This window comes from Desmodus rotundus, chromosome 4 (assembly GCF_022682495.2).
Source record: "Desmodus rotundus isolate HL8 chromosome 4, HLdesRot8A.1, whole genome shotgun sequence".
Classification (NCBI taxonomy): Eukaryota; Metazoa; Chordata; class Mammalia; order Chiroptera; family Phyllostomidae; genus Desmodus; species Desmodus rotundus.
In genome coordinates, this window is record NC_071390.1 from 90956508 (window position 1) to 91028596 (window position 72089).

The 72089-nt window shown below is 36.2% G+C and overlaps 1 non-coding gene across 1 annotated transcript; it reads right to left on the reverse strand.

Annotated features, from left to right (window-relative positions):
• Window positions 1-26687: 26687 nt before the first annotated feature.
• Window positions 26688-26794, reverse strand: LOC112317899 (U6 spliceosomal RNA). The gene has a single exon (XR_002976149.2). It is a non-coding gene; the product is annotated as a U6 spliceosomal RNA (small nuclear RNA).
• Between the last annotated feature and the right edge of the window lie 45295 nt (window positions 26795-72089).

The window sequence follows — 72089 nt, forward strand, 5'->3', positions numbered from 1 at the left end:
TTCTATACCTAGCACTAGACTGGACTAGTATAGACTGGACCTATAACAACTCAATTCTTAGCGGCCTCGATGGGTAAGGTAAAAAGTGTGACCCATGAAGAGGTCTGGGCCCCAAAAGAACTGTGTATGTATATATCTGAGGGATATGTATGAGAATGGATTTCAAGGCTGTGAGGTAATGTGGAAGAACATAATGCTGGATCAGCCAAATGTATTGCTACAGGTCCACTAAGCAGAGATTCTGGACTCAGTATTTGAGTGAAGTTACTACGAAAAGCTCTAACAGTTGTTTTTCTCGACTGTCTGGAGCATGGGCCCTAATGTGGCCTGCACCAATGGAATGAACGTTTCAGAACTCCCTTGGTGTACTATAGGGATATCCAAAGGCTCAGAGAGGGTGGATGTTAGAGTACATTTATCATGTTAAGACCTGCACATTCATCCCAGGAAGGTACATAAGTACATGGGATGTATCTTTCACAAATGTGTGACAAATAAATTTGGAAGGAGATCCTCAGCATCCCTGAAAAATTCTGCAGTCATTCTACTATGCAGGTCAGAAACTAGAGTAGGGGATGCTACCATCAAAATAAGAACCTAAATATATAGGGATAATGTGATACCAAGATGGCAGGGGCCAAGTGGAGGCAATTGGTTACAAAAGCAAGCTGACTGTGGTTGGGAGTTAACTCTAAATATCCCATTTTTTCTGCATATTGTTGACACTTTCAGCCAAGGTATTTATAGCAAAGCAAGAATATTTGCTTGAGGAAACATTCAGGACAGTAAACTTACGATTTCTTCCTCTCCAGAGACATCACAGAGTAATAAAAATAATTCTTTCTTCTCTTCCCTGGAGATATTTGTTTATATTCCAGCATAAAGATAAGGTCTTTCCCTCACTGGAAGGCACAATAGGCAGATCACCAACGGAGGGAATAAGTTCAGAGTTTCCTAACTTTTAGGTCTCTCTCCTATGATCCAAGCCATGGTAGCTTCAGGTAACATATGTACCCATGCGTCAGCTGTGAACATTGGAGTTGAATAATCAGTGCTCAGATAATGTTTAGATACTGTTTTTTCAGCGAGTAATAAGTGTTCTTTGTCTCTGATCCGGGGGTCTGATGCCGTCTTATATCTTCTGTGGGAGTGTGTATGTTCACATGTGTGTGCACGTCTACACATAGAATCAGACTAACTTGTCAGCTCACAAATAAGGCAAACGCTCAGACCCTTTATGGTGTCTGATTTGTCATACAATACATAGAACACATTTTGGTGAATAGAAACTGTTTTTTACAAATATAAAATGCAAAAGGAAAGCTTGATACAACTTTTTACTATAGAAGAGGATTCTTAAGGATATTGTGGGCCACTTTCCAAGAAAGGTCAATCAAAATTTCTGAGGATTAGGATAAAACATTAATAAAAATAAAGTATTAATTTATAAAATGTAAGAAACTGGTCTGCTATGTATTGGTTATACAACTAAAACGAGATTCCACTACAAAAATATTGTTATCTCTCTATCACAGCGATTTCCAACCAGTGTGCCGCAGCAGCAAGAGGCACGCTGCTGTACCACGAGAATTTTTAAAACAGGCAATATCTGACTATTTAGTAATGGGCACCGAAGTGTTCTCCCTTAGGTCGTCAAGAACAAAATATGACAACAACCAATGCAACAGTTGTCTGGTGTAAATGAATCACAATGTTGCCTATTTTTTTTCTTGCCAAATCAGTAAAACTATAATATAATTTTGGAGTTTCACAGAATTTTAGTCATTAGTTATATGTTGTCTTTAGACAAAAATGGTGGAAAATCACTACTGTATCAAATATATGGAAAAGTTTAGAAATTTACAATTAATTTCTGGTGCACAGATCGTGTGCTGACAAACATGGTGTGACAATATTGTATTTGCCTCCAAGGAATCTCTGCCAGAGGAACGGAGTTAGAACTGCCCCTGTGAACCACGGTAGCGGATGTGACTAAATTGCGAGGCCTGGCACATGCTGCAGAGTTTGGAGGTTTAGAAAAGTATTAATTGCTATCAGACAGGGTAGAAGAGAAAGGCTTCATAGACCGGAGACTTACTGGTACTTAAAGTCATTTTAAGATTACAGTTTAACAAAATTACCTTTTATTTTATTTTCTGTAGCTAAATACTTTATGATACTTTTATTAACAAATTAACATTTCTCTGGTAGCCTTATCCCACTTCATGTAGTAATTTCTAACTTGAGCCTACATGGACATGCTATGAGAATAGTAGGCAGACTTTATGTGCATTTTAAATATTGTAAATGAGGCAACAAACAAGTTTAGGTTTGAGCAGGGCTCATTTAGACACTGAAAGAAGTAGGTATTTCAGGATATGAGTCACTCCCTGGCAAAAATTCTTTAATAGATTCTCATTATATTGACAATGAAATCCAATCCTTTTAAGAGAAGCTGCAGAGCATTTGCTGGATTTCTTCCCTACTTAATATGGGGAGATCTGATTAAGCTAACAGATCACTTGGGGGAAAACAGGGAGGGGCCATAGGAGGAGTTTGCCCGGGCAATTGTGGACAGTCTACCACGGGATTGGCTGAGAAGCTGAGTGCCTGCAAAGCCAATGGAAACAAAAAGAGAGTGCTCTGTGGCTCCTGAGATGGTTCTCTCTCAGGCTCTGGCTCTGGCTCTGCTCTCAGGCTTGCTTTCAGGCTCGCTCTCAGAATCTTCTTCCTCGAGGATGCTTGGATGATTGTGCCGCAGCTGCCTGCATTTCCCAGCGGAAGGTATATGTACGGGAAGGAACTCCAGGCACAGCCTATGATCAGGCTGGCCTGGCAGAGGGTGGCAGGTTTATTCTTTGGGTGTTCTAGAGGGAATAGCTTCTGAGGGAGAAACCTGCCATTCCTCCAAAATTGTGTAGTTTTTGTATATTATGCTGTTTTTAGTTTGTAAACTAACCCTATAGAAACAAAACAAAATAACTAAAATCTAACAGGGAAAAAGAGAGGAGGACTCAGGTGTTAGAGTTTAGCTTTAATTGATAGGCTGAAGTGATTAAAGCTCTGACTTGGTAGGCTTATACCAGGGGTGTCAAACTCATTTTCACCAGGGGCAACATCAGCCTCGAGGTTGCCTTCAGAGGACTGAATGTAATTTTAGGACTGTATAAATGTAACTACTCCTTAACTAGGAGCAAGGACCTCAGTGCTGCTGCCGGGTAGAAAGGTGCTGAGCCAGATAAAACAAGGTGGAAGGCCAGATTTGGCCCACGGGACTTGTGTTTGCCACCTGTGTCTTAGGTAACTGCTTTTTAAAAAAATATATTTTACTAACTATGCTATTACAGCTGTCCCATGTTTTTCTCCCCTTTATTCCCCTCTGCCCTGTACCCCCGTCTTACCATCATTCCCCTACCTTAGTTCATGTCCATGGGTCATATATGTAAGTTCTTTGACTTCTCCATTTCCTATACTATTCTTAACCTCCCCCTGTCTATTTTGTACCTACCATTTATGCTTATTCCCTGTAACATTTCCCCCATTCTCCTCCCCCCCTGCCCTGTTGATAACCCTTCATGTGATCTCTATTTCTGTGAATCTACTCTTGTTCTAGTTGTTTGCTTAGTTCATTTTTGCTTTTGTTTTTGTTTTTTTAGGTTTGCTCGTTGATAGTTGTGAGTTTGTTATCATTTTACAGTTCGTATTTCTGATCTTCTTTTTCTTAGATAAGTCCCTTTAACATTTCATATAATAAGGGCTTGGTGATGATGAAGCACTTGATCTGCCCTTCCATTCTAAATGATAGCTTTTCTGGATGGAATAATCTTGAATATGCATCCTTGCCATTCATGGCTTCAAATACTTCTATTCAACCCCTTCTTGCCTGCAAGGTTTCTTATGAGAAATCAGCTGATACTCTTATGAGAACTCCTTTGAAGGTAACTGTCTCCTTTTCTCTTGCTGCTTTTAAGACTCTCTCCTTGACATTATACTTCCCAAACTGATTTATAGATTCAATGCAATCCCTATTAAAGTACACATGAAATATTTCACAGATATAGAACAAACATTTCAGAAATTTATATGGAACCATAAATGACCCCAAATAGCTCCAGCAATTTTGAGAAAGAAGAACAAAGCAGGAGGGATCACAATACCTGATATCAAACTGTATTACAAAGCCATTTTAATCAAAACAGCCTGGTAATGGCATGAAAACAGGCACATAGACCAATGGAACAGAAACAGAGAGCCCAGAAATAAACCCAAGTCTCTACAGTCAATTAATATTTCACATACAGTCAATTAATATTTGCTCCATTTTATGCTCCTGCCTAAGGAGGCAGGAGCATAAAATGGAGCAAAAACAGCCTCTTCAACAGATGGTGTTGGGAGATCTGGACAGCTACGTGCAAAAAAATGGAACTCGATCACCAACTTACACCATATACAAAAAGAAATTCAAGGTGAATAAAAGACTTAAATATAAGTTGTAACACCATAAAAGTCCTAGAGGAAAACATTGGCAGGAAAATCTCAGACAATCCATGCAGCAACATCTTCACAGACATGTCCCCTAAAGCAAGGGACATAAAGGAAAGAATAAACAAATGGGACCTCATCAAAATAAAAAGCTTCTGCATGGCTAAAGAAGACAGCATTAAAATGAAAAGAGAACCAACAGTACAGGAAAACATATTTGCCAATGATACCTCAGACAAGGGCCAGATCTCCAAAATATATAAAGAACTCACATGACTGCACTCCAGGAAGACACACAACCCAATTAAAAAATGGGCAAAGGACTTGAACAGACACTTCTCCAAGGAAGACATACAGAGGGCCCAGAGACATATGAAAAGATGCTCAGCATCACAAGCCATCAGAGAGATGCAAATTAAAACCACAATGAGGTACCATCTCACACAGGTCAGAATGGCCAACATAAACAAATCCACAAACAAATGTTGGAGAGGATGAAGAGAAAAGGGAGCCCTAGTGCACTGTTGGTGGGAATGCAGACTGGTGCAGCCACTGTGGAAAACAGTATGGAATTTCCTCAGAAAACTAAAAATGGAACTGCCTTTTGACCCAGCAATTCTGCTGCTGGGATTATACCCTAAGAGCCCTGAAACACCAATCCAAAAGAACCTATGCACCCCAATGTTCACAGCAGCACCATTTACAATAGCCAGGTACTGGAAACAACCTAAGTGCCCATCAGCAAATGAGTGGATCCCAAAACTATGGTACATTCACACCATGGAATACTGCACAGCAGAAGGAAAGAAGGAGCTCCTACCTTTTGTGACAGCATGGATGGAACTGGAGAGCATTATGCTAAGTGAAATAAATCAGGCAGTGAGGGATAAATACCATATGATCTCACCTTTAACTGGAACATAATCAACAGAAGAAAAAAGCAAACAAAATACAACCAGAGACATTGAAGTTAAGAACAATCTAACCATAGCCAGAGGGAACAGGGGAAGGGACAGTGGGGAGAAGCATTTTCAGGAACTACTATAAAGGACACAAGGACAAAACCAAGGGGGAGGGTGGAAGCAGGGGAGGGAGGTAAGTTTGTCTGGGGTGGGGTAGAGGGGTGGGGAGAAAATGCAGACAACCATAATTGAACAATAAAATAATTAAAATAAAAAAGATTCTCTCCTTGACTTTATTCTTGGCTAATGTAATTATGATGTGCCTTGGTGTGTGCTCCCTTAGGTCCAACCTCTTTGGGACTCTGTGAGCTTCCTGAACTTACTGGAAGTCTATTTCCTTTGACAGATTAGGGAAGTTCTCCTTCATTATTTTTTCAAATAAGTTTTTGGTTTCTTGCTCTTCCTCTTCTCCTTTGGGCACCCCTGTGATTTGGTTGTTGGAACATTTAAAGGTGTCCCAGAGGTTGCTAAGCCTCTTATTTTTGTGAATTCTTGTTTCTTCATTCTATTCTGGTTGAATGTTTATTTCTTCCTTCTGCTCCAAACCATTGATTTGAGTCCCAGTTTCCTTTTCTTCATTGTTGGTTCCCTTTATTTCACTTTTCATGGACTTCACTTTTTCTTCTATTTTGTGACCATTCTCTACCATTTCTCTGAGCATCCTGATTACTAGTGTTTTGAACTCTGCATCTGAAGGGTTGGCTATCTCTTCATGTCTTAGTTATATTTTTCCTGGAGCTTTGATCTGTTTTTCATTTGGGCCACACATTTTTTGTCTTGGTGTGCCTATTACAGAGTAAGGGGTGGAGCCTTAGGTATTTGCCAGGGCGGGGCAACCAACATTGCTGCTGCAATGTGGCACTGTATGTGGATGAGGGGTTGGAGAGGGGGCAATGCTACTTGCTCAGGTCTCGATCAGCTTTCAGTCACTTCCCCTGCTACCCACAAGTAAATTGGCTCTTCTGGTGCTGACTCCTTGGTGTGTAGTTTTGTGTACATTCTAGGACCTTGTGGGTCTCTCCAATGAACTTTTCTGTGAGACTGGGAGTTTCTCCTGCAGCCTCAAGTCCCACAAGTTTTATCAGCCAGAGGTTTTGAGGTTTTATTTCCCAGCTCTGGATTCCTGGGTTGTGCAGTCTGTTTCAATCCCCAGTTTGTCCTCCTGGTTTATCCACGGGCAAGTATGGGACCACCTGCTCTGCCAGCCACGGCCTTTCCTGCCCTGGTCTTCCAGTCACTTCCTTGCCTTGAGCCCACTCCACCCCAGCTGCTTATCTCTGCCCCTCCTACTGGTCTGGATGAATGTTTCTTTTTTAACTCTTGGTTGTCAGACACAGACACATAGACATTATAGTAAAACTACTTAAAACCAACAATAAATACAAATCTTAACAGCATCCAGAGAAAAATAATGCATTCCATCCAGGGGAACATTGATTCAAATGCTAGCTGCTTTCTTGACAGAAACCACAGAAGCCAGAAGAGCTTTGGATAGAATTTTCAAACACTGAAAGGAAAGAATAATTATTAAAATAGAATTTTAAATCCATCAAAAATACACTTGCAGAAAAATGGCTAAAAATATTTTAGATAAAAGTAGATAAGTGTGACAATCACCATCATACTACACTACTAAAATATTAAATGAAATTATAAAATGTACCAAAATTGATCAGATGAAATGAAAAATCTTTATAGTTCTATAACTATTGCAGTAATGATTTTCTTATCAAAAACTTCTCCACAAAGAAAACCCCATGCACATAATATTTTTGTAAATTACATTAAATATCAATTTTATCAAAACACTCATAAAATAGAGCAGGAATCCACACTACCCAGCAACTTGTTTTATAAAAGCAGCTTAACATTAATACCAACAGTTGATAATATTACACAAAAGAAACATACAAGCAATATCATTTATGAACATAGAAGCAAAAATTCTACAAACTATGAGCAACATAGACTCAGCATTCTGCACAAAAGATAATAATGATCATGTAGGGTTTATACAAGAAATCCTAGGTCATTTTAACATACAAACATCAAACCATGTGTTTGATCATAATTACAGAATGAAGAAAAACTCTATGGTCAATTCAACAGAAGCACAATAGTCCTTAGACAAAGTACATCTACTTATAAAAAAATACACAGAAAACTAAGAGTAGAAGGGAACTTAGAAACCTGATAAAAGACATCAATAAAAAGTCTAGAGCTAATATCATACTTAATAGTCAAATTTTGAATATATTTCCCTTCAGATTGGGAACAAGGCAAAGATGTTCACCCTTAGCAACTGTTTTAATATTGGACTATAGATTGAGAAAAGGCAAGGAAAGAAATAGTACTTATAAAATTTAGAAAGCAAAGGTAAAACACTCTGGATTTTTAGGTGACAAGATTGTATCATTTATAAAATGAAAAGTCAACAAAATAACTATTATAAATAATAATTGAGCCTAAGGCAATGCCATAGATATAAAGTCATCTAAAATTTAATTGCAATAGGTCAACTAGCAGAAAGCTTTTAAAATTAAAAATTTTAAAATTCACTTGTTACTTTAAATATGAAATATTTGAAAATGAACAGTGTACAAGACTTCTATTGATTAGATTAAAGGAGAGCTGAATAAATGGACAGATATGTACCATACTCATGAATTCAAAGACTCATTATTGTTAAGTTGTCAATTCTCCACCAATTAATCTAATATTTCATTGTATCACAATTATAATACTAATAGGGAATTTTAAGAAAAGAACAAGCTAATTCTCAAATGTATAAGGAAATGAAAAGAATTAGATTATCTAAAGCAGTTTTGAAAGACAAGAACCAAGTTAAACTTACACTACATGATGTTAGGATTTACTGTAAAGGTGCAGCAATGGAGACCATGTGATTCACAAATAGAATAACAGAAAAGAATAGCGAGTCCAGAAATTGAGCCCTACTGACATAGTCAGGTGATTTTCATCATAGACATCAAAGCAATTCACTAGGATGGGATGTCTTTTCAACAACTTATGCTGGAATTACAAGAAAGCTATATGAAAACCAAAACCTTATCCCATGCCTTTTATCATACACAGAAATTAAATCATGATTAATCATAGACCTAAAGCTAAAGTTACCTTTGTAACATCTTTTAGAGGAAACCATATGGAGAATGTCTTTGCTTCAGATAGAGACAATGTTTCTTAAATAAAGAAAACTGTGGCAATTAAAATATTTTTAAATCTAATAAATTTAGTTTAGACTTTTAAAAGTTCATTAAAAACAAAAATTCAGTCATCAAAAGACATTCACTGCTAATAAAATGGAAAAGATATTCACTTTTTGAGTAAAAGAAATATTTTCAAACATATCATGGTTTAGAGGATATAAAAAGAATTTTTAGAATTCAATGATAAAAACATAAACAACTCTATTAAAAATTGGCAAAAGATTTGAAGACAGTTTACAAAAGAAGATCTATAAATGGTCAATTGCATGAAAAGTGCTCCACATTTATAGCCATTAGAAAAATGCATATTAAATCACAATGAAGCAATAGTGTACATTAATTAGAAGGCAATAAGTAAAAGTAGTGATCACACCAAGTTTTGTTGGGGATATGGAAAAACTGGAACTCTCATATATCATTGGTAGGGGGATAAAATACTAAAATCTTTTTGGAAAATGATTCAGTACTTCCTTATAAAACTAAATATACATACATTCTAGGACAAGCATTTTCAATACTAGATGAAGCATATAGCCCACAACAAGATTTCTAATGTTGAATGATATTCTGTTCTTTTTGCTGATGTTTAATAACTTTTAATAGCAGTTTTATTCACAGTTGCCAAAAACTGGAAAAAAATCAATTGCTCTTTAATAGGTTAATCAGTAAACTGCAGAATATTAATGCAAAGGAATACTACAGAGAAGTAAAAAATAATGAGCTACTGAAGCACATAGTAATATAAATGACTCTCAAAATCACAATGTTTAACGAAAGAAGCCTCACACAAAAATATATATTGTCTAATTATATTTATAAACAGTGTGTAGAGGAGGCAAATTTAAAATATGATAGATAAAATCAGGACAGTGGTGTCCTCAAGGATGAGAAGGCAGCAATTGACCATAAGGTGATGCCAAGAAATTTTCTGTAATGATCAAAATTTTTATACCATAACTGTTGGAATTATAGGCATATCTCATTTTATCACACTCCACTTTGTTGGCCTTCACAGGTGTTGCATTTAAAATTTTTTAATTTAATATAATTATTATTTTATTATTTATTTTATTTTTTTTTAGAAACTGAAGACCCTCCCCCAGCAAAAATATTATGACTTTCTTTACTGCAATATTTGATTTTCTTACAGTGACCTTGAACCAAAACCTGTAATATCACTTAGGCCTGGAAAAACAGTTGTCAAAACTCAGCTAATGTGTAAGAAAGATTTGTGCATTTCACTGCATGTGAATTTTACATGCAGGGAAAATATCTTTTAAAAATATTTAACTATTCAATGATATTAATGCTAAAGTGTTTAGCAAGAAGTGTATGAATGTTTGTAATTTTCTTTGAAGTACATCCAAAAATGATTCTATTCTGCATTAATGTAGCCAGGAATATATGGATTGACATATGATAAAATAAGGATAGTGAATGTTAATTAAGTTAGAATCTAGGTGATGAGTATACAAGTGTTCACTATAAAAATATTTCAATTTTTCTGCAAATTTGAACAGTTTTACAATTAACATTGGTGTGAAAACTACTTGGAAACCCCTACTCCTTATCTAAATACTACAAAGAGCCAGAATAAAGATGGAACCCATTAGTTATAAACCTCAGGAAGTTAGGGTCATATCTGTCTTTTTACTTGATACCTGACATGTAAGTGGCTCTCAAAGAACGGGAATAATATTTTGTTGAATGAATAAGAAAGTTTACTTTCCCACCATTAGGCTAATTCTCTATTAATATTTTATAGTTAACTTTGTAACAAATGAAAGTATGATATAATACACTAGTTTGTAAGAATGCCTGATATAATAGATCATTTGATAAATACATAAATTATATAATTAGGCTCATAAAATAATATTTTTACAAGTGAGTATTGGGTATTTAAGATTAATATATTGATATCATTTGAGGAATTTAGAACCTACATCAAGTAGTTCAACAGAAATTAGAGTCCACACCAGTTTGAAACTCGTCACCTAAATAAAAGTAGAGCTGAAGGAGCAAACAGATGAAGAAGGAGAACCTGATATTACAAAGGAAAAACGTCCTCTCTACCATTACAGCTGATATGATAAAGGAGGGAAGTGATATATGTCCGGGATTTTAGCCTGCATGCTTGGAATCTTAGAGAAGAATTCAGCAGGTGGGAGATGGAGCTGTCCAGGCAGCTTCCCATCAGAAGCTACAATCACAGAGAGACAGGCTGCCCAAGAAAGATGGAGCCATAAAGAAGATGCAGCCACAACCACACTGCACCACACTTCACTTGAAGCCAGGAGCCAGGAGGAGAAATACTAAGGCTCTTCCCTCCTCTTGTCCTCCTCTCACCTGCCAGGGCTTTCTGTTGGCCAGGTCCAAGGCAGCTCTGTAAATGACATTTCTAAGGATAGTTCTCTGTGATACAAAGATGGGCAGAGAAATGCTAGAGATGGATTTGAGGAAAAACACACAAATGACTAGTTCACCTACTACAATACATTTGATTATTTCACATCAGTGATAATAGAAAAAATACATAATACCTGATAAATATTACAAAAATGTACTTTGCTTAGCCTAACACCTAGCAGATCGTGAGGTTAGGGTACCTCTTTTTTCATATTCCTGCCTTGACCAAAAAAGGAGGAGGCTACTTCCATAGCTTTCTTGAGGCATGTTTATTAGCTCATCCCCAAGGCAGCAGAGGTACTAGTGGTGCTAATCTAATTACACCAGACTTGACATTCACTGCACTGCGTGTTACATGAAAGTGAATTTTTCCATCTCAAATATCTTTTTCCTTTTTTTTTTACTGCTTATGTCAAAGAAAAGTAAAAAGCCTCCTGGAATTCTTACTATTCTATCACCAGAAAACCTGGGTAGGGTCCAGCTTCTATGTTAAACAGTCTCGCATATCTCTCCTTTGTGGTGGCCAGGGCCTCTGAGACCCAGCTCTCCCTGAGGCACACCTCATAAAAACAATTTGAAGGTGAAGGTTGGCTTATATGGAGGAAATGCCACTTCAGACCCTAATCTAAGCCCTGATCTTGTTCTTGACTCCAGCATGTAAAAGAGAGCCTTAGACTTGGCATTTAAGATGCTTTCAAAAATTAAGAAAATTATTACTTGATTCCCTTGTGGCTAGAAATTCTCATGTGTATACTCCTTCAGCCAGAATCCTGCTGTAGAAGAGAAAGGCATGCTTGGCCTTGAATTCCAGCACTAAGTGCTAAAGAAATGGTGGCTGTTTTTGTTGTTATTGGAACAGCACGCTGTAACAGGTTTTCCACAGGGAGAGTAAATGAGAATTATGCATATAATTCTTAGCTTTTTCCAAATTTCCATGTTACATATTTACTTAAGTTAAATATGTAAGGCTCTATCTCCAACACTGTCATTTAACAAAATAACCTCAAGGAAAGATGACACCTATCAATTTTTTAAGACTAAAATATTCTGATACTGTCTGAGATTAGGAATGTTTATTCCCCTGGGATGCTTCTTTTCAAAGAGAAAGAGTGAAGGTTATTTTGAGAAACAAAATTAATGGCAAAGGATACCATGGAAACTGCGCATAGCAACAAGGAGAAATGGTGAAGAAACAATGCTGAAAAATACAAAGATGAAAGCAAAGATCATGAACAGAGCCAACATACACAATGCAATGATCAGAATGAAGTTATAAACATGAGAAAGTAGAATGCAGTGATTTAAAGGTTAAATTTAATTCAGAGTAAAAGCTATAGGGACAGGAGAAACTGCTACGCCCCACTCTCCAATACTGGTAAGCGTTCTGGTTTCTCATGAGGTAGGAGAAATGTCTGGTAAAACTTTCAGAAATCTAAGCCATTCACTAAGTCACATTTTACTGGTGAGAAGCTGATGTACCCTCTTTGTGTCTCCCCACATAGGCTGGGGTCCCAAAAGTTGACCTTGCTAAGCATTATTTTAGTTTTCCATTTCTTCTCTGTAAGCATTATGGGTAAACAATTGAGACAGACCTATTATAACCAACCAAGTTCTCTTATTATCTATAACTGTAAATATAAAAAAGCATTTTAGGCAGAACCCTGCTCCCTGAAATTATTTTAATTCCTGTAGACACAAGCATTTCAATACCTCAATTTTTTTTTCATTTCTGCTGCTTTATGGAAGTACTTTAGTCATGCATTTACAAACATCATTCTGAGTTGGCTTTAAATCAATCTTTTTAATCCTCTAAATCTCTACATAGGATATGGAAGATTAGCCAATAATGTGTTTGTGTCACATCAAAATTGCATTCAGGTTGTAGAAAAGTAATTTGAAATTGACTCTGTACCATAGTTGGTTGATCTACTCAAAACATACAACAAAACTGAAAATAAAATTCAGATGTATGTTTTAAATATTTCTTCTAGATACAGGTTTTAAAAAGACCAATTTTAGGATTCAATTATTTCAGGTGAATGGGTGAGAGACAGTCAAATTGACCATTGAAACTAGTTTCTCTTCTTAGACACGAACCCAGACTACATTTCCTAGCTTCCTTTGCCATTAGACACAGCCATATCACTGTTGGAATGTCGGTGAACGGCTGTGTATCACTTATAGTTTGGCTCACAAATACCTCCCACATGTGATAGACTGATATAGCTTCTTTTTCTAAGACAGATGGAATGAAGACCATGACTATGGCAAATTTGGGAGGCTTGTGTTAAAGATATTAGATCCATGGCATGGAATAAGCTTGATTTCTCATACCACTACTTCTCAAAGAGGACTTACCCACTTACTACAAACTCTCTTTTTGGATCCCATGTATCATGCCAACAGATGTGCTTTATGTAACTGCCATGTTAGGCTATTGGATTTTGGAGATTTATTTGTCATCACAGCATACTTTAATGAAGGTTACATAATAAAAATGATATAAATCAGAATAAATTCCCTGTGATGTTAAAAATATTATGTATCTTAAGGAATAAGAATTAACTAGACATCATTCCAGTGGATGTCCTTTTTGGGAAGCCATTCTCAATGGTGTGTATGCTAGTGTTGGATTTTGCTCTGGACTACCTTTCCAAGAACATTTACGTAATACATGGTCTTAGAAAATAAGGGGAGTATCTGCCTTTAAGATAGAGGCAGATTGCTTTGCTCTTTAGGATAATACAAATGATGCCCCCATCAGAGACAAAGAGTTGTAGTTCCTTTTCAAGGTCAGTAATACCCTAAATTTGTACAAAACAGCCCACCTCCTCTTACTCCTGAAAGAATGGGAGAGCAAGAGGAAGCCAATGAGAACACGTGCTCTGCTGCTTGCTGTGCTCCGAGTAATGCGGTTCTTCAGCTATGACCCAAGAGTCTGCCGGCATGTACGTATGAAAGAAACTGTGGCAGCTTGCAAGGAGGATAACATCTCAGAGCCTTCCAAGTTCTTGACAATCCTGTCCAGATGTATGTCTGTTTTTTTTTTAAGTAAATTTACTGCATTTTTGGACTATAAGACACACTAGGTTTTAGAGGAGGAAAATAGGAAAACAATTTTTGAAGCAAAAAATGTGGTAAAATATTCAATAATATTCTTTAAAGCAGGAATCCTTTTCTACTTTGACATCTTTCCACAATTACGGTAGATTCAGCAGGAAACTACGGTACGCTCTCGTATCTTTCTACAACAAAATACAGTAATGACAGAACTATCAGCACTGTGTCCTTCACAGGAGGCACTGTAGCTGAGAACATCAGTGGATGACGTACTGTTATGGGGGAATCTGCTGCTGACACTGTTTTGGGGAGATCTGCTGCTGACCCTGTTATGGGGGGATCCGCTGCTGATACTGTTATAGGGGAGATCTGCTGCTGGAGGGCCACAGGTTGTACAACACTCTTGTATGGGGACAGCAGTTTTGCACAACCTGTGTGGCTCTGCAGCTGTTGCCAAATTACAGCTCCCATTATCCCAACCTGTCCAAGCATGATGGGAGCTGTAGTTTTGCAACAGCTGCAGGGCCACATTAACAGGTGACCCTGCAGTGGAATTTGCCTATGTTAATGTTAATGGGGGACACACCAGTCGCGTGATGGAGGCATGTACGGGTGCTGCAGGCTTTCTCCTCCTAACGTGCTTGCACTGCCTGTACCCTCCTCCCTAGCACTATAGTATGCCACAGCCAGGACTCTGCTCCTGCCACCCTTGCTTCCCACTGCCAGGACACCCCCTCCTCCCAGCCCAGGGCCCACAGCATCGCCCCACTCCTGCTGCTGGCTTCCTGCAGTGGTGACCCTGCTCCTGCCTCCTGTGACCCTGCTCCACCACCACCCCCACTCCCCTCATTGAGCCAGATAAGCTACATTTGGACTATAAGATTCACCCCCATTCCCTCCCAAATTTTTTTGGGAAAAGTGCATCTCATAGTCCAAAAAATAGGGTAGATGTTATGTGTCTTATCTACATAGACTAAAGGATGCTTTTTTCTTTCTTGTACTTTCTTGTCTACCAGCTGCTACCTCTTGGTCTTCCTACAGGCACACATGAACACACTGACTTTCCATCAGAGGAGAGTGATTGAAACAGAAACTTTAGGAACATTAATCATATATCCTTAACATAGGTGGAAACAAAAATAATGACAGTGTGTTGATGATGATAACTTAGATGATTTTATAACATGGCAGTCATTATTTTAAGAACTTTTGATATGTCAACTCAATACTTGCAACACCACTATAAATAGCTACTTCTGTTATTCCCAAGTTGCCTGTAAATAGTTATTTTAAAGCATTTTGGAATTGTCGACAGTGGTTGTGATGTAGACTACTACCTAGTACATGTGAGCTGTTATGACAAAACACCAAAGTTTGAGTGGCTTATAAATGACAGAAATGTATTTCTCACAATTCTGTAGGCTGGAAGTTCAAGATCAAGATATCAGCATGTTGTGTTCCAGTGAGAACCCTCTTCCTGGTTCCTAAATGGAATCTTCTTCTCTGTGTTCTCATATAGTGAAAGGGGTGAAGGATTTCTGGGAGCCTCTTTTATAAGAGCGCTAATCCCATTTATAGGGCAAAGCCTCTCAAATGCCCATCTCCTGATGCCATCACCTCAGGGGTTAGTATGCAACATGTGAATCTGGATGGGGGTCATATTCAGACCGTAGCAACCAGCCTACATGCACTGAGCAGCGCCAGATGCTGCTACAGGCCAGAGGTTCAGATACCATGACACACCATAGCGGCTAACCAAACTCAGAATTTAGATGTCTCTCAGAAGAAGGAGTTAAGAAAAGGAAATCTGCATTGATCTTGCTTTATAGTCACCGGAAGTGACTGAGAATACACTGAATTATAAGGAAAAGAGGAGTTTCTAAAGCTGAGTTTTGGTTTTGGATTTGCTTAAGTGAGAGAGAGTGATAGCTATTAAGAGAAGTTACCATGACTTATAATGGTTATGGCTAGAATTAGAATAAAGATAGAAACTGTTGCAGACTTCTTAAATACCAGAGTTATAAGGTACAAGATAATCAAAATAGAGATCAAATGGTAAAGAAGGAAACTTCTTTTCTATGTGGCTCAGTGTAGGTCAGACAGGAGAGGCTTGTTTTAGTCAATTTGGTAAGCCTTCCTCATATTTTATTTGGAAAAATATAGATACAGGCTACCAAGGGATTCTGCTTTACCAGTGTTTAACTGCCATAGCTTAGCAAATTCCGGAAGATACAGAGCTTAGCTGTTGTTGTATGTGTTTTTCTTCTCTCTCTCTGTCTATCCAACAACCTTTTGACTCATGTCCTAGGATCCTGACAGAGTGACAAGATGACATATTTCCAAAGAGGCTGTTTTCTCTCCCTTAACCACTCACAGTAGGATCAATCACACAATGATGGTTTCAATCAGGAGGAACCTGGGGCGATCCCTTAAACACTGCAGACCGTAACTGTCTTTCTAAGATATGGAAAAGACAAATTGATTAAAACAATTGCTTCCCTAGTTTCACCTATATTGAACCACCCGTTTACATTAGGTTGCAAATTTCTGATTTTGATTTCGTCTAAATTAATCATGATACACTGAGATGCACTAGAACTGTTATAGTGAAGATAGCATTGAAAAATGTGTTCGTACTTTCTAAAGGATGATAGGATGCTATCCTTTTCAGTGAATTGTTATATTACAAAGAACACTGAAGAATAGAGTGCTCAAGCTTTGCAAAAAGAATACATTCAAAGATAATCACAGCGTTACCCAGAACACTTTCTTTTGAGGGTAAATAAAGCTACCATGCAAATTACGTTGTGAGTGCTTGAGAATCTTACACACTTGACTGCATCCTCACACAATGCAATTGAGAAATATTGAGAATCCACCAAGCATAAAACTTCTGTGGCTATGAGTGTGTTTGTGTGTGTAGTATAATACATAACTGTATTTAAGCTTAAATCAAATCGTTTATCACAAAGATTTTTTATCACAGTGATTTTTTTGAATGCTAACTTTTCTATTTGAGCAACCAGTGGGGTAGAGGAAGACTCAGCAGGTGGGGCTTCACCCATTCCCTTCCACCAGAGCAATTGCAGGTTTATTTAGATTATACACATATGCTGAAACTTATCTTAAGAATATTCCCTGTAGCCCAGAATTAGATCCATATAAATATAATCAACTTATCTTTGACAAAACAGCAAAGGCAATATAATGGGGGTAAAGATGTCTCTTGAAAACACAGTGCTGGAAAAACTGGACATCCACATGCAGAAAAATAATCTACATGTAGACCTTACACCCTTACAATAATTAACTCAAAATGAATCATGGAGCAAAATGTAAAAAACAAAACTATAAGACTCCTAGAAGATAAAATAGAAAAACCCTAAATGACTTTGGGATTTTTAGAGCAGTGCAAATATTCTGAATTATGCTATACAGTGGATACATGTCATTATATGTTTATCAAAATGCATAGAATGTACAAACCAAGAGTGAACACTGCTGTAAAATATGGACCTGGTAATTGTGTGTCAGTGAAGGTTTATCATTTGTAACAAATATGCCACCCCGGGGGGGGGGGTGGTCTGTCAATGGCGGGAGAGGTTGTCCATCTGTGGGGGCAGGGAGTGTATGAGACCTCTCTGTACTGTCTGCTCAGTTTTGCTGTAAAGCTGAAAGTTCTCTAAAATAGAAAGTTTACTAAATACATAAATATATGTATGCCGGTAGAACAGTTTGTCTGAGGAATAATGCTTTTATAGTTAATTCTACAATAGCAATCATGCAAATCGAATTGTCTGTGTTCTGCACCACCAAGGTGTTTGTTCACCTCAAACCTAATTACTAAAGCTACAAAGCCAAGGACCGTATTTGTTTTGACAACTTGATGGAGTGCTTTTGACACAGAGCTTAAATATCACAGTTATAAAAGGCAACTTTTGGGTAATGTCATAATATCATCAGTAACCTGAAGGGCTGCCAAAGAAAAATTACAATTAAATTCTAGTCCTCATATTAATGCTTATATGGAATGACTCAGACAATGCCTTAAGAAGGAAGGAGAGTCAATGAAAAACACTACAGTCAATTTTGGTGCAAAATTAAATGGTCTAGGTAGAATTATACAAAGCAAAACAGAGAAAAAATATGTTAGGTCTACCAAAATTCTCCTTAAATTCAACAGTAGATAAATCTCCTGTAGATAGCCACAGGGGTGAAAGAAAGGAAAGGGAAAAAAAGAGTAAAGGTACACTTTACAAACACAGTCTGGAAAACATCTATTCTGGAAGAAAAGACGTCTTTAGAGATAGGAGAAATTTTTCAGCAAGTAAGAAGGTATTACATCTTGGCAATTAAAGAGAGCATATAGAACAAGAGATAACCAAATAGTAAGAGAACAGAATGAGCTGAAAAAACACTTGACAAAGAAAGAAGTTTGCATGGAAATACACAACTACAAACAAGTCAGCAGTTGGAGGACACTGCAGTGCTTTGCAGACAATGAAAATGTATCACGGCATACGGATACAAAGGATTAAGTGCCAGAAGTTAGTGAAATAATGTTTCTAGATTATGAGTGAAAACACTGTGAATTCTAAATTGTATACACAGGAAGTTGTGCATCATACATTACAGGCATTAGGGAGACATATTTAGCTGTAAGAATCCAGGGAATATAGTTTTCATAAATATATTAGATATTCGCAAAATGATTCAAGGGAAATACTGGCAGCTTACCTGTGGAGAGGGCAGTATTTGGGAGAGTTTGATAGAATTTGCACTATTCAACAACCCAGATAATTCACCTAAGTTAAACATGTTCATTTCATATTTCCTCCCAGTAAAATTTCAAAAGTGGGAATGAGAATACCAAACAACATGGGTGAAAAATTTGTGTGCTAATGGTTTCTGTTACAAAGTTTCTCTCTACCTACCAGAGAAGAAAAGGAAACCTCCTCTTCTTCACCTAGATATTTCTTTTTCGCTTCATCTCATTTTCTGTGAATGGACTGTGGTTTCTGGAATCTCTCCAGCTGCTTGCTTCCAGTGTGAGGTTAAAGGTAAAAAATGGGAGTCAGTGACATCATTGGAACTGATGTTTTTGGATCCTGTGCCTTCAGTATACTTTGAATCAAGGATGTTATGTTTCCTAAACTTTAAAGGCAATTTGGTGGGATTTAATGAATATGCTTCCAAAAGCATCTGGTATTATGTACCACTGAGTCGGCCGTGACTCCTGGCGACCCTCTGAGTGAGTGAGGTCCACAGTGCCCTGTACACAACAGCCCTGCACAGCTCCTGTACACTCACCACGCCTGTGGCTTCTTGTATGGGGTCCGCCCACCTCAGAGTTCTCCTCCTCTTTCCCTGTGGCCTTCTATTTTCCCCAGCGGTATTGTGTTCTCCAAAGAACGCTGCCTTCTCGTGATGTGCACAGTGTAGGACAGCTTCAGTTTGGTCACTTTTGCCTCCAGCGATTTTTCAAGCTTAATTTCCTCTCGGACTCACATGTTCATCTTTCTGCCAGTCCAGGGTATCCATAGAGATCTCCTCCAACAGCGCATTTCAAATGAATCATTTTTTTTTCTCTATCAGCCTTCTTCACTGTTCAACCTTTACATCGGTGCATAGTAATTGGGAATGCATCAGTGTGGGTGATCTTTGCCTTGGTCTCTAATGACACATCTTTGCTCCTGGCGCTCTTTCCTAATTCTTCCTTTGCTGCCCTTCCAAATCACAGTCTTCTCTTGATTTCTTGACTTCAGTCTGCATTTGAATTAATGACTGAGCCAAGTTAAGCAAAATCTTTAACAACTTCAGTGTCTTCATTCTCTATGTTAAAGTGTGTACCTTTTGCAGTCATAAGTTTTGTCTTCTAGATGTTCACATGCCGTCCTGCTTTGAGACTTTCTTCTTTCACTTTGATCAGAAGTCATTTCAAGTCAGTGCTGCTTCCTGCCCATAGGATGGTGTCCTCTGCATATCTTAAGTTATTGCTATTTCTTCCACCAATTTTCACTCCTCCTTCCCTTGAGTCCAGCCTCGTATTTGTATGGCATACATCTTACCTGATATCATGTGGTGTGAAAGGGTTCATAAAGCTAAGCGTGTTCACTAAAATATAATCTTCACTAAATAACTGTGATGATTGTCTTGAGAAATGGATAATATAGTTTATTTCCTGATAGACAAGTTATATTACATAAAACATAATAAGTTCTATTAGTTATGTTCAGTAAGTCTGATGAAAATACCTTAATATTTCACTTAATTAAGAATGAGAGAAAAGAGGTTGAATAAAGTGTTCATTAGTTCACCAATTTTATCACCTTCCACATTAGGGAATTGGTAGTTGCTTTTTTCCCCCTGAAGTTACAATAAGAAAGGAAGATTTAAGTTATGACAAAGTAAAAACAAAATGACTTCTGAGAAAATAAAAGCAGATTATAAATTCTATGAGGTGACAGACAACATAGCAAAGAGAAACTGAAGATCGAGAAAAAAGGAAGTACCTACAGATACCGAGGGAAATGCAAGAGGAAGACTGAAGAGGTGATTTGTGAAGGGCTGATGGTTCCAACCCGCCTACTTCTTCCTGGTCTTGGGCAAATCGCTTAACCTCTCCTGGCCTCAGGTTCTCTTTTACAAAATGGAAACGATAGTATTAGTAGCTACTTAACATTATAATGGGGGTTAAATGAGTTGAAATGTATAATGATTTAAATACTGGCAGCACACAGGAAGTCTTACCAAAAGTTAGTTATTATTGTTGTGGAAGTTCTTCACAAAAAGAAAGGAATAATTATAATTTGTCTTGGATGGCAAGCCTCAATATTACAAAGCTGCCCATTTTCACTAATCTCTTAATTCAGTATTACAATCAAAATCTTAAGACTTTATTTTTTTATACTTGATAAATCTTAGATCTAGCTCTAGTTCTGTATGTGGGCCTATGTTAAATTGTTTTAAGTATTATAGTAATTCTATCCAGTTGGAGGAACAAGAGCATTAAATATCAATAGAAAAATTATGTTTTGTTTTTAAACAAATGCTGTTGGGTAGTTCGCTAGCCATTTGGAAAATAAATCTCTTAACTGAATTATAACAACACCTCTTAACTGGTCTCTCTACTTCTACCCACTGGCTTTGGATCATCCTTACTCCAGAGGCAAACATATCTCTCCTTTCCTCAAGACTCTCCATTCTTGTCCCAACTCATTCAGAGTACACGCCCCATGAAGCTCCGCGGTAGTCCCTCTTCCTTCCGGGCATCATCCTGTCCTAGCCACTAATTGGCTTCTGCTCACCTGTCTCCTGGTTGTACCTCAGACATATCAGGACTGAGATCAGTGTTCTTGTGCTTCTTGTTCTCACTGCATAAAATGTCTTCTCTCAAAAGCCAGTGCAGTTTAATCCTTCACCCTTTCAAGTTCTGTACAATCTTGCTACATGTGCTAATGGAAAAACCCTCAGGAGTAATTGTTGCTCTCAGCAATGCGTACTAGTTAAACAAGGAATAAAATACATTTTAAAATTGATTTTAGCTTAGTCTTTGGGAGAATATTTATTTGAAATACTAAGGACGGATTTTGACTGAAATCCGTATATTTTAAAACATTACATTTCTCTAGATTACAGTATTAGAAACAGAAGCGATTCCGTCATATATACACTGTGCTTTCGGCACCGTCTTTGCTGCACTGTCCTGGAAAATCAGCCAGCTGCACACTATCTTCTCGGGGCTGATCGGACAATTGATGTTTTGAGTCACCTGCTCTTCACATCACAGTGCAGATAAAACCCAGTTGATTGTGGGCCCTGAAGTTTCAGGCAGAATGCTTTCGCAAGGGTTTCGTTTCTGCTGGCTCAGTGGAGATCCCTGCGCTTCTCTGACCTTTCGACCTCAGAGCAGTCTGACAACTGTACATTTCCAAAGCATGAACTCAAAAGACAAACAGAGGAACTTTCTAGTGTATGTTCAGTTTCTGTAGTGCAGTTCAGAGAGCAAATGGGCCAAGTTAAATAAAACATGTCCTCTAATGGAGGATCCAAAGAGTTGGATTGTACACATTCAATTAATTAAGCAATTTATTTATTGAAAAAAAATATTTTTTGAGCACCTACTAACTGCCCTGAGGATATAGCGGTTAGCAAAACTGAGAAGGCCCTGCCCTCTAGTGGGAAGACAGACAATAAACAAGCAACAGAATAACAGCAGATCATGTTCAGCGCTCACCCTCGTGGGGTTCCAGACAGGAATCTTTCAAGATTCCATTTTTGAAACACAAGGTGAACTTTTTTCCTCAGCGAGACTTGAATATTAATAAATGTTCTTTAAATGCTTAATTGTGAATACATCACTGGCCCCTCAATGTCTCTCACAGATGCCAATTTTTAAAATTTAATAAATTGATTAAGAGTCAAATATGGTATTTCTAGAGACATTATTTCTCTTCAGGTACCAAAAAGTCTGTGAAGCTTATCCTTTCATATAAGGTGGGACTGAATAAATATGTGAATGAATAAATAAACCAATGACTTCATTTAGAAAATTTTTAATATATATGTTTATTCCTATCTTAGAAAGAATGAGTGAACCAGTTCAAGTTACGCCTTGTGTCTTTAAATTTTGCATGATAAGGAGAGTTTTTATAGCTAGACCTAGAATGAGTACTGGAGGAAGTCCCATGTTCTAGTGAAACAAATAGTTTGCTATGTATGGTATTCATCATCTTCATGCCAAATTTTAAAGAAACACAATTTGAACACTTTCAATTTAAAATGTTTGTGATTCGTGTTTAGATGAAACAAAGCACTAATTATTTTTACATGAAGGATGTACTTATATATAAAATTTATGTCTGATGTATAAACAATGGGTGTGACCACAAATGACATTCTCCCAATATTTAGTATAGATTTAAATATTCAAAAGTAAAAATTTATAATGCTTATACTTTTACTTTGAAAAATTATCAAGAAAGCTATAAAGCATAAAATATTATTTATTTTGAGATTTATAATGCCAGAAAAGTTTTAAAAGCCTTATTTCCAACTTGCAATTCCTGTGAAAATATGAGTGATTTTCCTTTCAAGGAAAATAGTAATTTCCATATGTATGTTTTTAAGCTGTGCTGTAAGGTCCTTTACTAGTGCGCTCTACATCTGTGTTTTGAAATAATATGCAGCATGACTCAAGCAACAAGCAATAAATGGGAGTCTCTTAGACTTAATTATTCATTTCTGGGGTGTCCTCGGAGTATTCAACCACTTCAACAATCTAGTAAGAAACAGACATGAAAGGGTGGGAGGACGATCCTTATCATTTTTCCTCATCCAGGCAACAGTGATCCCCTCCTTATCAATACACTTCTCGTGAACGGTAGAGCTGGGAGCTGGGGAAGATTGTTCAGAAAGACAACAACAGAAATAAAGTCATTTGATCTATTGGGCAGAGATGGTCACTTGGGAATGAGGAAAGAAATCAGGTTTTCAGGGATGCTTTGCAGTTCCCAGGCTAACACCCCAGTCATGCCACATACTGTTGCCTGGGATTTGTTCCTTTGCTACTCCTTCAGCCCACCGTCGGTAGCTTTAACCATGGTTCCTTTTTACTAGTTCAGTGTGGGGGGGAATAAAATCTTTAACTTTGAACCCAGTCTTTTTCTCTCAAAGCCCACAGGTTTTTTTTAGGTTATCCAAAACTGTCTCACTTTCAGAGTATACACACACACACACACATACACACACAAACCCCCACAAAACCTACATTTTTCAGAAATGTTCCCAATCGTTAAATTGTGCTTTTTATTATAGGAAGAAGGAGCTCTGTAGGCAAGGACAAGGCAGGACATGGGAATGGGAGGGGCTGAATGGAAAGTTGCGGGCGGTAGGCCCACTTCTCCCCAGACCTTCCTCTGTGAATGTGAGAGATCTAGATTAAAGATGTCAAACACCCATCATTTGTGAATTATTTATGAAATCACCTTAATTCTTGGTAGAGTTAATAATTTCCTTACAATTAGAGATTTAGACTGACTGAAACATTTCTGCTATAATAGATCAATAAACAATATTAGCAATAAAGTTTAACAAATTTTACATGTTTCCTTAGGATATATTCCTAGTTGTGGAATAACTAGTTCAAAGGATTTGATTTGTTTGTGCCACTTGATGGATAAGTGTTACCAAAATATTCTCCAAAAATGCTATACTATTTTACATTTAGACAACAGAGGTAAACATAATTAATTTACACCACTCTCAGTATAGTGGTTATTTTGAAGTAAGCATTTTCATTAACTTCATAAAGAAAATTAGCAATCGCTTCTCCACACTTCATACATGCACAGAATCTCTGAATAATTTTTTAAAATGTATAAAGTATTATATTACAGTTTTAAAGCAAAATTTTAAAAAGTACTTTGCCTTCCTAAATAAAAACATAGTCTAAGTTTAATAAAAGAATTCTGATAGAGTATCAATTCATACTTGGTTTCCTTAGCTTTATTTTTTCAGTGTTTCTATGTTAAATAGTGTGTCCTGTAATAGAAAAGTGTGTCGTCTACATCACAGTAACTCCTTAATAGATGCTGTAATATTCACCTATATAGAAAATATTAGAATAACATTGTAATTATTTGAAAACTTATCCTGATATTTCTCTGCAAATGTGGTATATTTTTTTAAGTTATTTTTCAAGCTGGCCCCAAGCCCTCCCATAATATATATCTTTCTGGATACAAATACTTCTGCTGTCTCTGAAATTTAAAGTGAACCTTTACTCATACAGCCTTGAGGCAAACATTTCATAAGCATCCCTGACAGGTGTGGCTCGGTTGGGTGTTGTCCCACAGAGCTACAGAAAAGTTGCCGGTTCAATTCCCTGTCAGAGCACAGGCCTGGGTTGTGGGTTCAGGCTGAGGTTGGGGCACCAATGAGCAGTAATTGATCCATGTTTCTTCCTCGCATTGATGTTTCTCTCCCTCCCTTTCTCTCTCCCTTCCCTCCTCTCTCTCTAAATAAATAAAATCTTAAAAACAAAACATTCCACAACTTCACGTGTTAGTTTCTAGGCTGTATAACACATTACTAAGAGCTTAGTGGCTTAAAGCGATGTATCTTCATTACCTCACAGGTTTCAGCTCGGGAGGGCAGATCCTCTGCTCACAGTCTCACATGTTGCCAATCTATGTGCCTTCTTCCCCAAAACCCGAATGCCTTTCTAAACTCTCATGGTTACTGATGAATTTACCTGCTTGCTGTCATATTGATTGGGGCCCCACTTTCTTGCTGTCTGTTAGTTGGGGGCTGCACAGCTCCTAAACATCCCTTAACTCTTAAAGCCCAGCAATGTGGCCTGCTCACTGCCACTCACAACATAGCCACTTTCTCCTTCAAAGTCCACTGGATAGGCTCTTACTCCAGTTGCTAAGTAAGTTCTTATATAACCTACTCAGGGGATGACTATCTCACTCTGTCATGTCCTATTGGCTAGAAGCAAGTCACAGGTTCTACTGCACTGTAAGAGTAGACAATTGCATGCACGATTCAGCGAGGGCCGTCTTAGCATTTGCCTACCTCACTGCACAGTAAGACGACTGCATTGAACTGCCCTGGGGTCCATCGAGCTAACTGTTGAATACTCCACCAGTTCCTGAGTCTTCGGAGCATTCACCTGTTACTCTACTACACTGTCTTACTAGAACAAGAGTCTGGTCAGCATATATAGGCTGTTTTTCTAAATATCTGTGACTTGCTGATTTCCCTCTTAATTTAGTATCCTTAATAGTAATAATACCAATGCATAAGCTGTTTGGACTATTTTCTAATTTATAAAGCACTTGATGTAATTTTTTAAACTTCATCCAAACATTCACTTAAGTTTTAGCCATTCCAGTTGATAAATTCAAACACTTTTGCTCAGACACTAAACAGTAATTTTCACAACTTACTGTGGTGTTAATTGGAGCCCTTCGATGTTGACCTCATGATTTTTTGACTGCTCCCAAGCTGGAGCGACCAGATGGCGGCCTCCCGGCATTCTTTGGTTGGCTCAGGTCACCAACTCAGTTCTCTCTCATTCTGATTCCATTTGTCAAATGCAAAAGCCAAATGAAGTTAGTTTTTGGAGTTGCTAGAACTCTGAGAGTTTACACACACACATTTGACTAAAAAGAGATTAGTAAAAACGAATAAAATAAAGATGAGAATATGGTTCATAAGTGGTAACTAAAGTTAAAAGTCAAGAAGTAAAAGTTAAATAGGAAAGACAACTATGCTAGAAACAAATGTCAACAAGAAAAGACAGACAAGAAAAAAGTTTTATTTACATTTAAAATTAAATATGTTGACTTCAAGATTATATCAATTTGAAATATACTGGCTTTGCATTATAAACACTAGAAGCCCCATGTTTAAGGTTGTAAGTTATGTGAAGAAATGCTCCCTTCCTGACCGTAGGTTCTGAGACTGCAGTTAGCTCATATTTACCCTTCGCCACTGCATTAAAAACAAATCCATAAAAAACCCCCTGAATCAAGAAAAATATATAGAACATTTCATGAATTTGCGTATCATCCTTGAGCGGGGGCCAGGCTAATCTTCTCTGTATTGTTCCAATTTGAGTGCATGTGCTGCCAAAGCGAGCACGAGAAAATCATCCTATGTTAAAAGGGTTTCAAATAATAAATGCTCATGCTAACACACATGTAGCAATTATTTGATAAAAGTATGGAATTTACATTGCTCTTCATATCAGAAAACATAAGCCTAGTCATAGGAAAAGAGATAAGAAATTAGAGGCAAGTAGAAATAAATGGAGCTAGATTAATAAATTATCATTAAATACAACTATTTCTGTACTTATTTATTAAAGTTGTCATTGGACTAAAGGAAACTAGAAATTTAGCTAATGTACTCAGCATCAAACAGGACCTCAACATTAAATGCACCATCCTACAATAACAGTTTTTTGAATTTCACAAAGCAAACATATAATTTTTCTCATTAAATAACTAATTGAAACAAGAAATTGCTAAAGACACCAAGCCTTTAACTTTGTATCTCAAAAATCATAAATGAATATCATCCACATTCTATTTCATAATACGTGATTCATTTTTCTACAATGCATTGCTTGTAGATACAGCTGGTGGAGTAAACAAATAAATCATGCTATGTTCTGTTTCACTGTAATAGGCAGATACCAGTCCTTATGATAAAGATAGAATGTCTAATGTCTTTGTCTTGCAGCTATTAACAATTTTCCAAATATTTTCTCAATATTTTAGTAGCCTACCAACCTGAGAAAAGTTTACCAAGCCATCTCCCAGGCCTAGAAACTATCAGAACTATGTTATAATAGAAAACTTCAAAAGACAAGCTTAAGAAGGGGGAGCTGAGCCTCTGTCTCCTTAAAAACCTTTTGAAAAGCCCACCTAGTTGACATGTACATTCTTCACACTGTTGAGAAGCATGTCACATCATGTCCCTATCTGAAAGAAATACTATATTAAATATTTTTAAACTGTTCTATTAGCAAGGTAGAAGAGCAAAATGAATGTTAGATGAGTGACTAACAATGTCTGCCACTCCTATGGATGTGCACATATGTTCCATAGGATTGCGTGGCTGGAGATGAATGGGCAAAGAAACCTGGCAGTCCGCCAAGACTGATTACGCCACAGGGGTGGAAGTGAAGGTTAGATGGTACCAACTTTTTACACTGTTTGTGTTTTGTTTCACCTATTATGATGAGAACCCAGGCTCATTCTATTTAAAACCAAAATAAATAATAAAAATATTTCACAAATAGAAAAACTGAATAACCATAGAGTTTAAGTTAAATGAAATCTTACAGTAGAATAGTAGGGAGCTTACTATTAAATATAATGCTCGATTTAATATGTTATACTGATCATAATCACAAAAAAACTAAAAATAGATGCAGTAAATAGTGGTAGTCTTTTGGGGAATAGATGAGGAGCAGAGGAGAAAAATGAGAAAAATTAGTTTCAGTTATAATTTTAAAAATAACACACAAATAACAATTTTCTATATAAATAATGAAGAACTAAAAGGATAACATTCAGGAAAGTGAATATGAAGGAAGGAACAGAGTATAAAGGAGAGTTCAAAAGGGTCAGCCGTATTTGGCGATGGCGAGGACTCGAACTGACAGGCTAGAAGGAAACATATTGTGGAAGAGTGGGAGCTGTGCCTGGGAAAGTAGTTCTAGTTGGAGGCTCTGGGAGGAAAGAAGAATGACGTAGTTATGAGTTTAAATTTATTTGTCATCAGCGTATGTTTACATTGAAACTGAGATGGGGCTAAAGTAAGTCCAATTTTAGGGCAAACGACTGGGGACAAAGCATGAGAACAGGAAGCGGGTAGTGTGGTGTTGATGTAGTGATACTGAGGTCGTGATGATGGCTGCCTGTTTAAGGTGACATTGCTGTGTGTACGGACATGTGTTCCTGGCACGTGATAATGTTAGCCAGGATGTATGGTGAACAAAACTTCAGGAGGCTGAAACATCTCGACCTCTTATGAGATCTGTGGCGATCTCAGTATGGTTGGGTATAGAGTGGAGGGAAGAGGAGGGCTACAGTCAGCCAGAACACACCTGCTGTGTGGCCACTGTAACAAGGTCTTGTGAGTTATGCATAAGAGTTTGGGTTCCCCTCTATGGAAATTCAAAAGGAAGACAGCAAATTCTTTAAAAGGTTTTTATTTAATAAAAGTTGTTCTGAAAAGGAACAAAGGGAAGATTAGAGTATGGGAAAAACACACAAACCAATCCAGCAACTCTTTTAAAAGTCCCAGCCCCAGCTGGTGTGGCTCAACTGTTGGGGCACAGGCCTGGGTTGCAAGTTTGATCTCTAGTCCGGAGCATAGGGAAGGCAATGGATCCATTTTTCTCTCCCTCTGTTTCTCCCTCCCTTCTCTCTCTCTCTCTCTCTCTCTCTCTCTCTCTCTCTCTCTCTCTCTCTCTCTCTCTCTCTCTCTCGCCTCCCTCCCTCCCCCCTCTCTCTCCCTCCCTGTCTCTCTCTCTCTCTCTCTCCCTCCCTGTCTCTCTCTCTCCGTTTATATGTATGAAACAAGATGGATATGGAACAAGATGGATATGACACATGTGAAGTAAACAAAATCAGCAGACTGTCCTTGAATTCCAGATTGAAAAATTACTGTCATTTCCTTCATCTAATAGAGAAAATAACATCTATTAATTGTGAGGTTTAATTTAATTTACGACTAATTTGAAATGGTCACTTTTTTCAGTTTTCTAAACTACATTTAGTTATGAACAAAAGTGTGAAGAAATCCATTACAAGTAATGAGCATCTTCGCATGTTGGATAACACATTTTGCCATAAACACATTGCGCTTAAGAACATCATTTCACACCATAAAACTGATCAATATTCTTCTTCAAAATAAAACTTAAAGTACCTACCTCTAAACTTTCTGAACAATGCATTGATTTACATGAATATGTTGTAAAGATATGTGCAGAGAGTGAACATGTCGTTAAATGTTTTATTTGACCTAATGTTTAAAAGTTAAGTAGAATATTAATGTCTTAGGCTTTTCAAAACACCAGAAGTGATTGTGTTAACCAGGAGAGGATAGACTGCCCTGTGGTGCAAACAATGACCAACTCCACGGCTTAAACACAAACATCCAAACCAAGCAAGCAAAACAGAGGTACAACTCTCATTATGACTGTAAATTTGTCTCAGATTTAACTCACAGTAGGACCCCTGGGAAATAAAACTTTCTCGGTCTGGAATAATGCGCCCCTCCCATAGCAAAAGGGAAGGGCACATTAATACACATTATCTCTTAATGGCTTCTGTCTAGAAGTTACAGGTGGTGTTTGCAGTTATAGTTCATTTGTAAAAGCAAGTAGTGAGGACAGTTTTAACTTACACATAGAAATACGCAACTCTATCATGTATCCAGGAAAAAAATAGAATTAAAGGTCAATTGAACTAATATCTACCACTGTCATTAACTAAATTTTCTTTCAATGAGAACAGAGTTTAATAAACAAAACAAGAGAAGTTTCTCTACATGTACTTAACATTAGCACATTTGGGATAACTACGCTCAGTAACATTGAATCTAATGTCACTTTGCCTTTATAGAAAAGGCAAAGTATTTCTCTTCTGTAAGTGAGAAATACAGAAGAGAATAGAACATGTATTTCACTTCAAAATCTTCTTTAAACGCATACTTTGGTCCTAGTCGCTGATGAACTCTCAACAAGGCACTTAAATGTTGTGCATAATTGACAAGCACATACTACATTTTAATATGCTTTATTGGTTGCAAAGAGGCATCTTTCCCCTAAAAGAATAAACTTAAAACAGAATCTGAACAGTGATTTTAAGGCAGTACTATCTGAAGTAGTTATTTTTGAAGTTTTTGTTCCTATGGATCTCGAAAATTAGAATGACTGGTGAAAAACAAAATATTACATAATGTGGTAGAGCAGACTAATGAACATCCACTTAGTTTTCTGTTATTCAGGACATAAGTAAAGAAATTTACAAAGAAAATAAAAGCAGACACCAGGCTTTCTTTTCAGCCAGTAAGTGTGATCTTTTCTGAGAGACAACTGCATTTGTTAGTGCCAAGGTATTTTGGGGTCTCAGGTGTTATTAATGTAATTATACAAAGAATGGCAACCACATACTGAGTACTTTTCAGATACCAGGTGTGATATAATAGGTGTTTTACGTTAATATGATCTTTAATGTGTATAGAACATTCCAGTTCTCTTATAACAGTTTTTTGAGGTATTATTCGCATAGCATAAAATTCATCTTTAAAAACGTACAATTCAACATTTTTCAGAGTATTGAATTATGCAGCCATCACCACTAGCTAATTTTATAACGTTATTGTCATCCCCCAAAGGAACTCCATATGCATTAGTAGTCGCGTACATTTCTGGCTTTTTTCAGCCCCTGGCAACCATCAATTTACATTTCTTTCTACGTGTTTGTCTACTTGGACATTTTATGTAAATGGAATCACAAAATATGTGTTCTTTTGTGTCCAGATTCTTTCACTTAACATAATGTTTTCAAGTTTCGTTCATGGTGTAGCGCGCATTAGTACTTCATTCCTGTCTATGGCTGAATAATGTTGTATTGCATTCATGAACTACAATTCATTTGTCCATTCATCATTTGGGTTGTTTCCACTTTTTAACCATCGTTAATAATGCTGATGTGAACATTTGTGTTTAAGGTTTCGGGTGAGCATATGTCTTTGATTTTCTTGGTATATATCTGTAAGTGGAATGTCTGGATGACGCGGTAACTATGTTTAAATCTGGCAGCACCATCTCACATTCCCATCAGTGCTGCAGGAAGGCTCCAATGTCTGCAGTCTTGTCAACACTTGCTTCATTGTCTGACTTCTGTTTGGAGCCCTCCTGGTCGGCGTGAATCAGTACCTCACTGTCATTTGAGTTGCGTCTCACAAATGAACAGGCTTTCCTGGTTCTATTGGCCACTTGCATATATTTTCTGGAAGAAAGGCCTTTCGACTTCTTTAGTCATTATTTAAATTGAATTATTTGTCTTTTTATTTTTAAGTTGTAAATGTTCTTTATATATTTTAATATAAGATCCTTATCAGATATGTGATTTATAAAAATTTCCTCCCTATTTGTGGGATTTATTTTCACATTATTTATGGCATCTTTTGAAGCACTTTTTTTTTTCAGTTTAATGAGGTTCAGTTTATCTATTACTTCTCCTGTTGCTTATGCTTTTACTGCCTTATCTAAGAAACCATTGCCTAATCCCAAGTGAAAAGATTCACCTCTATGTTTCCTTCTAAGAGTTTTATAATTTTAGTTGGACATGCATTTCAATGAACACTTTGAACTGAGTTTGTATATGGTATGAGTTGGTGGTTCAACTTAATTCTTTTGTCTGTGGATGTCCAGTTGTTCTTCTACCACTTATTGAAAAACCTATTCTTTCCTTGTTTAATTGTATAGCCTCCTTTTTGGATCAAATTCTAGTTTTATAGATGCACAAATGGAGGCTAAGAGTATTAATTATAATGTCAAGAATATAATGTCATATGAGTGATAGAGATACACTTTCAAGTCTAAACTGTTCATCATCAAAGTCTTTTCACCATACCAGAAGCTCCTGGTTGTTGGGTCCTAGGGGCAGGGGAATGGTGTCAGTATAAATTTGTAACATTCCTCAGTCAGCATTATTGTAAATATCAATGAGACTAATAGACATAAAAATAATTTGAAACTGTTTGTAGCTATCCAAGTGGAATTTTTATAGCACCTATGGCTCTTTGAAAGTACCTGGTCTGTTTATTTGTCAAATTATATTTCTCTCCTCATTTGCCTGGTTCAACACTATTCAATTGCTTTGTACAGTGACTTGTACTGGGTACAATTTAACAAATGAAAGAATCTTATAACTGAGTTTTTATTATTCACGTTGGAATTGTTATCATTACCAAGTAAAAACCTACAAGTAGACCACTTGTGCACATACTTTGAGTCGCTTGCATTATCCTATATTAAAATGGTCCCGTGTTGATATTTTATCTATTACAAAATACAAAAGAAATATAAGCAAAAAAAAAAGATTTTATGCATTTTCTTAATGAAGTAGCTCTTAAGGAGCCCAAGCATCATACCCTAGATCATGTAGCAACCTTGTCATAATAAATATACTCATAATTAGGATGTTTGATTATATTTGTTAAATAATTTGGTGGAAATCTCTGTTACCATTTTTATTTTCATCACTGATTTCAGGAGCTATAAATCAACTAAAACTATTTATTCTTACCCACTTAAAGACCTATACTAGCTCCTGAACCAGCAGGAGACCCATTAATTTAAGAGACTCATTAGAGATAATCAATATGACTCCAGTGCCTTAAGAGTCAATGTTTCTGGATGAATCAAGATCATGGGTTTCATTTAAACTATATTTACATGGAATTATACTTTTTACCATAAAAGAAGCTGATTTTATTTTAGTAATTTTAACCATATTAAAGGTATCATTCTTTACTTGATTTCACAACTTATTTAGCAATTTATATCATGCAAATGGTATAGAATATGAGATACTATAAATACTAATTTTATAAATTAAAGATATTTTAATATAAAACCCAATAAACTGCAAACAAAAACAATAAATAGTGAATAATGAAAGCAATTTCTCCTTAGCTCTTCTAAATATTAAAATATGTCAAAACAACAAACAAAAATCAGTTTTCAGCAATTATATCAACTGAATACATTAAATGAAATAAAAGACATATATAAGTGCTACTATAAAATGTTAACATAAAAAAGAGAGCTTTAAGAAAAATTTAAACAATGGCTGATATAACACTTTAAATGAACTAAGAAGGTAAACTGCATTATACCTATGCTTTGGAAATATTTAACTGATATTTAGGTCTATAAGGTATTCTGATAGAATTTCAGAGTAAGATTACAGAGCTCTGTAAGCTCCTAATCAATAAATAATTGATAATAAGGATATGACATACATAATCTACTAAACAGTTATCTAACACATAATCATGCATAAAACAATGACCACAGATGAATAACGTGCAGGGTAGCTCTCAGGTTAAAGCTCTCCCTGCCGCATGGGGCAGGGTGCGAATCAGTATTGAATGAGGAGACCCCTTCGGTCCTCCCGGGCCTTCTGCAGTTGCATATTGTGCAGACTTAGTTTTTTGTCTTTTGCTGATTTTTGTATGAGTCTTATTCTTTATCAAGTTTAGCAGTCACTTTTCTTGTACAAGGAAATTTATGCACATTTTTTACATAAAATTTGACTTTAAATCTCAAGTCCCTGAGTTTGGAATTGCATCAGACATTAAGAGATTTTGTCAACTGGGGGAAAATAGTGGGAAGAAAAGCTCTTATTTTTTGTGCTACTTGAAATGATTCCTTTGTGCAGAAGTAATTGATGCTGTGTATTTATTTTATTTCTCAAACAAATAGGGTTACCTTTGAAATTTATATAAGAGTGTTAAATCCAGGAACTCTGTGAAGACATTACAGCAGAAAACACATTTTCTCATATTGGAATACTTCCCTCATTCAGCGTATTTTTTCTTTTTTCTTTTTCAAATTAATTAATTATTTTTTATTCTGTTACAATTGTCTGCATTTTCTCCCCATCCCTCCACCCCACCCCAGTCAGTCCCACCTCCCTCCCCCACCTCCACCCTCCCCCTTGATTTTGTCCTTGTGTCCTTTATAGTAGCTCCTATAGACCCCTCTCCCCACTATCCCTTCCCCAATCCCCTGTGGCTATTGTTACAATGTTTTTAATTTCAATGTCTCTGGATATATTTTGTTTGCTTTTTTCTTTTGTTGATTATGTTCCAGTTAAAGTTGAGATCATATGGTATTTGTCAGTGTATTTTTTCTTAAGGATAGAGAAGCTTTGAAGTTAATAATAAAATATAATATTCCAATGTTTACTGAGATTATTTTTAATCCTACTATATATTTTTGCAGTCTTGCCTGCTTTAGGTTATGTTAGCATTTTTAAATGTACAGTAATTTGTCATAGTTTTATTATTTTGGCTACTTTCAATAACAATGGAAATATCGCTTTGTTAAAGATTAACTAAAGCTGAACTCTAAAACCACCTGGCATCCTTACAATTTTGAATGGTAGGTCTTTACATTTGTTTGGTAATCCTGTAATTTTTCTATGTCTTCTACTTCTTTATGGGTCAATTTTGACCCCCAAGTTTTCTGTAATGTCATAAATTTCCTTGTGATTTTTGAAATTTCTTATAATAATATGTTTATAATCAGTTTAATGTTAATTTGCTTATTTGCCTTATTTGCATTATAGTTTTACTCCATCTTTTGATATTAATTAGGGCTGTTGAGAGGTTATTTCTTTTACTATACTTTTAAAAATGTATATATACACGCATGCCTACATACATTGAATATCTTCTCATTTAGTTTTCTTTTGTTTAACTTCAATGGGAGAAATGTTGAACAGATTGTGTCATAACCATTATCTGCAATATCATGCTGCTTTTAAAGACATTAAATCAAATGAAAAATTGTTGACTTAAAGCAATATTTCCATAATGTAATATTAAATGACAGAAACAAATGCTTATTTTTTTAGTATAATGCATACTGAAGAAAAAAAAAACTGTGGATGATTACCTTTTGGATATGTGTAAAAACTTGATTACCTTTTGAATACACACACAAAGATTGTTAGTTTTGTACATGTTTAAGTTCTTTTGTATCTTATTATATAGTTCCATAATACTTTTACAAGGAATTAAGCCAATCAGTAATGAAAAAAATACCACATGATCTTACTTATATGTGGAATCTAATGAACACAATAAACTAATGACCAAAATAGTAACGGAAGTTTCGATATGTAAAACAGACTGACGGCTGCTGGGAAGGAGTTGGGAGGGAAACAGGATGAATGCCATTGAGAGGATTCAAAAAACATTTATGCATAACCCACGGACACAGACACCAATATGAGGATTGGCTTGGGGAGAGGTGAGGGTGGAGCTAGGTGGAGGTGTGGAAATACAGAAAAAATGGTAACACTTGTAACAGCATAAACAATAAAAAATAAAATAAAGACTTTTACAGAGAAAAAAATGAAGAAAAACTTTTTAAAAGGGGGAAATGCCTATAAGTGAAGTTTTGTTTTGTTGTTTTACTGAACAGTCTTTTGATTACTTACCACTGTAATCCATTAACTATCTCAAATAAAACTAAGTGGCATGACAAAATACAAAGATACCAAGCATTCTGTAGGTTTTGAAGCAGTGGACACACCACCCTCAGTTGAATGGGAGTCAGGTTCTGGAAGATCAAGAATCTAAACATCTTCTTCACGGCTCAGAGCCATACGGTCTCCTCAGCAGCCACTTCTTTCTGCATGTTCTCTCCTTTCATTGCCGTTCTCTTGAACTTTGCTGTGCTCCCCATGCAACGTGTGCTGTATCTCTCTTTTTTAACTTTTTGTTGCTCAGTTACAGTTGTTCCTATTGTCCCCCAGTGTTCTCCTCTGCCCTACCACCTCCCATCTCCCACATTCAATCCTTGCCCCCTCCCCTGTTGTCTTTGTCCATTGGTCCTTTAGAGATATTCCTTCACTTGGACATTCCCCTTCTTTCTTTCATAATATGACTTTTAGGTGCTGGATTCTCTCACAAAATAGCATAGTTTCTTAGTTTTTCAGATCTGAGGTGATTGGTCTGCATCATTTTTATGATCAAGCCTATATACATCACAAAGCTGCTTATGAATTGTTTCTTTTTCATTCCAGAGTCAACTCCTGGTAGGTCAGCTTTGGCTGTGGGTGTTAATTTTTTATTGATTCCAAAGAAGTAGTGGGCAAAGATTTCCCCAAAAGGGGCTCCCTTGATGGTTGGTATGGATTTGTAGCCCAATAAATGGCTTATTATAAACACTTTGCTCATGACTAAACAATAAAACAAAATTAAAACAGTATTTAAGGTAATAAATCTAATACTAATCATGAGATTGGAGAGGGTCTGGATATAGACAGAGAATTATGGTAGGGGCCATTAGCTCAAATTAATGTTCTAAATGACCCCAATTTTCAAGAAGACTGAGTAAAAAGACTCCTTCTTCAGAAGATAGAGTTCAGCTAAATTCTTGATGATTTAGGTCTTCTTCCAAGAGAGGAAATAGAAGCTGGAAGAGACTGCAGACTGTCTCTTCCAAGATTTAAACCAGTACTGGTACCAACAGCCTTTATATTTGAGCCGTGCCATAAGTTGGTTTATTGGGTACATATTTTGTGAATTATTATAACTGGTCTTAAGACTTCAGTTCATTAACGACTTTGGTCTAAACACTAAAGTTCTAGACCTCATCTTATGCTTATGTAAAGATGAAATTATTTCTGCTGAAAAGAATACCTGTTAATCACCCATAATACCCAAAAATTTGTACATGAGGACAAATAAAGTGACTAAGCCAAAATTGTATAGAAGAGAAGAAAGTGATGCCTGCCCCCATCCTCTCTTTCCTACGCTTGATTCCCTAGGTTAATATTCAAGTTCTTCTTATTGAACCTTGGGGAGCCCAAAGAGTATAAAATAATTGTTAAGGCTCTGGAACCATCTTTCCACATTGAATCCTGAGTCTCTGTTAAGAAACTACATTCGAGTCATTCACTTTAACCTCCGTTGCTTTTGTTTTCGCAACTATACAAGAAAATAATAGCCCATATCCTAGGGCTCTAATATATTTTAAATGAAGTATTCAAAATAAACTTTCTAGAATTATCTCTGAACTCTATAAAAGGCTAAATACATATCTAATATTTTATAATAGTACAGACCTCTTTTCAAATTTGACTTGCTTCATCCTGTCCCCTGCCTGAAATTTTGAGGTCCTTATTCTAAAGCAATTTAAAGGGTCAGAACCCAATATGTCATTCAAAGTATACACTCACACAACCACGCTGATACCTCCCCCCACACATGCACAAATAAAAGTTAATATGTAAATTTAAATGTACCCAACTATAGGACATTTATGAACACAAATGTATGTTTTTACTATTGTTTCTATTTAAATATAATAAGTATATTGTCCTATTTCTCTTAGTGAATAGAAGTTTAATCATACTTTAAAAAGAAAAATACATCTATGCTACTTATTCTCTGTACAAAGAACTTATAAGTATGACCCATGGACATGAACTATAGGGGGGAATGTGGGAGGGAGGGGGTGGGCAGGATGGAGTGGAGTGGGGGGGGGAAATGGGACAACCGTAATAGCATAATCAATAAATATATTTTTAAAAAAAGAAAAATACATATGTCCATGATGCAAAGATAATATTGGGATAATAAAGTTAAAGAATATAATATTTTATTTTTACTTTCTTCATAAAATATTATATTCTTCAACTAACTATTGCTAATAAAATATACTTCAATTCTTCTTTTCCCATGGAGAATAATAATATAAAAATATTCTCTAACCATTCTGCTAGTATATAGACCTATGAAGTAATGAAATCTTGGACTATTTAATAACAATTATAACAACTAGAGAAGTTGGATTTCCCAGCGATAAAGAGTAATAAAATGATCATGAACTGAAGAAGGAACCAGAGGGAGGTACCTAGTCACAAGCAGAGATACCCATTAATCAGAACTGTACACAAAGTAGGCAAATTAGAGAAAGCTGGAAAAGTATGGAGAACGGAACCCTCCAGAAGCAGGTTCAGCATTGCTCAGAGACAGCAAACGTAGAGCGCAGCTGTCCTCGGGGGCTTGTCTGAATGTCAGTCTCCTGGTGCTCCCACTGAGTGTAATGACTCACCACTTTCCTTTTATGTTTTTAGGCCTTAATGCTGGCTTTTCTCTTTAAATAAAAAACCATCCCCTGAATAACCCCCCAAAATCTTCCTGTCCTCTAAGCCCAACACCTCTGTTAAGATTTTAATAATATTTAAACTTTTCTTATTCTGAATTCCAATAGTAGATTAGCTATGCCAATTATGAAATATCATCTTCTATCTTATAGTTTCTTATATTTATGACTTATTCCCCCTATGTATGCTGCAAAATTAAGAACTGAATATTATTTCTGCATTTTCAAATGTATTGTGCTACATGTTATACTATGTAAATATAGAGGGAATAAAGCAAAACAAGTAAACTAGGCTCTAAAGCAGTAATATTTAACAGATATCATTACTATCACAGGAAGCATATCAGACTATCCACAGTTATAAAAATTACTATGAGAAAACTAATCCAAAAAGATTAAATGTGTTGAATAAATATAAGAAAAAAACCTGGGCATGTTTTCTGAAACTTCCTGCTCAGTTGAGTAGATTCAGTGATGGATAATAAATTGCCCAAAAAGGGCAGATTAATAGATTAACGTCAACTTAGATAGGCTTCTCCAGTAAAATAATACAGCCTCTCCCCCCAGCCTTTGGATGTTGCATTTCCTTTTATTGAATTACAACTGAGAAAACATGCTCATAAAATTTTTACATGACACAAAATTACTGTTTCTTGCTTCCTTGCTTCTGTGCATGCTATTCATTTCATCTAGAATGTCTTTCTTTCCTTAGTGTGTATGATAAATATTTATTCGTTATTCAAAAATCCAACTCCAGAGTCAATTCTTCTGAAAGACCATCCTCATATGCCTTGTCTTTACTAATCATCAAAATGAAAAAAAATTCTCACTTTCTCATCTGAATTATCATTACACCAGTGAATAACGTGTTCTGCAAGGCCCCTAACCCCTAAGGAGTTCTCAGGCTCCTGCGTTTCCACCAGCTCCCTTCATTCATTACAGTCCAGCCAGCTGGTCTTTTCCACAAAATTCTGAGCTAATACTCATATCAGTTCTCTACCTTCTTTTGTTCTATATACTTGGAACATTCCTGAACACAACTTCTATTTACCACCACCAGCTAATTCTTACCCAACTAATTCTTGATACTTTGGTCTCAGTTTAAATGCTACTTTCTCAGAGAATCTTTTTCTAACCACCCAAAAACTTAGGTAACTTCCTGCTATTCACTTCCATGGGCCTCTGTGTTCTCCTCATAGAACATTCAAATGTGTGTAATTATTTTTGTATGTCTTCATGTTTAACGTTTATCTCTTGTATAGACAATAAAACCCAAGAGGGAATGACCCCATCTGTTTTGTTCATCAAGGTACAAGCAAGAAATAATCGCTGTACACTGTTTTTATGGCATTGTAACAATTTATTTACTGATACAACTGCATTGACTATAATTCTAAATGATGGATGATTTCAACTGATTATTATAATTTTCCAAATATATCTAGTACTCATGTAGGCATATGATACCTGCTCAGCAATGGATTATTACCTGGATAAAATAAGTGCTTAATTAATAAATAAGTATATTAGGCATAATAATTTCTCCCCAAAGATATTCATCTTAATGTCTTAATCTCTGGAGCCCATGAGTATGTTATATTGCATGAAAAAAAAAAGATTATCTCTAACAATCTTAAAGTTGGGTAGATTATTTAGATTATCTTTGTGGATTCATTCTAGTCACCTGACTTCATAAACACAGAAACCTCTTGCACAGCTATGGTCAAAGAGATAATATGACAATAGCAAAGTCAGAGTGATACAATATTCTGGCTTTGAAAATGGAAGGAGGTGTAAAAAGATTAACTGAGACACATTAAAATTTTTCAAGAGTTTATTTAAGTATATATTAACTTGAATGAGGCAATGCCAGAGAGTGGTTAATAAAACTGAACCTATAGCAGTTAGGAGAGAGGTTTTCACCGAGAGCAGGGAGAAAGGAGCAAACAAGGACACTCTCTGAGCGACTAAGGCTTAGGCACTGGTCTTGGTTGGGAATGGCTACTTGACTGTTTGCAATTGATTACTGTACATTTTATTTTCCTGGATTTAAGTGCACTGACTGCTGCTTAGATGTTCATTTTCTCATGCGGACTCACGTGGCATTAGAGCCACCCCACTCTCCTGGCCTCCTTGTTTAAATGCTTTAATGGGGACCGTGAGCAAATGTGGGTAGCTTCGAAGAGGTGAAAGATTGAAAGAATATGCATTTTTCTCTAGAGTTTCTGGAAAAGAACACAACCCTTCAAACAGATTGATTTTACCTCAGTGAGACTCCTGTCTAACCTCTGACCTACAGAACCATCAGATGATAATTTTCCTTGGTATTTTAAGTCATTAAATATATGGAAATATATTATAGCAGCAAGAGAAAACTCATTTCAGAATATATAACACATAAGTGACAGAATGCAGAAACAGAAAGACTTCAAGAATTCAGAAAAATGGGTTGAAATGAGCAAAGTTCAGTTGACTTTATCAATGCAAATGCTTGTATTTAAGATGTAGTTTTAACTGGATCTAAGATATCTGACTTAGTAGCAGTTCATGTACAAAAGACCTCGGATTTCTAACTTGAGTGTGATTAGAACAGGAGTAAGAATTTTTAAAATACTCCCAAGGAAGCCAATGAGATGATAAATTACACTAGTTGAAATCTTGTAAAACTATAGGCATTGGGGCTCTTCTGTTCCACAATGATCCTGTGACATCACACGTGTTGTGTTGTGCACCACGACACCATGTCCAATTTTAAACACGCTGATAAGTGGGCAGAGAGACCTGAGGAAACTTAGGATTTAATATTAAACAAAAATATATTTAGGAGAATTGAGTTGACACATGTAAGATTCAATTGATTATAAGTCAATGATAATTATGTGCAAATATTTAAAATATAAGCAGGTACAAAATGATCATTAATATATATAGGTATAAAAAGTAGCAGGTGTACTAGTAAATCATGGCAATGAAATTGATTATGTAGCCTATAGTTGTAAGGATAGTGTCTATTAAAGATAAGGTGTTACTTCTATATAAAATTTTCCTAATCACATAATTATCTGAAAAATCTACCAACAAATTATCAAAACATATTTCTTCTGGCTACTAACCTGCATGTATTTTTTCCCTGAACATCCACCATTCTCTTTTTAATAGTAGGTATACACAGTTTGAAGGAAGAAAATAATGAGAATATTAAAAGTAATGAAACAGAAAAAAAAGTCACTTAATTAAAAGGATCAAGAAAGATTAAAGTTGGCTGATTGTAAACACTAAGTCAAATGAAAAATGTCAGATAGTGACAAAAAAGAGGAATAAGTTACAAATATCCTTTATCAAGAATGAAAAGGAAATGTCATTTATAAAAGAAAATAAGGTAATTATGAAAACATTTACCTAAAGATTTGGCAATTAAGGAGGAATAAAATAATATGTAGAACTATATAAATTAATATAACCATATTAATAACAAAAAATCTGAATAATCATTTAGACACTTAATAATTGAACTGCTAGTGAAAAAAATTGAAAATGTCACATCCAGAGAGAGCAACTGGTGATATTCATAAAACAAATAGAGAAGAAATAATTCCAAACTAATACAACTTATCCATACTAATTTATGAAGCTAGAAAAACAATAATATTCAAACCTTACAAAGACAGTACTCAAAATAAAAATTATGGAGTAATTCTGTTCATAAATATAGTTGTGAATGTTTTACAAAACAATATTTATAAATTGAATGAGCAATATATAAAAATATTCATGGAGTTTATTTCAACATATTACATATTTTATTTATATATTACATATTATATTGATGTATTAAAGGAGAAAATGTAGTACATTAAAAGATAACATTTTAATGAGGCCCCCATGGATTCACAAAAATATTTTCATAAATTTCAAATGCATCTTTGGTATTATTTACCTAAAATTTTAGTAAAATAGAAATATTGGAGAACTTTCTAAACTTGATAATTTATACTATACAATTCCTATAGTAAACAATTCACTTAGTGCTGAAATGTTTATATCTTTTCCTCTGGGACTTTTAAAAAGACAAATAAAAACTATTACTGGCACTGATATTAATTATTGCTAAATAAAAAACAAAAGATTTGAATACCCGTTTCAAGAAAAGAGAACATCAAATTGACCAATCAATATATAAATGTTCCAGTTTATGAGTCATCATGAAAAAGTAAATTAGAGCTACAAAGAGATTTCAAAAACACATCCATTGAATTGGAAAAATCAAAAGTCTGATAACAACAAGTGATGACAAGGATATAGAGCTTCACAAATGTTCACAGTCTCTTGTAAACAGATACAACTATTTTAGAAAACATGAAGCATTGTGTTATTCACTTCATATACTCAGAACACATAACCAAGCAATTCAAGCCTTAGCTATATATTAATATATAGAAATGGCTGTATCCTCATGGACCACTGATACATGTATAATAATTTACTTAGACATATCCTCAAAGTTCACAACATTAGAATAAGTAACAGATTATCATATACTCAAACCAGGGAATACTACATCGTAATGGATCCAAGCAAACTAGAGCTTTGCACAACAATAAGAATAAATTTTGCCCACTTAATGTTTAATCTATCGTACAAGACACAAAATAAAACATACTGTTTGAACCATGTATATAAATTCAAAGTAGACAACACTAAGGATAATTTTACAGGTTCCTGCATTGATGGAAAATAAAAATACAACAAAAAGCAAAGAAAAGTCAGGTTACCTGACTATATATACAAATGACCTCAATTTACATATAACGGATATAATTATATATTGGTTATTTCAGGGAAAGACACACCTCTGGAGTTACTAAAGGCTAAAGGGAATTTCTGGATTACTAATAATATGGTGACTTTTTACCTGTGTGGAAGTGAAACAGACACACAAGTACACGTCATCCGCATGCACATTTCTGAGCATATATTCTACAACAAAATGTCAAAAAATTAAATTTTGTGTGTGTAAAGAGAAAGTAAAAATACAAGTTTTCACATAGGAGACAATTTTATATACTTCTTATTGTAAAATGGTATTTAAATTTGTTTACATAAATTATTTTTAGGCAATTTACTTATTTTTTTATCAAGTTGAACACTTAAAACTGATAATATATAAAAGGAAAAGAGATATTTCATTGTTCATATGGATAATAATACAATAATTAATAAATAATAATACAAGAATAAACTCTGTTTTGTGTACTTACAATTACAAACCTACTTTTACCCCATTGTGTTATACAGAAAGGTATAAGCTAGAGACTTCCATTACTTTTTGTCTCTATTTTTCTACCTTCCTTTCTCCTCTTCTTATTTTTATCAAGGTAGTTTTTTCTGAAATAGGTTTGTAATATGGCACCTCCTTCCCACTTGAATTCATGATAAAAATTAATCTTATAAAACATTTTCATGCTCTGGCCAGTGTGGCTCAGCTGGTTGGAGCATCATCCCGTAACCAAAAGGTTGCAGGTACAATTCCTGGTCAGGGCACAGGGCTAGGTTGTGAGCTCCACACCTCCCCCTCCCCGCCTCCAGCCAGGCCTGTGCAGAAGGCAACTTATCAAATGTTTCTCTCTCACATTGATTTTTCTCTCACTACCTTTGTCTTTAAAAACAGCAATGGAAAATGTCTTCAGGTGAGGATTAAAATTCATTTTTCATTAACTTCCTAAACACAGTCTAAATTTTACTTGCTTTTATTATAACATTGCTTTACTGTTTAATATTGCTGTCATATTTTAAAGAAGTGAAGCTCTGAGAAATAATTGACTCAGCAGGTAATAGTCATTCAATGACAAAAATTCAAAGCAGTTCAACTTGTCTATGCCTGAACAAATAACAAAACTGAGCTTTTATTTTGCAAAATAAGTTATAAGATCATTCTTTAAAACCATTGCATCATAAATGCATTATTTTCTTGGCAGAAAACTTCGCTTTAAGTGGAAGCTCACTCGACTGAAATTCAAATTTGTGTATTGCAAAACATTGCAGCAATTTCTGTTTCACCATAACTAAGGGATCATTGTCTCTTTTCTTTCTACAAGTGGATCTTTGGTGTGTGCATAATATTACTGCCATAATGTTATACAATATGCAATATCACTCTGCTCACAATACATCAAGGTTTTCTATACTAACCATTTATTAGCTACAATATCATATTGCCCAGTGGTCACTGTTTACTGTTTCAAAGCTTAAAATAGAAAAGCATGTCAATTTTTTAACATATAAGCAGGAAAGCAATGGAGATATAGCTCAGCATGACAGCTTTTATCTGCATCTTTTAGTGTTTTTGTGTGTAGAATACTATACAAAGAATGGATGGTGATTTGTTTATACTCGTCCTCAGATTTCTATCCATACTCTATTTCTAACCATGCTTGCAATTCACGTCGTGACTGCATCTGAATTCAATACTATCTGATGACTCCAGTAGCGTTACATTCACTCTTGCTTGAGCACAGGGCCTATGTAAGTACTGAAAGCACAGACTATAAAAATGAAATGGGTTGAAAAGAAATCTAGAATTTCCATAAAGAAAATTATTGAGTATCAGATGACTTTAAAATTAAAGTTCCCAGAAGCATCAATATAGCAGAGGAAGAATGTTGTGCATTAGTGTGAGTTTACAGTAGTGATTTTCATAGTTCTGATTGGGTATGAATATATAAGAAAAAATCTTTTCAGTAGAGCACAGGATAAAAAAACATTAAAACTATATTTACCAGGCATTTTACATAGATAATTATTTTCCATTGGTTATCCAGAGTAATTTTGACTAAATATAATAGTTATAAAATTTATCTTTTAAATGTGATCAATTTTGCTAAATTAACAATCTTTATTTATTTATTTATTTATTTGGAAAGGAAGGAGAAAGAGAGGGAGAGAAACATCAGTGTGGTTGCTTCTTGCGCAACCCCTACTGGGGGCCCAACCTGCCCCACAGCCCAGGCATGTGCCCTGAGTGAGAATTGAACCGGCAACCCTTTGGTTCACAGGCTGGCGCTCAATCCACTGGGCCACACCAGCCAGGGCATAGTCTTAGTTTTAACTTAAAAATAACATTAAAGAGATTATAATTTTATCATCAATTTAGTGAATTTGATTTGAATTTATAATAATTGATATCATATCACAGCCACGTCTTTCTAATCTGAAATTTTATGTACAAGGCACGGGGGTGGGAATCAACACTATTCTAGTAAAAGATGGGAGATGAGTAGAACAGATTGAACACATTTATTTTTGTCTTGATTGATATATTTACTTTCTATGATGCATTATTATTAGGCTTTTAAGTAACCTAACACCAGAATCTTAGGTTATTTCCAAATAAATTTAATAGAAAACACCAAAATTTTCACAGACATATGATAAAAAATAATACTTATTAAGTATTGATTATTTTTAATTTTTATTCACCAATATGAATTATAGTAGCATATGTATAATTTTCACATATGTATGAATATATGCATAAATGTTATGAGTATTAAAAGACTATTTCTGAAACTCAGTAATACAATTCAGAAAAGATAAAGAGGGAAAGAGTTATTATTAAGAAGTAGCACTTAGACTTCTGAAACATTGAAATAAGCATCCTGTATTTATTACTTTTCTATCCTACTAAATTTTGGCAATTAGATATAGAAGTTCATAGGAAGACTCAAATCACATTTATAGGGGTAATTATACTGAGAGCAATCCAATTACCTTTCAATGCTTCCGTGATGTTACCATTCTCATGGAAGCCTCTGTTGCACACGCTCACTCGGGAGATGGAGCAGAGACTGCTGTCCCTTTCCCTGCTTCCCCTCTCTCATCCTCCTGCCTCTGGAATGGGATCCAGTCAGGACATCACTAAGCACAAACTGCATTAATACTAATATCCTCCGGCTAAATTCATTGGCTATATATAGATGTCCAGAATTAATGTATAAGGGGTTAGAAAATGATGAGCTAGTTCAATTATTTTCTAAATCATCAGCATAAGATGAGTAATCCATGCTTGTACCATTCTGCTTCAGCTCTCCAGACAGTCTCATGAGGAGCAGCGTCCAGTAAGTGGTTAGGGTTTAAGTTGATTGAAGTAACGGCCCTAGTCTAGGCCTCCCTGTGTCTCTCCCCTGACTGTCATGTGTTCTGACTCATCAAAGTGAGTCACAGGAAATATCTGCATTGTCTAGGAAAACAGCCCTCTCATCAAAACTTTCAGTTATAAGAACAACTTACATTTTTCTTTTACAATGTTAAAAATACATAAGATATTGTATTTTTTGTCTTTTTTTTTCTCAGATTCAATCATAGAGAAATTTTACCTCTTTTATGCTGAGATGTGAAAATGTATAAATAACCAGTAGGAAGGTAGACGGCTGAAAAACAGCTATGGTAGATTACACAGATTTTTGTCTGAACTTGTGTACTTCTACAAGTGATTGATACCATTATAACTTTGCACATGTAACCTTCAATTCTGAGTAGTATGTTAAATCCTATTTAATGTAACTCAAACCATACAAATGAGTTTAATATATAGATACATAATTTTCTACCCGGGAAATTGCTGGTGACACGACCTTGAAAAATATACCAAAGCCAGATCTCTCAAAATCAGAGTTTTTAATATTCCTTCTCTTTAACTTTGGATTAATGATTTATAGCTCTTGACTTAGAAGAACTGAATGAATGGTCGCTACTACTGTAGATAACCAAGAGATATATATTCTGCAACATGTTGATGGTAGGACTTTATTATCATGATCTAGTAGCTGGCAATTGCTGTCAGATGAAACGATCTAAGATGAACTACTCTAAAACGGCAATCGGTTTTTGGCACATGCTCTCCAACATCTAATTGGATTCCGTCCGACAACTGTATCCAGTTTGCTAAGACATTTAGTTACCTCAGGGCCTGTTTTACCACTACTTTAACTTTTAATGGTTCACTGGGAAGTCAAATTGCATAAAATGCAATGTCTTATATACCTTGATAAATGATTGATAATATTTGCTATGAAAATGGTTCAAGCTAAAATCACTGAGGCCATGTAGTCAGGTATAAGTTTTAAGGCCTCAATCATTTATTTATTTTTATTTTGGAGGAGGTGCAGAATTATTTGCCAAGGAAACTCAGGCCCCGACTACTTTCTTCTGCTACCCTCATGCAAAGATGGCTGGCCACTTACTGAGACATAATCCCTTGTTTTGAAATCTGATTTTATTCTTAAATATCAACCATCCTTAGCTGATTATAAAGCACTTGGGACCTGCCTTTGTCCAACAAAATAACTGTTAGGTCTCAAGATTTGCACAGACTATAACTTCATATTCTTGTTTCCTCGACATTAAAAAAAATAAAAATGAACAAACAAAAACCGTGGTTGCTGTTAATGGGGGTGCTTTGGAGGATGTGTTGAATCCTGTATCACCCTTGATACTGAAAATAGTACCTTCACAGCGAGTTGGACTCCCTGAGACCTGCACTTGGACCTGATGTTTGAACCACTGGAACAGTTGCTTACATTAGACTTTCCTTGATATCAGCTGCTCAGTGTGGATGAAGAAATGCGCTAGAAACCATGCCATGAAATTTTGCCTTTATAGTTACCATACATATTTTTTAAAAAGAATAAGGCCCACTATAATGTACACTGTTCTCTTCAAGAGGCATCAGGGAAAATTCTCTAGAATCTTAACTTTAAAAATCAAAAAAATATTTGTATGTATAATTACTTTAAATATTAAGAATATATTTAATACAAATATGTATTAAATGTATATATTTTAATTTAATGTTATAAATATACATAATTAATATATACTTAATATATATTAAATTTGTATACATATAAAGCAGAGAGAATATGTGTCTTTCTCTGACTTAGTTTCAGAGAATCTTAGAGGTGAAATTTTACTTAGAATTAACAACTATTAAAAGTTTCTGTTATTTTATCTGGATACTACTTTTAATGTAACCATATTTCTCTTAAAATTAACATTTTTGTTTGTTATTTATCACAGTCTATTATTGTTTTCTCTTTTTTAATTACCTTTTATAATTTACTTTCTTTAGCAACTTAAGATTTTATTTGTTTAGAATAGTTTTACATTCACTGCAAAATGGGGATGATGCAGAAAGTTCCCACATATATAGTGAGCTCCCGTCTGGTCCCTGACTCTCCTCCACAAGCATAGCCTTCCACATCATCAGCATCCGCCAACAGAGTGGTACATGGGTTAAAACTGATGAACCTACATTGATATGCTATCATCACCTGAAGTCCACAGTTTACATTGCAGTTTACTCTTTGTATTGTACATTCTATGGATTTAGACAAATGTACACAAACATGTATCCATCATTATACTATCATAAAGAAAGAGTATTCCATTGTTCTAAAAATACTCCACTTATTCATTCCCATCTCCCCAACAATTGGCAAAAACTATCATTGTACTGTTTCCATAGTTTGCCTTTTGCAGAATGTTATATAACATAACAGCTTTTTCTATTTTAAGGCATCCAGTTAGATGCTAATAACTAAATATTAACCTAGAATTAACTTTAAAAAATTTTTTATATTATTTTGTTTGTAAAAGGTGAAAGATTTATACGATCTGAAGAGAAACCAGAGTATTATATTATTTTGTTTGATTACTAACATTCTGATCATTTCTTCTTTCAAAATGATTGTTTTTATCTATTTTATCTCACTGTGTATTTTTGTCAACTGCCTTAAAAAAACTTAGAAATTAAATGCATAAAATATCATATCCAAACTAAGATTCCTCATTCATTCATTCACTCATTCACTGAACAAAAATATGGTGAAAAACTTATCCTGTGCCAGATGCTCTGGTGGGTGTTGAGGTTTAATAATGAATAAGATTCTACATAAATATAGTCCACTGATCTTTGACAAAGGAACAAAGGGAATACAATGGTGCAAAGATAACCTTTTCTATCAATGGTGCTGGAAAAACAAGACATCCATAAGACAAAAAATGAATCTAGACATAGACATTACACCCTAAACAAAAAATAACTCAAAATGGATCACAAACCTAAATATAAAATGCAAAACTTTAAAGTTAGTAAAAAAAAAAAAAAACATAAGAAAAATACGTAGGTTACCTTGTGTATAACAGACTTTTTAGATATACAACAAAAGCACGATCCATGAAAGAAATAATTGATGAGCTGGACTTTAAAATGAAAACTTCTACAAAAAACACTTTCAAGAGAATAAGACCATCCAGAGACTGGGAGAAAATATTTATCTCTTGTAAAGACATATCTTGTAAAGTTTATTTCTTGCAAAAATATATCTGTAAAGTTCTGTTATCCAGAATATATAAAGAATGCATAACACTTAACAATAAGGAAACACAGATTTGCGGGTCAAGATGGAGGTTTAGGCCAAAATGTTTGCTTCCTTGCACAACCAAGAGAAGGATAACAACCAACTTAAAAACAAAGAATAACCAGAACTGCAAGAAAATCATTTGCATGGAAATCCAACAACCAAGGAGTTAAAGAAACATTTGTGTAGATTGGTAGGAAGGGCAGAGATGGGCAGCTGGTGCAGACAGGATGAGTGGCAAGGCAAGGCATGGCAGTGGACTGTGCAGGCAGTCCCACATTCGCACACAGATAAGCCAGGAGGAACAAAGAGAGAGCAAGACAGACTACCAAAGCCAAAGTTTCAGAGTAGGAAACTAAAGACTCAAACTCCCTGGCTGTGAAAAATCTGTGGGGGTTGCAATAGCAGCAGAAACTCCCAGCCTCATAGGAGAGTTCATTGGAGAGACCCACAGGGTCCTAAAATATACACAAACCCACCCACCTGCTAATCAGCACCAAAAGGGGCACAATCCTCTTGTGGGAAGTAATGGAAAGTAGGACTAGGGCTGAGCAAATGACATTGTTCCCTCTCTGACCCCACTCCTCCACTGACAGGCCACAATGCAGCAAGAGGGTTGCCCTGCCCTAGTGAATACCTAAGGCTCCACCCCTTACCACATTACATGTGCACCAAGACAAAGAAATAGGCCCAAATGAAAGAACAGATCAAAACTCCAGAAAAAGCCAAGCAACGGGGAGATAGACAACCTATCTGATGCAGAGTTCAAAACACTGGTAATCAGGGTGCTCACAGAATTGACTGATCTTAGTTGCAAAATGAAAGAAGAAATGAAAACTATACAAAGTGAAATGAAGGAAAATATATAGGGAACCAAGAGTGAAGGGAAGGAAACCTGGATTCAAATAAACAATTTGGAAAAAAAAGGAAGAAATAAGCATCTAACTGGAACAGAATGAAGAAACAAGAATTCAGACAAATGAGGAGAGGCTTGGGAACATATGGGTCAACTTTAAGCATTCCAACATCCGAATCATAGAGGTGCTAGAAGGAGATAAGGAAGAGCAAGGTATTGAAAACTTATTTGAACAAATAATGAAGGAAAACTTCCCCAATCTGGCAAAGGAAATATTCTTCCAGGAAGCCTGGAGAGTCCCAAAGAAGTTGGACCCAAGGAGGAACACACTAAGGCACAACATAATTAAGTTACCCAGATTAAAGATAAGGAGAGAATCTTAAAAGCAGCAAAAGGAAAGGGGAGAGTTCCCTATGAAGGAGTTCCCATAAGACTATCAGCTGATCTCTCAAAATAAACCTTATAGGCAAGAAGGGGCTAGAAAGAAATATTCCAAGTCATGAAAGACCTACATCTAAGATTACTTTATCCAGCAAAGCTATCATTTAGAATGGAAGGGCAGAGAAAGTGCCTACCAGACACAGTAAAACTAAAGTTCATCATCACCAAGCCATTATTATATGAAATGTTAACCTGACTTATTTAAGAAAAAGAAGATCAAAACTATGAACAGTAAAATGACAACAAACTCACAACTATTAACAAGTGAACCTAAAAAACAAAAACAAAAACTAAGGAAACAACTAGAACAGGAACAGAATCACAGAAATGGAGATCACATGGAGGTCTGTCAGTATGGAGGGGGAGGGGAAAAAGGGGGAGAAGGTACAGGGAATAAGAAGCATAAATGCTAGGCACAAAATAGACAGGGGGAGGTTAAGAATAGTATAGGAAATGGAGAAGCCAGAGGACTTAGGTATACAACCCGTGGACGTGAACTAAGGGGCAGGGGCAATGCTGGAGCAGGGGACAATGAAGGAAGGAGGAGTATAAAAAGAAGAAAAAGATTGGGAAAACTGCAATATCATAATCAATAAAATATATTAAAAAAACAATAAGAAAACAAACAATCCAATATAAAAATGGACCAAAGACCTTAACTGACACCTCTCCAAAGATATGCAACTGAAAAATAAATATATGAAAAGATTCTCCCCAGTAATACATCTTCAGAGAAATGCAAATCGAAACAATAATGAGATACCACTACACACCTAGCACAATGGCCCCAAATCTGAAATACTGACAATGACAAATGGTTTTGAGGATGTGGAGGAAAAGTACTCTCATTCATTGCTGATGGGGATAAAAAATGGTGTGGCCACTTTGGAAGATAGTTCGGCAGTTTTTCATAACTAAACATAGTGTTGCCATATGATCCAGCAATTGTAGTCCTTGATATTTACTCAAAGGAGCTGAAAACCTACCTCTACACAATGACCTACACATGGATGTTTGTAGTAGCTTTACTCATAATTTCCAAAACTTGGAGGCAGCCAAGATATCTTTCAGTATATGAATGAATAAATCAACTGTGGTATATTCAGAAAATGGAAATTAATCAGCACTAAAAGTAAAATATTATTTAGCATTAAAAATCAAACCACGAAGAGATATGGAAAAAAGTTAAATGCATATACTTAATTGTAAGAAGCCAACATAAACAGGGTACATATTGTATGATTCCAACCATATGCTAATCTGCTTAAGGCAAAACTACGAAGACAATACAAAGATCAGTGGTTTCCAGAGGGTGGGGTGGCAGGGGTAGAGCACAGAGGACTTTTAGGGCAAAGAATTACTTTGTATGATGCCAAAATAATGGATATGTGTCATGATACATTTGTCCAAATCCATGGAATTTACCACCCAATAGTGAATGGTAATGTAAACCAGGGACTTTGATGGTTATGATGTGTCAATTTAGCTTTATCATTGATTTCTTTTTTAAATATGCCATTCTTGTGATTGGTGTTGATACTGGGGGGAGGCTATACATTTGTAGGATCAGTGGACACATGGGAAATCTCTGTATCTTCCCCTCAATTTTACTTTGAACCTGAAACTGCTCAAAAAACACAAAGTATTAACAAAAAGTTAAAATTAAATTTAAAAAGAAGAGGAAGAAATAAATGAATAAGACATTTAATGTCTCTAAGGAGTTCATTGTTCAAAGTGCAGACTTAAGTGGATGAGCCACCGCCCAGTCAAGCACTGTTGCTGCTGAACAGAGAGTGGCGTGCAATCCACTCCACTCCACTCCACGACGACAGCTTGGGGCAGAAGACAGTTTCCTGGAGGTGGCAATGTAGCCGTATCTAGTAACCACCACTTGATAGCCTTGACAGGTTCTATTCCTCTTTCAGGACATTTACTTGTATTAGGATTAATAATAATTTAACTTCCATGATTTCTAATGATATTCTACCCAAGTACCCCAAGACATGGTTATTGCGAAAGACAAATAATCAAACCAGAATTAGAAGTTCTGTGCATGTTATTAGTTCAACCACTTTTTCCTGCAAATTATTGTAACAAGAAACAGAAACTTTACCAAAACCACAAAAATTATTTCCAATTTTGCTTTCGTTGAGTTATCCAGTATAGACATGTATGGCATTAGTTGTGGCCTATTCCATATCGGTGAGTGTATTCTGGACCATATACTATTTCTGGTGAGAGTTAATCATGACATCAAGCTATCATAAATCTCCAGCCAGGACACATCAGTATTTTCAATTTATTCTTAAAGCCAACACACTTTGAACAAAACTGCTTGAGAAGCATTAGGTCACTCTTTTTAATAGTTGCTTTTTAGGATTAAGCAAACAAAGGAACAAACTAACTTGATTTTTACAGAAGCAAGTAGAATCCTCAAAAATGTCAGGATAAGAACTTAGATTCTAATTAATAGCCTGAAGGAACTATTTAGGAGTAGCTTCTTTTAAATGCGTAGAAAGGTCATTTCTTCCATTGACTGAAACTTACAGTGTTGTTGCATTGTGTAGCTGTAGCCTGGGGGGGAACTGTGAATAATTTATTGATGCAGGACAACTTTATCTCTAAAATTTCTTTGTCATAATCATTCATCATTTTACATATATGAAAATGTCTGTAAAGTAAATGCTGTTATAAAATTATAACCACATTGAATTTTAATTCTATATTTTCATTCACATAATTATATTCCAACAAGGAGAGCCATAGGGCCTTCATACAGCATTATATTTACACAATGCTTAATTTTTCAGTTTGTTTTAATATCTAAGTTTTCAGTATGCGTAGGGTGATCACTACTCAGAGATAACAAAAATAGGGGATCTTGGAACAAAATATTGCAAATATGAATTATTCACCGTTTAACTACTTTGGTGTAGCTTGCAATATTTTGATACACCGACATTTGAAATCCATGTAACTTCTCATGATTGCTTTGTATAAATTTTTTTCAGATTAAACTAAACAATAAGCTGTATACCAATGGCATCTCGGCACACAATTTTACTTAACTTACTTTTCTTGGATTAGATTATGCCTTTTGTTCAGTTGTAATTGCTTTACTTTCATTGAAGTAATTACCATTCTTCATTTTTCTTCAGAGAAACTTCCTATTACTTAAAATATAATTTTATAAATGACAATGATTAAAGAGGAAAGATAAGGCATGGAAGGTTGTAGGTTTTTTCTTCTATTTCTAATCACAAAACTTCCACTTGTTGGATTTCTGCTCAATTGACTGTGTTCATCATCATAAATTCCCAGGTAAGTGGAATCTGTTACAGGAACCACATAACTGAAATCAGCACAAGCTTACTCAGCATTTGCTGAGTTCAAGTTGGTTTGCATGCTGGATGCAAAGGTAAGAGCCATCATCTCCCAGTCTGGGGGAGGTTTCATTTTAACAGTGTTTCTCAAAGTTCATTCCCAGGACCCATAGCATCAGCTTCACCTAGGAAGCAGTTTGACGTGCAAAATCAAACTCTGGACTTAGAGCCTAGTAATCTGTTTTATTTCATCCTTACTACAGAGGATTTTGTGTGTTACAGCTTGAAAAACACTGCTTTATGAGATGTTCTTATACGCCACTCTCCTCAAACACAAAGCATTTACCTGAATAAGTGAAATTACACATTTACTAATACCTGCGGCTGCTTCTCTCATTCCCCAATAGATTGCAGTCCCCACCGGAACAGAAACCTCCTCTGTGCTTGCTCACCATGAAGCCGGAGTCCTGCACTCCATGTGTCACTTAGCCCTCTGCAACATTGTTTCTGCTGAAAGGAAACCATTCTCTGGAACTTGACTCTAAAGGGTAAATATTACATAAATTCACAAATAACTTGCTCAAGGAAGATTATGCTCAATACTAAAACCAAATGTGAAGAATAGATTTGGACTTCCAACTTGTGTGTCTTAGATATGTCTTACCATCGTCGTTATTCAAAATCAATGCTAATGATGCAACATTGAACTCAAAGGCCTTTTCATAGATAGGCGCTATAAGTAGGCTCATATTTGCACATATAGTACAGTTTCACTGTGTAAAATATAATACATGTATTAAATGTTTTGTTGATGTATGATAATACAATATGTATGACAGTGTTTAATTTTGTATAATAATACATTTTCAAAATGCTTTCACATCCATTCTCTCTATTGGTCAAATGATGAGGATAGTATTTTAAAAATATGAGAAGCTATTAGAGAAAGACAATAAGGAAGATGCCAACACTTGAGAAGCATTAGATCACAGACTTTTAATTTATTAGGACCAAAAAAATTGAAAATAATATATTTAAAAAAAATGTGTACCTTGCTTGAGTTGTGTCCATAATAGTAACTCATGTACATCATTACCATAGTTTTTTTAATGTTAAATGCATGAGCCTAGCCCTGCAAATAGTTTCTCCCTTGGCTCTTGGTCTGTTTGGTTTTCTCATACTTGATAAGCATATGCATAGAAGGCCATAGGCAATTTCATGTATGTATAAGAATAAAATGAATTATCTTAATTCTGTGTTTACAGATTTTTAAGTCATACTACAAGAGTATTCATAATGTGTGTAGGTTAGTGTTCATCTTGCCTTTAAATTTCTTACAGGAAAAAAAGAGCGTCAACACGAATGTTAGTGCAATTACCTATGACGTGCAGCATCAGGCCTGCCCTTAATATTTGCAAGATCAAGAGGAGCAGAAATGGAGGCTTCAATTTCATGTCTGAATATATAATGTTACATTAAATGTGAAAGAACATAGTTGCATATGCTCAATCTATTACTTTTTATCTTTTAAAATTACAGGCTTTATTATTTCTGAAATCACATGTATTTAATATACATAATGAGAAGAGTTTGTATTTAGGGATTATACCCTCTGCTGAATAGAGTTTGCAAAAATCCCACTTGGAACAGATTAAACTTAACACTGCTCAGACACTTCCCTATAGGTTTCACAGAGTGAACAGCAGTCCGAGCGCTATAAGGAGACTGTAATGGATATGTTTTCCTTTGGGTTTTAGAAACCTGTACACTACAGGTCATGTAATTGGGTACATATGTGTTTCTGAGTTAGTATAGGTTCCTCACACTGAAAGAATCTACTATTTTTAAGAGGGAGCTTCCTAAAATAATGTGAAAAGGCAGATTTTAGTGACTAAATGTGGCTGTGCAGTGTGCCCTCTTCTGCCCCAGCCCTGGCCCAGCTCTGCACTGCCCAGCCGAATGCCCCACCCTGAATTTCTATATCTGTCCAAAGTCTCAAAAAGCAACCTCCCTTGGCCAATACTTGAGCCTAGCGGTACCCACAACAGTGGTGTAATCCATCCTAGAGAGGAGCAGGCACCAGGCAGGCCGGAAGCACAGACTTGGAGCTGTTCCGGCAGAGCATTCCCGTGAGGAGCAGGAGCCGGTACCATGGTCCGGAAGGTGATGCATGGGCCCTGAGTGTACACATCCCAGAAGCGCTGAGGATGCCCCACCTCATGTGGACAGACGCAGCTGCAAGGAAACCAGAGCGTGAGCACTTCAGGTCATGGCATCACAGGCAGGGCTTCTCTTTGCCTTGGTCCACGGCTGGAGCTGCAGCACACAGATACAGAAAACATGTCAAGGTAACACGTTCTACTTATCTGTGTTCAATCCCATGAATTTCCTTATGATTCACTCTTTTCGGACAAATAACGTTCAATTTCCCCCCAACGAATTTTCCAAGGTGGATTAAGACTTGCCCTCTAGTTGCTTTTCACATCACTTTTGTTCATTCATTTTCTTATTATAATGGCATTATTGTTAAAAAAAAATGGAGCCATGTTGCCAGGGCAACCAGACTGGAGAACTAGTATTGCTGTCTTTACAAAAAACTTAACTCTTCTTAGTAAATTTTTACTATAATATGAGGCCCAGTTAATTTTGTGTGAGTAGTTTATAGTTTTTGCATTTTTCTCCCTTGGCTATATCTCCTCTTTCTCTCTTTGTGGTGTGGTTTTCCTATCAACTTTCTCTTTAACTTACTCTTTTTGTGCCTACTACTTAATATGGGTAATTTCCCCTTCATTTAATAGACTTCCTCCTCCGTTCATTACTGCAACTAGACGTTTGGCCAAATGGTAGCACTGGCAGCTCATTGGAACTTACTGAGTCAGAGACATTTGTTGTACTGGTAGCTTTTCCAGTTGGCCTTGGAGTAGAACACCTGTAGCCGCCTGGGCTTAGATGATTTCTCTGCCGTCACCACGCCCCACAGGAAGGGACTGGGCTGCCCAGAGTGAGCAGAAGGAATAGAACAGAAAGCCAACACAAATCTCCTTGCAAAGCTATTCTTTGATAATTAAACTTCTGTTTCAAAGTAATTTCATTGAAAGGAAGAGCCAATTTAGCCACCATAAACCAATCGCTAAAGTTGGACGTGGAATCACCAAGGCCTTAACTAATCTATGTCAAACAAGCAGGCCAAAGATGAAGCAATTTTGCATACACTGAGTGTTTTTTCACATTAGAGATTTGTTTTTTTTCTCGCTATTTTCTAATATTTTAGTTGAAGCTCTGAATCACACCACCTAGTTTTATTGACCACCTAGTGCATAAAAACACACATGCTTTGGCGTTGGCCAGGTGGCTCAGTTGGTTCGAGTGTCCTCCCCATAGGCCCAATTTGCAGATTCAACCTCCAGTCAGGGCACATACAAGAAGCAACTAATGAATACATCAATAAATGGAACAACAAATCTCTCTCTCTCTTTCTGCCTGTCTCTCTCTCTCAAAAAAAGAACACTTTTAGGCATTTTCTTAGGCTATTTTTCTCTTGGAATTGAATATTAATTAGGAAATAAATCCTCATGCTCTGCCAGGGTGTGTTTTCTGAGAGTCCTGAGAGATCCTATACAAGCACACTTTCCTGAACCTGCAGTGGCTGGATTGAAAACCGGTGCCTTTTTCAAAGCCGCTCATAGCCCAATGCATTTCTAAAAGGATCATGCTTATTTCCACCTCCTTCTAGGGGGAAACATTCTTGGGTCTTTTGACTAGTAACTTTTTTTGATGGTGCAACCTAGTTTCTTTGACACTGAATGCAAAGGAAACAGATGTGGCATTTAGAAATTGAATTGCTTAAGAAAACATTTGCAAATTGACAATAATGTTAGTGCAAAACAAAACAAAACAAAACCCCATGAAAGTCAAGAAAAATACTGGAAAAGAGCAAGAAGTTGAACAGGTGTATAGGGAAGTAAACAAACACATAGGAAGTAAAGAAATAAGTTTACAGATGACAAGAATATAGTGAACAAGCAATGGAACTAGTGGGATGCAGTCAAAACTACATTTAATATATTACCACTTATCTGTTTAACTTTGCTCAGTGGGACTAATTTTCACTTGTAACTGGATTACAAATTTAGACACCCATGACATTTCTACTCACATTTAGCTAATTCCAGTTTCTTGTCATGCTGTATCACAAAGCAGTCTCATTTCAGTACAACGAACACCCAGTCCTGTGTTTAAAAGTCAAAGTTTCCGACTTTAACAAAATTGCAATTACTTCTCTTTTCCAGTAGGCTCTGTCAGGTGGAAAGACTGCATGCCTCTGGTCACCTGCAAGACCATCAAGCTGCCTGCTTTCTGGGCTTGGCTGAGGTAGAAAGCCCACTTTCCTGGGGACGGGGAACTTTCTTGGTGTGTTTGGCAATTTTCCTGGACACCTACCCCCATCACTTGGAGGCTCTCACTTTTGAGTGACGCAGTTTTTCCTATTATCTTGTATTGGTCTGAGATTGATCAGAGAAGCAAAACTGCTCAGGGAGATGCAGAATAAGTGTTATATGATAGGGACCATACAATTGTGGGAGCAGAAAGGTCAGTCTGTGTTCCTGAATCTGGTGATGAACCCAGAGTTACTACAGGTCAACCAGCATGGCAGTCAAAAAGGAAAGTTGAAGACGAATGAGAACAGAGACAAACTGGACTTTGCAAAGACAAACAGGGACCTTCAGAACAAACTATAAACTGAGTCAGCCTCATTATCTCCAATTTTGTTACTATTAATATTCCTGAAGAAAAAAATGGTTCCCCCACACACTTGGCCTACAACTCAGAGTAGCTGAATGAGAAGATGTAGAATGACCTAGAGGACTTATGGGTCCAGGTATAGCATCATGCTAACTGTGTAAGCCAGTGAAGAAGCAACTATAGATGCAAATCACATGGCTTCAGCACCTACCTTCAGAACTTAGAGGTCAAGCTTTATTTCTGCCTTCCAAATGCCTTGACAATTTTTCCATGGCCATAGTAGCCTGAAACCATATAGGTTAGGAAATTCTAGGAAATGTACATCCAGTTTAACTAAGGTGAGACAGTGTAGGGTCACCACAAAACTCACAAATTCAAATTATTCTGATGCATACAGGAATCCCCCCCAAATTGTGTCATGTCTCTGCAGAGGGCCTGTTCAGACTCCAAATGGCAAACTTATTGGACAAGATCTTAGACAATCTCTCTCTCTCTCTCTCTCTCTCTCTCTCTCTCTCTCTCTCTCTCTCTCCCCCCCGCCCCAAAAATCAAGTCCATGGGAGACATACATCAACATACCCTAGAAGGATTTAACAACCAAATGATCTCTCCTTTACTTCTACCTTCAAAGAACAGATGTTGAACTCTCTGAAAGATCTCACTGAAGCCTTTTTCTTTAGGTTTGAGGGGAAGGCAGGCATTCCTGCTCCTGGAGATGGGGATGGGGACTCATAGCCAGGCCAGCTATCTCTAGATAAATTCTCTTTCTCCAAATCTTCATCACTAAGTACCCTCACTGGGAATAAGAGTTTTCAGAAGCACCTAACCATGTTGTAATATTTCACTTGTAAAATCACATCTTGTTCTAGCACTGAGGTTTGACATAGCTAGTACTTTATATCTTGGCACTTCAGTGAGAGCATCCAATTAACTTCTTGTTTTGGGGAGAATAATTATACCTAAAGATTTATATTTCCTTACATATTTATATTTCCCTAAACATTTTATCTTATGACTAATACTACCACTTATTGAAGTTAGAAGCAGTATGGCATAATGGTTAATTGACAACCTTCATTTTCTAGTAAGTAATTGAGTCTACTGTCCGTGATTTATGTTTCAATCTTGTAAGATGTCAATGATAGTATTTAAAATACTATCTTAATGCTCAATACCATTGCATGCACACTCTTTTATTTGTATTTTTAAAGCAAACTGTATAGCAGTTCTGAATTCTGCATGCTCTTTCACTGGTAGTACCAACTTGCAATTGTTAAATAAAACTAAAGCAAACCCAACTCTAGCTTTAGAGTCATAAAAATGGCCCACTCTCTCATCACTATTGATGATCTGATAATTAAAATGAAACCTGATATTAAGCACATTCAATTCTGACCCTGTGGGAAGAGCTGTGCCTTTAAAACTCTTCAATCTCTAACTATCTGTATATAGAACTGATGATGAAAACTGGGCTTGGGAAGCCTCACAAGCAGAGGAGATGTTAGAGAAGCAGGACGGTGCAGCGGGAGAAGTGAGTGGCACTTTCTCTTTTTATTTTAGTGTTATAACAAAGTATTAAATCTCAATAGGAGAGAACATTTAGAAACTGCAAAAAAGAAAAGTAATATAATCACCCATTTATCAAAACATGAGGGGTCAGTCTCAAAACTTAAATAGAAATTTAGCAATTCTGTGGGTTTTTTAATATAACAGAAAAAGTCTTAGGATCAGTAGACAAAAAAAAAAAAAATCAGGCATGTTTTTCCCTCCGAGAATATTTTTTTTAACTTTTTTTAATTGTTCAAGTAAAGAATCATTTCTGAAACTTTTGGTTATAAACACTTGCATTTTAAAATGTAATTTTGGAATCTCTTCAGGAAATTTTTAAATGATTCAGTTATTTTCCATAACATGCAATAAAGTAAATTAATTAACTAATAGAGAAGTTAAGTAACTTGCCCAAGGTCACGCAACTTTATTAAATGCTCTGTACATTCATCCATCTCTTCTTTTCCCATTGTATTGTCATTCAATAGCATGCCACTGACCTTCTAGTGTATCCTGGTACCTGTGAGGTGTCCCTTAACCTTTGAAGGGCTAACAGACCAGTCTGTTTGCTCTAGTACGTCCTCATACCTGAATTTTTGTGGTATTCATGCTCAGTTACAGACCACCCTTAACCCTTATAGAGAAAAAGAGACAGCTCCTCACTTGCATGCGCATACACAGGTTTTGTCGGGGATTCATGGATTTCTTCAAAGGTTATCCATGAACCATGGGCCTCATTTTAGATCATTGTTGAATTATCTTTCTTTTAAATGGTTTACAATGGTCATTTTCCTGCTTAATAGTGTTAAATTCTGAAAGATGGTTGAAATAGCGCCATCTTTCATCGTTTCCTATTGATCTGCTAGGGGGCTATTAAAAAGGAAAGAGGCAAACTATCTACATGAAGTTCAGGAATTTATTAGGTACTTAATTTACTCACACTATCCTTATTTCCCAATTTCATAGATGATTGACATTCAGCTAGATTGACCATGCTAGAAATAAAATTTTGATTTTAAGGAGACTCCTGCTTTAATAATTATATTCTAGATGACCAATAAATTGAACCTCAATCTTGAGAGTCATCACAACATTCATATAAGATGTAATAAAAGTCCTTAAAATGATTAAATCACTTTTGAGGATTTCTTAAAAATAGTGAGCAAAACAAAATGCTCCTGGGTGGAGAATACTTATGCCAATTTTATACCAATGAGAATATTTTAACATTGAAATAGAAATCTTCAAAAATAAGGGTCTGTATTGGAACTGCCGACGAATCCTTTACTTCATAGGTGCTATCAGGTACTACTGAATTTTGTACATATTTCTTTGTAAAAAAAATTAAAGTGGCAATAATAAAACTTAGTTTTATTATATTGAAATTACCCTTCCCCTTTCCTCTTTATTTTTTTTATTGATCAATTGTAGCTGTCTCCATTCCCCCCCCATTAATCTTCCCCACCCTACCCACCCCAACCTACCACATTCAATCTTCCTCCTGATTGTCTTTGTCCATGGGTCCTTTATACATGTTCCATGATGACCTTTCCCCTTCTTTTCCACACTGGCCCCCTCCTCCCTCCCCTCTGATTACTGTCAGTTTTTTCTTTCTTTCCATGTCTATTGTTCTATTTTGCTCGCTTGTTTGTGTTGTTGATTAGATTCCACTTATAGGTGAGATCACATGGTATTTGTCTTTCACTGCCTGGCTTATTTCATTTAGCACAATGCTCTCCAGTTCCATCCATGCTGTTGCAAAGGATAAGAGCTCCTTCTTCCTTTCTGCTGTGTAGTATTCCATTGTGTAAATGTACCACAGTTTTTGACCCACTCATTTACTGATGGGTACTTAGGTTGCTTCCAGCACTTGGCTATTGTAAATTGTGCTGCTATGAAATTGGGGTGCATAGGTTCTTTTGAAAAGGTATTTCAGGGCTCTTAGGGTATAATCCCAGCAGTGAAACTGCCAGGTCAAAAGACAGTTCTATTTTTAGTTTTCTAAGGTAATTCCATACTGTTTTCCACAGTGGCTGCAACAGTCTGCATTCCCACCAACAGTGCACTAGGGTTCCCTTTTCTCCATAACCTCACCAGCACTTGTTGTTTGTTGATTTGGTTATGTTGGCCATTCTGAGCTGTGTGAAGAAGTATCTCATTGTGGTTTTCATTTGCATCTCTCTGATGCCTAGTGATGCTGAGTATACTTTCATATATCTCTGGGCCCTCTGTATGTCCTTCTTGGAGAAGTGTCTGTTCAGGTACGTTGGCCTCTAGATGACATATGGGTGAAAATATTACTGCATGGAATATCTGAAATTTTCTTGCCTATGTTGCCCTCTAGGACTTTTATGATGTTGTGACTTACATTTAAGTCTTTTATGCATCTTGAGTTTAACCTCTCAGGAGAAATATAATTAGACGAAGTCTGTGTAGCTAAACAGTAGATCGGGAAACAGCCTGCCTTCCTCTAGGCTTCATTACCCTCCCTTTTTCTACTTTGACATTTTCCACTAATGGCCTGATTATGTTTACCTGACATGCTCGGATTTCCCTACTGAATAACTGTGGGTACTTTGAAGCCGAGACAGACAATGTTTTCTACAAACACGTACACTCCCTTGTAAAGAGATCAGTCTTTACAATATGTAGTTGTGACTCTAACACGGCCATGACTGTAGGTTTCTGGAAATCAAAAGCACTTTCTGAGACTAGCCTTCCACAACAGTTGTACATGGGAGCAAGATTGTTCTGGGGGGCAAGCACTCCATGTTAGCTCAGCAAACAGAGTCAGCGGTTAGCGATTCAGGCCATGAGTAAGAAGCCTGCCCCTGAAAGGTCGATCACATTTTGAACTCCTTTATACTTTCAGAAGTCAGGGCTTTAGAAATACGGTTGCCATGTTTTGATGCCCTTTACCCCCCAATCCAGCAGAATAATGGCCTCTAACTGTTGCACCGAAATGAAGTGCTTTTTCTAAGATGAAGCACATCCTTGCAAGCACAGTCTGAGATGAGAGCTGCAGAGAAATAACAAGCAGCAGAGCTGATTTTCCTGAGCTCTCTTTATGGACTGAGCCATAAATCTATAACAATGTGAAGGCTTCAGAGATTTCCTTGTTGCCCTCATAAGAAATAGACATCACTCTATTTTTGACAGTCCAGGTAGTAGAAGCAGGCCCATTTTCCCCATCGTCACCAGGCTATGAATCTGAGTAACTAATCTACTGATAATGAGATGTGATGCCTCAAATTAGAAACCAATATTACATGTGTGAATTAATGGCATTTCATTATGTATTACTGTCTTCATTAATAAACCACGACTAGACTAAGCTTTGCTGCTCCGAGGTAACTCCAGAGAGTTCTGTTCAAGCCCACTTTCAATCAAAAATAGTGTGAAATGATGAATGTAGGAACTAAAATACACTGCATCTGTCTCAGAGGCAACACCATCTAGAGCCTCCCAGTGTGTGAGAGTCAAATTCCTCTGGTGCCAGCGACATCAGAGCGTTGCAGCGTGAAACGTAAATGGGGATTTAGAATCCTGAGTGACTCTCAATTCATGTAACGGATTTAGCAAGTCATATTTATGGAATTTAATCTAGGTTGGCCACAAACTGACCCAGCTCATTGAGGAGAAGAAACTAGGTCTGAACTGATGAACCTCAAAGCACTGAAATCCAAGCTTTGTTTAGCAAGTGATAAAACTGAATCAAGAGACAGAACTGAATTTAATAGGGACCCCTGTGAGTCTCCTCTCATTTGCAGCCTCCAGATTCACGGGCTTGTTGCAGCTGAATAGGCAGCATTTATGCAGCACATAAAAAGCTGCCTATCTATACTTTTTCACCCCTGTGCTCAAATCATGCAGTATTTCCAAACCAGCCTGTTGTTATCAATGAAAAGAAATGCTGCAGCCGTAGCTCTGCATTGGAGAAGCACAGAGGACAGGTGAGGTAGCTCACAATGACTGACCATCAGAGAAGCCCTCCTTCTCTGCCCTCACCAAGGGCTGGCCTTGGCTGGTCACACTGCAGCAAAATTTCCATTGTGTGTGTGCGTGTGTGAGAGCCATATATGACCAGTGTGCCACTGGTAAGGGTTGCATCTTGTGTCTAAGCAAGGTTGAGAAAGCAATTCATTTCTCGGATTCGGAGTTTGCTTTGACCAAAGAGATTTTCCTATTTTTCACACCAAACATACTTACACACACACACGAATCTTGCATATTTAATACATGACATATTTTTCTATATGCATATTTCAGTGAGATACTCTAAAAGAAAACTTAATGCATTTTACCATATTCTAAATCTTTATATTATTTTTTTTCAAAATGATCCCTTGCCATTCTCCCTGATTCTGCCTCTCTCTAGTCTCCTGATATATAATAATAGTTTCAAATATCGTGCTTTCTGCTGGAAAACACATTATAACTCCAGTGTTGCCCCACGGCCTGACTGTTGAACTGAATTGGAGATGGGTCTTGTGTCTCAGAGCTGTAGCGGCCTAGATAGCACATTTCATTCTTTCAGCTTCCTCACACTAGCATTTGTAGTCCTACATGATGCGAACTCATGGATCTCTCTTGTAAAAATGAAGTAACTTTTGAGAAAGTCAGAGCACCCTTAACTTAACTTTGGTGATGCTGCTGTAAGCTCTATTCTCTCAGTTAGTCAAATTTACAACCAAAAAGCAATATTCTCTTTCCCTTTTCTCTATCACTTAAAAACTATAATTAGTTTGCTCCCAAGCACTTCTAAAATCTATTATTACACTGTGATTTCTTTTTTGCACCATAATCCCTAAATGCCATGCAGTTTGTCTCTGTAAGAACCTGTGTGCTGACATTATGCTCATGTCTCTGAAGTCTCTAATCTTCCATGCAGTTCTATTCACTTCGGTTAGAATCACCTTCATCAGGCATCAGTTCCTCTTTCAGGGGCCAACATAGCCTTGCAATTGCATCTGAAATTAAACTGTAGTTCAGGGTTTCTCTTGCGACTGTTAATTACCAGGTTTAACAAAATGAGAATGGAAGAGAATTAAATTTGTCTGTTCTGTGCTATGTATTTTATAGGCATCCTCTCATTGTAGACTCAGGGAAAACTTCAGAAGAAGAGAGTATTATTTCTTTTATACAAGTAAAGAAAGTGAGACTTATCCATACCAAGAAATTTGCCTAAGTTCCCCAAGCTAATGAAACTTTAGGCCCTTTCTACTCCCTTACTACAGGGAGTGTGGGGAGAGCAGGAATGCCACTTGTCACTGCTAAGAAACAAGGATGCTACACTTCAGGGTAAGTGACAAGGTAACAATGATATGATTCCCTCATTAATTCACAGATGTATCATCTCTAAATGCATTTTTCATCAATATTTTTACAGTTTATATATGAGTGCTTGAGATATAAAGAAAATTACAGTGGAAGATAGAAGGAGACACTGCCCAAATTAACCCATTTTCCAGAGTATATTTATCAACATTTAATTACATAAATATTCATGATAAAGATGATTAAAATTACAAACTGCATGTGGTCTACTGAAAATCTTAATTTCGGCAAGTATATGTGTCGATTTGAATTAAACTGTACATTGCATGGAGTATAAGTGATTCCTTTTATGTATTGATTAAGTCAATGTACAATCACAATATGAAAAAGTAAATAACTCCAGTACTTGGCTATTGTAAATTGTGCTGCTATGAACATTGGGGTGCATAGGTTCTTTTGGATTGGTGTTTCAGGGTTCTTAGGGTATAATCCCAGCAGAGGAATTGCTGGGTCAAAGGGCAGTTCCATTTTTAGTTTTCTGAGGAAATTCCATACTGTTTTCCACAGTGGCCTCACCAGTCTGCATTCCCACCAACAGTGCACTAGGGTTCCCTTTTCTCCATGTACTCTCCAACATTTGTTTGTGGATTTGTTTGTATTGGCCACTCTGGAACTGGAGAGCATTATGCTAAGTGAAATAAGCCAGGCGGTGAGGGACAAATACCATCTGATCTCACCTTTAACTGGAACATAATCAACAGAAGAAAAAAGCAAACAAAATATAACCAGAGACATTGAAATTAAGAACAATCTAACAATAGCCAGGGGGGAGTGGGGAGGGAACAGTGAGGAGAGGGGATTACAGGAACTACTATAAAGGACACAGGGAGAAAATCAAGGGGGAGAGTGGAGGTGGGGGAGGGAGGGGGGTTCAGCTGGGGTGGGGTGGAGGGATGGGGAGAAAAGGCAGACAACTGTAATTGAATAACAATAAAAAAAATTTAAAAAGAAAAAGTAAATAACTCAAAAATGCTGGGAAAGGATCATTTTGAGAAATAAGGAGAAAATCTGTGAAACATGATGTTAGTTTTATCACAAAATTGCATGTTTGTCTTAGCCTTCCACCCAGAAAAAGTTAAAGGAAAACATTATTTGCTGCTGTATTCAAAGATCTTGTGTATAGTTTCAAGGGCAATAAGCATTCTATCACTGTAATTATTTAATTTGCATAAGAGTCCAAATACCATATATTCTTATTCATGAAAGATATAATGTTATGGTGGAGAGAGACCCATAGAACATAGAAATAATAAAATGGTGAGACTTGGAGATTAAAATTACACTTTCCAATTGGGCTTTGGTACTATCACTGGGAGATAAGTATGTTTTGTATTAATATAGGTGGGTTTGAATATATTTGCCCTGTACTGAGAGCAATGTCCATCCATTACCAGACACTGATTCACTTCCTTGTAGCCACAGCCAGGCTGTCCTTACAGCCTCTGGGGTGTGCTGTCAGCGCCACGTGGTGACTTTGTACAGGCGGTGGAGCTGCTGCACTGGAGGGTTGTCGTAGGGCCCTCCCATGCAGCAGGGGTCCCGAGAGTGCTGGGGCTTCCTCCTCAGAGTTTCCACCAAGCCTGACGGCTCCAGCAGCAGCCCGTTTGGTGTGACAAATGCGGTAACTGTCAAATGGTCTGCTATCAATACCGCTCAGACAATGGTCTTCTGCGAATTTCAGCTCTGTGCCTCTGCTGGAGGACACACAAGGGGAAGCAACAAACCTGCCAACAGTCACCACGTGATACAAAAGTGTTTGCTTTTTTTGGCTTTCAGGGAACAATGAAAAATATGCAATTTTTACCTTACCTGTTAGTATCAAAGGAAGTTTTGTTATTAAGGGAAAATGATGATACATATATATAAAAAGAGAGTTAAACATTCTGTAAAACTTTATTGAAACTGGAAAGAAGCATAAAAGAACCAGAAGAATTAAGTAACAACATTGAATTTTAATCTATATGATTAAAATCTGTTTTGTAGGAAAACAAATGATTATTATGTTAATAAATATTTATTGAGCACTTATGTGCTACCCTGCAGTAAACATTGAGATTTGTCATCTCCTTCATCCTCAACACACCAGAACAAGATAAGTAATATCATTGTCACTATTTTGCAGACGAGTAACTGAGGTTCAGAGAAATTAAGTAACTTGCCTGAGATAACATTAAATTTCAGAGCTGAGGGTTGACAATGAGATTATAAAACTAAGTGTATTAATAAAGTTAATTGCCTATATGCAGATCTATATTGAATGCTAATGATAATAATAAAAGCTAGTAAGTGGTAAATGCATAGTACATCACATCAATCACCTGGTTCAGGTCTGGTAACAACCCTATGGAGCAGGAATGTTTACTTTTATCACTTGATATTTGAGGAAAGTGAGGCTTCAAGGAACTAAGTAATTGTTTAAAATTCACTAAAACACTAGGTGTTCAAAGTGAGTACCGGGATTCAAACTACCCACTTTAACAGCACAGCTATTTCTCTTACATGCTATTATGTGCGATTTTATATTGCATATGCTAACAAATTGTGACTTCCACAATACATGCACACATACACCCACCCACGCTCTTAGATGCTATTTTTGTCATTACTCGAAGAATAATGAAATGTATCGAAAATGGGAATATAAATATCATAGAAAAAGGCAAAATCTTTGTGCATACCTAACAGATTACTCACCGTCAGCCCACTCCAGGGAAAGATTCCAAATTTTATGTTGCAATAAAAAGGACTGGCACGAGGTTCAGACCATTGACCCATGCTGCTTTAAGTTTTTAGTGTGAAAAATCAAACATCAAAAATAGACTTCTACACAAAATACATTGTTCTATAATTTGCCTCTGGATAAACACACAGTTGGGTTCCACACAGTATAAATATATATCATTTAAATAATTCAGAATAGCTAAGGGGATTGAAATAAATAAAAAGGTTGCTAGCCTTTTGAAATAGTTGCTACAGTCTTACTGTTTTTTGTTTTAGCCAATATCGCTCATATACATTTCTCCTTTTTCCTATGTAGTGTTCAAGAACTTGTAAAAGTACGTGGTCTTTAGCCTCCTGTTGATCTACACAAGGTAATTCTGGCCTATAGGACACGGCAGGCTCCAGAAGTGCCACAGTGTTGCAAGTGAAAACACACTGAACTTAGTAACAGGTGCAGAATAGTGCTGTTCCGTCTGTAACCAATTTCTGGAAATATTATTTTTGATGATTAGTCTCTTGGCTCTCCTCAGAGCTTGAAAAAATGGAAATGGAGACATGAGTTACAAAATATTCATGACATTGTATGGTTTCTGCTGGCCTTGGCCACTCTTCCGGATCAAGGTGTGGGAGTCATATTATGGAATATTCCAATTCTCTCAGGTTATAGGCCTCTCTTCTTGGAAGTCACAAAATAAACTGGCATCTCTCCTTGGGACAGTGATTTTAATATTCTTTAAAGTTTTTTTATGTGTAAACAAATATAGATATGTCACAGAAAAGAGGTAAAACCCCAAAATTATTTTAAAGAGAAAGGCAACGTTTACACATGCAGATAGCCCCTTAAGATTCCATGCCCAAATCCCCCTCTTGCCAATATAGGGACACCCTTATTAGGGCATCTTAAGAGGAAGTATTTTAAAATCCCAGAAGATACCCGGACGTGATAGGAAGAAGTTATCTCAACAATGGTACTAAACTGCATGGCAGTCTTTATTTCTTTCCCTGGTAAGCAAGAACTGCAGTTATATTCAGGTCTCAGTCCTCATGTTTTTATGATAAAATCTGTCTTCAGCCAAGGGTGGTTTTTGGCAATAAGCATTGCCCACTCACAATCTAGGAGGTAAGCTCATTACAAAGATACTTTATATGTCTTAAGATTATAAATATACACTGATGGAATTAGAATAAATATTTGAATATTATTTTCATTTACCAAAAAGAGAGACTCTGGCCAGTTAGAAGCCTAGGGTTTGGATTTGGTTTGTAAAAATGTTTTATTTTCCCACCCACTTTTTCTTATGAGAGATTTTAGATCCAAACAAAAAAATTTATATTATCAGCTTCTTTTAAAACAGGAAGGTCAGGAGTTTGCTCACATTCTTGCATGATAACAATCTGCAGTACCCATATGGGTGAGTCACCCTTCAGTCAGGTTATTTGTCCTTTTTAGGCCACAACCCCTAACACTGCTTATTTTCTTAAATTTTTATTTATTGATTTCAAAGAGAGATGGGAAGGGAAAAAGAGATAGAGAAACATCAATTTGTTGTTCCACATGTTTAGGCTTTTATTGGTTGATTCTTCTATGTGTTTTGATAGGGATCGAACCCGCAACCTTGGCATAGCAAATGACACTCTAACCAACTGAGCTACCTGGCCAGGGCCTCACCTCTCCCTATTATTTATTGCTTTCATCGACATTCTTTCATTTATTTCTTCGCTCTGCGATTCGAGCATCAAGACAATTAAAAGAAACCCATACTGATTCACCATTTTGTCTCCAGAGTTATCCATGAGGTAAAGCTTTGTAGTCAAAATGACTGAACTGCTTATGAATGGAAACAGGCTAACTATGATATATGCATTTTACAGTAGCATTGATCCATTGCTTAACAAATGTCACTGTATGTACATTATTTTTAATAAATGGCAAATAATGTCCAGGTCAAAAAAAATTAAGGGCTAAAAGAAGAGAGAGATTGCTTAGAGAAATTGAAATTGATTATCTATCTCTCCCAAGTGCAAGAGCATAGAAACACTTTTGTTAAGGAAAAGGCATGTTAACGATTTTACTACCTTTGAACGTAAGTGTTTCAGTCTTGAATTGTGAATGTCTACAAGTAAGGTTAGCCATTATTTCTACCCTTAATTCAACAATTTTGACAATTTAAAAAATTATTCATAATAATGAAATTTGAATTTTGTTTTATATTACTTGATATAACAGAAATTGTGGTCCAGATAGAAGTGTATTTTGCTATTAATAAAGATATAAGTCTCTTCTTTTTAAAAAAGAATTTCAGAAATATTAATCCTCAATTTTGATGACCTAATGCTCATTTTAGTGAACCTAACTCATCCTTTTCAGAACTTGGTAGAGATTAAAAAAATAGACAAAAAACAATGTGATAATCACAATTACTTGTGTATATATTTAAATATAAGGCATCCTGAAAATCTATTTTTCCATTACTTGCATTTCTAGAGTATTTTCTTTGTAAAAATATTTAAAAGTAGGGTGTAAAATAAGGATAAATTTTCAATATTTTCAATAGATATTCAAAGAAAGGAAGGAAATAAAATAGTCCTATACATTTAATTTTGTATTTGTTTTCAGCTGGCTGTTTCATGTACATAATGGCTGCCAAATCCTACTTTGCTAAAAAAGAAAAACAGTCAAAACTATTTCAAAAAATAAAAGTGTAGTTTAAAATATAATATCATTTTTTGTCAAAATGTATGTTTTTAATTCATCTAAGTTAGAGAGATAGAGAAATTGTTCTTAGATTATTAAAACTTTGTAATAAACTTTTGTCTGGTTGCCAGTTTGGGATATGGAAATCTGAGTCTTACAGTGACTAATCCTGAGGTGCTGGAGACAAACTTTGATTTTCACCCTGTTTCCTCAGACAGTGCTCCTCAAACCTGGGAGTTCTGACATAGATTACGCTTAGGTTGATATGTATTTCCAGAAAGAGAACAGATAATTTTTAAATAATTCAATTCAACTCCTTATGGAAGAGTCTATAATAATTATTATAATGGCTATAATTCTCCCCTTTCCTCTTCTTTGTTACATAGATGCCTTGTCGGAAAACCATGGAAGGTGAACGTA